Source organism: Miscanthus floridulus, chromosome 3 (assembly GCF_019320115.1).
Source record: "Miscanthus floridulus cultivar M001 chromosome 3, ASM1932011v1, whole genome shotgun sequence".
In the NCBI taxonomy this organism is placed as follows: Eukaryota; Viridiplantae; Streptophyta; class Magnoliopsida; order Poales; family Poaceae; genus Miscanthus; species Miscanthus floridulus.
Window position 1 is genome coordinate 28,054,316 of NC_089582.1, and position 72,089 is coordinate 28,126,404.

The following is a 72,089-nucleotide window of genomic DNA, read 5'->3' on the forward strand; positions in this document are numbered from 1 at the left end:
TTAATTTTTCTTTTCTTGTTGCCACATCTGCTGCACGGACACGGCATCCGGGCTGACCCTTTAGCAGCCTCGCCAAATGCATGCTCCGTGGCGCAGGATCCCATGAACCCAAGCTGTGTCCCCTATGGGACCTCCACCAGCATGTCGACGGTGGCACATCGGGCTTACGCGGTGGGGAAGTCGGTGGCGCATTGGGGGTGGGGGTGGTTGCGAGCGGACGGGGATCGGATTGTAGATTTGGATCGGGGAGGCGAGGGGACCGAGCGGACGGGGAGGGAGCGGTTGGCGGCTTGGCCTTGCGGAGGGAAAGAAACCGCAGCCGACGGGTGTGGGTACGCGCGGGCAGGTAAAGTTTTCGCGCGTGGAAAAAAGCGCCAAGGACGAGGAGTCCGCAACGTGAAACACGGATGTTTCATATGTCGCTGAGGTCCTTGTCTCGTGGGTTCACCTGTCAATTAGACTGGCACGAAAATTCTTTTGACTAACAAATGATTTTCAATTCATTCACTCCTTTATAGTATAGATATAAATATAGATATAAAATAGTTTGACACGATCATATATATATATATATATGTGTGTGTGTTAGATTTGCATTTCTTTCCTAACAAATAGTTTGGTAGCTATTTTTTATCCAAAACGTACATAAAATTAGCTCAGCTCGTCCAACTGTACGTATAGTAGGCTCGTACACGGATGGTAGTACTACTTGCATACACAGTTAAAAAATATTGAGAAAATTCCTTCATTGCCATCCAAAGTTATATTAATCCTTTCATTGCCATTCAGATTTACATGTTCCCTTGGTTGCCATTGCTTTATATTTTTTGTTCCCTTATCTGTCATTGCCGTTACTTTCTCTTTAATCCATGGTATACACCGTTAAAACATGTGGCGGTCTCGTCTCTCTCGCCCGTCGGCGAGCGCCCGTCGCGCCGCGTCGATCTCGGCGGCGCTCTCCGCCCACGCGGCGGCGGCCTCCTCCTCCGCGCCACGCGTGCGCGCCAGCAGCGCCTTCTCCCTGGCATGCCACCCGGCCGCGGCGTCCTTCCAGTCGGCGGTGAGCGCGTCGACGCGCTCGGTCGCCGACCACAGCTCCGCCTCGGCGCCCTGGAGGAGGCCCCGGAGCCGGTCGCGCTCGGCGTGGGCCGCCTCCAGCTCGTCCCACGCGTCGCAGAGCCAGGAGTGACAGCTTGGGCGAACCGCTGCTCGGCCAGGCCAGGCCACGCCATTGCTTGAAGTCAAGTTTAGTAAATACCAAAATATAATGCAAGGGTTTGTCGCGTACTCGTGTTCGCAGACGCCATCTTCGAGCAATTTTGTTGGTCGACTTCGTATCCCTGCGCTCGCCGTATGGACCAACAAAGCCGATGGCGCGGCATTCACGGCAACACCAGCGCGGGGGAGGCGAAACAGTCTGCGATGGCATGCATGCGCCTGCGCCATCACCAGATCGACCACCAGCACGAGGGAGGCGAGGCAGCCGGCGATGGCATGCGTGCGCGGACGACGAACGTGGCTCAGCGGTGATGACACACATGGACGGCGAACGCTTGGTGGCAACAAGTGCAGGCGACGCGCTGTCATGCGGCGAGCGTGGGGAGCAAGGCGGCTAGCGGTCAGCCAGCCACGGTATGCGGGCGCTAAGAGCGAGAGAGACGAGACCGCCACATGTTTTAACGGTGTATACCATGGATTAAAGAGAAAGTAACGGCAATGGCAGATAAGGGAACAAAAAAATATAAACCAATGGCAACAAAGGAAACATGTAAATTTGAATGGCAATGAAGGTATTAATATAGCTTTGGATAGCAACGAAGGAATTTTCTCAAAAATATTCCTACGAAGTTACTACTGAGAGCACTGGCTTGGACTCAGCCGCCTATTATGCATGCATCTAGGCGTTGATGAACGGGGCGCCGGGAGGTACTCAGTGAAGGCGAGCATCTCCATTCTAAAAAAAGGTTGAAATTGTATTTCTATCTGTATTCATACTATTTATAGTTTGATAAATTTATAAAAAAGTATATAATAAATATTTATAAGACAATAGAGGTGTACTATAAAAAATATATTTGATAACGAATCTGATCACACTTATTTAGTATCATAATATCAATATTTTTTATATATTTGGTTAAATATAAAAAGTTTCGTAGCTATTTTTTTGATCCAAAACGTACATAAAACTAGCTCGTGCAACGGTACTTAGGCTCGTACACGGAAGGTAGCACTACTAGCATACACGGTTACAAAATATTGTTCCTACGAAGTTACTACTGCATACATGCACTGGCTTGGACTCAGCCGCCTATAATATGCATCTAGGCCTTGTTTAGATGCCATCCAAATTTCAAGTTTTTTCACTCTCTCTCCATCACATCAATTTTTAGCCGCTTGCATGGAGTATTAAATGTAGGTAAAAAAAATAACTAATTGCACAGTTTAGTTCGAAATCACAAGATGAATCTTTTGAGCCTAGTTGATCCATGATTGGACAATATTTGTCAAATAAGACGAAAGTGCTACTATTCATCGGATTGAAATTTTTTCGCAATCTAAACGAGGCCCTAGGCGTTGATGAACGGGGCGCCGGTGAGGTACTCAGTGAAGGCGAGCGTGACGAGGCCGAGCATGGCGAAGCGGCCGTTCCAGAGCTCGGCGTCGGCGCTCCTGGCCTCGGCGCTGTCCCCCTGAGCAGCGGCACCAGCGACAACACGGACAGCACGGCGGCCGTGGCCGCGAACCAGGCCAGCCCGGAGCCGCTGCCGGCCTGCGAGAGGAGGCCCCCGCCGCGGTACGCCTCGACTGCGAGCGCGGACACGAAGCCCACCATGGCGAGCCGGCCGTTGATGCGCTCGGGAGCCGGCCCGCTGAACGCCAGCGCGTCCCGTAGGTTGTGGGTGATTGAGGCGCATGCAGGCGAGAGTAGAGGGCTAGTACTGGTACATGCGCACGAACTGGGTGGATGGCGTCGCCATGCATCGACGTGGATGGCCAGGCCACCGCGCGCGCAGCTTGGCAAGGGCGAGGTGGCCGGCTCCCGTCGCCGAAAAGTGGCAGAAGATTCCAAAACCATGCAGGGAGAGCCGGAGACGTGTAGGTCACGACGAGGGTCAAGTGACGACATGCAAATATGCAATGCAGGATAGATGTGTACATGGCCAAGCAGGAGAGAGGCGCTGTGTCAGGGATAACATACTGTAAGCTTAGGCATCGTATGGGCATTGGGCCATATATCTGGTAGTTACCTAAGACCATGAGAACCGGTACCAAAGCAAGGTTGCCTATGTGATGGGTCGCTTCATATCCGACCTCGATCTCGGCTTCAACTCGACCTGTGGATATTCCAAACCCGCGTGGGCATGAGTTTGGACAAAATTCTGTACCCATCACGGGCATGGGTGTTTTAATGGGTTCATCTAATTTTCATGGGCATGGATTTAGGATGGTAAAATCTAGCGGATTTGTGCCCGTTGCCATCTCTATTGGGTTGTCATTGTGTGTTTTGGCGTAGTGTCTAGTAGGCCAAAATTCAGTATATGACGTTTACAGGAGCTGCCAAGTCAGCGCCACGTCAACGTTTATGACGTTTTTATCCTACGACGTGGTATCTATGTACGTGGAAGGGCTTGGATATCTATATGAAATAAATGAATGTCATAGATCTTTGTGAAATAAACAATAACATCATATTTTTTATAGTACTGGGTTTAAGCTATAATACCGGGTTTTATAGTTGAGGAGGTTAAATACTCAACCTTTGATACATTAGGAGGTTATGTAGATTTTTTAATATGCCACGACAATAAGACCACCTTCAAAATTTTCTTAGAGGGTTAATTAGACGGTTTTCAATAATTTATAAGGGGTAAAATACCTGGTTTTATAGGTGAGGTACAATAAACAACATCTTTTAGTTGGGGGCGTTAGGTAGACCTTTTCCCATGCAGTTTCAAACAAGAACACCAAAAAAAACCCCTAACCCACCGAATTGGACTGGTATATGTTGGGTTCACCGTTTACGGGTTACCCACTTTGTACTCAAACCTTGAGCGGGTCTATTGGTGGGCCTGGGGACGTGTGCCTGGGGATGCCGGTGGGCTTGGGTAGCAGGTGGTACTTGGGCGCTGGCTTCGGCAAGAACGAATGTGGGAGTATAGAGGATGGGAAGAGAATGGACGGGAATATGGGATGAGGAGATGGAAAGAGGAAACGGATGGGAATAGAACAAAGAGAGAGACGGGACGAGGAGAAGGAAAGACAGGAGGGGGATAGTGCAAATACTGACTATGTTGGCACCTGGCATCTTTTAGTTGTCGGCAGCTTGTGATGGGAGAATAAATACTAAAGCTGGCCTAAGGAGTCCTGTCGTTGCTAGTCGACCATGAATAAATGCATTGCTATGCATCAACTACCTTGTAAGTAACGAAAGAATATATACGGAGGACCACCTCCATGTGACCGTGTCCCCATGGTGCTGCAAAGCATATAGGAGGAGTACGCGAGAGAGTTTCAGCTAGCATGCAAGACGATTCGACGCTGCCAACTGCCAAGGCTATTTATCGGGCCGGCGGCTGGCGATGAGAGCGGCTCGAGGCCTCCAGCCCTCCGCCAGTCCGGCGAACGGCAACCCGGCCGTATCGTGGCCGTGCACGACCACAGCCGCGCAGTGCAGTGGAGGCAGCATCGATGTAAGTTCAAACTCTGCTGTTGGTAGTACGTACTAGTTACGTTGTACAATACTGACTGCAAACTGATTTGACAAACGAATCGCAGCAGCAACTTCTCTCGGCATTTCTCATGCATTTCTGCATCTCGTCTTGCGCGTCACTGTTCAAACCATGGATGGATCCGCGGTTGTCCACCGTAGGCGGACCTAGCTAGGTGGCACGTTGTGCCATGGACCACCATAGAATATGGATTAATGTTAAAACTATAGTATATGTGTTCTATAATATAATGCATATTGTATTTAGAACACTATTATTTGGCTCATTACATTTAGTTGGACCACCCTTGCATTAAACCCTAGCTACGCCACTGTTGTCCACAGCCGGATCGGAGCTTAGTCTGCTAAATAAGATATAGTGCAGGTAACACAACGAACTACTATATATAATAAGATATTTTGAACATTAGCCACCTATATAGTTTATTAGGGGCATGCATGATCCATAGACGCAGTTCCTAGCTATTAACTTCATTCTAAATTGCAAGTCGTTCTAGCTTTTCGAGTAACAGAAAGGGAGTACTAACCTCCATTTCATAATACTGTACTTTTTAACCTTCTATACCCATTCTAAATTAGTGGTCATTCTCGCTTCCTAGTAGTACATGTTTCTCACTTCCCAACACACATCTGTCTCCATCTCTCTCCTTCGCGTTTCCTATGCACTACATTTTTCACTTCTCCTTAATTTTTGTGACCAGAGCTAAAATGTCATCTATTCTAGGATCGATGGGGAGTAATTTTTAGACCTTGGAGGATACAAACACGAATGCTAAAAGACTAAAAGGTGGGCTAATTTTTAGCCACCTCCCCAAGTAGTTATTAGTCCATTAGCTCTCCAAACCCAGCTAATTGAGGCTAAAAGTGCTACTGATTTCCAACAAGTCATTTCTATCCCCCTCTTCTCTCTCCTCTCCCTCTCTCTGCCCGCCTTTCTCGAGCTCGCCATGCATGGCAGGACTTGTCCTCGGCTACCACCACGATTGTCATCGCCCCTCCATGCCACCTCCCACCCGCTATCGCTACCTGCACCCCCTCCATCTCGTTCTCTTGTGCATCCATGTACATCGATGGGTTTCGCCCGCCTCGGGCTCGATTCTACCGCACCGCCATCGATCTATTGCATTAGCTTCAACCGTTGGCCTAGCGTCATCCCACCATGCATGCCGGCCTCGACCGCCCTCACTCTGGCCTCACTCGGCCGTAACCGCTACCATCCTGTCCTCGACCGCCACCCACGCTGCTCCAAGTCGTCGATGGGTGAGAGGACCGGAGGAGTGGGGTAGGGACGCTAGTTGCCATCTGCGTGAGGAGAGAGCCACATAGAGGAGGGGGTGGGTGAGAAGAGAGAGAAATGTTAGTGGTGTCGGATGAGAGAGAAACGATAAAATAGAAGGATACTTTTGTCCATAGCCAAGAATATATTAGTTAAGATACAAACATCTAATTTTTAGCTGGCTATTTTTTTTATTAGGAGAGCAAACAATTAGCCCTGATATATCAGGTTGGGATCTTAGACAAACATGGTTTGGAGAGTTATATATAGTACCCTCGGGTTGATTGTTAATAGATGACGCTGACATTCTTGTGAAGGTCCGCTCTAGTGCGGTGTGCATTTCATAAAGTACAAGAAAACATGTCGCTGAGCAAAAAAAATGAGACGGACGTACTTCCTTAATATGTACACTTTTACTCTGTATATATATATATATATATATCACACTACTACAGAATGGACCTGTTGTCCCGGGCGGTAACAGCCTTTAGTCCCGGTTACCGCGCCGGGACAACGATCCCGGGACTAAAGGTGGAACCTTCAGTCCCGGGTCATCGAGCCGGAATTAAAGAGGGACCTTTAGTCCCGGTTGGTAACACCAACCGGGACTAAAGGCCCTCCAACCGAGCGAACCTGGCGCACCCTTTAGTCCCGGTTGGGGTTACCAACCGGGACTAATGGTTCACCCTTTAGTCCCGGTTGGTAACCCCAACCGGGACTAAAGGTTCCTTTTTTTTTCTTTTTTTTTGTTTAATTTGTTTTCAGTTCAGTTACACGTATTTGTTTAATATATAATATGTTTTTATGTACGTATTCTACGTTGCTAATATAAATACACGCATGCATATAATTACATCTAATTCTCATCTTGAGCATTATTATATTCGAATAAAGCATGAAACTATATATATTATAGATATATATATATATATGTATATATACAACACTTTCATAATCTTGTTCTCGAAAATAACGATATCAATAAACATTTAATTTACATCATTTATTCCTTAAGATCAAAGTAGAACTCGCCGTTGGGATTTAGCACTTTTTCTAGAAGATATCCTGCTATTGACTCTTGAACTGCTTTCAGATGGTCTTTTTGCATGACCCTTCGTTTCAACCATTCAGTCTTGCATTTGAAATAAAAGGAAAAGTATTAATACACATATATGTATATATATTCATTTAAAAATAAATAAAAATTGATATATACGTACTCTGAGGACATCTTCAGGAGTTCTTCTTATGTGCGCAGTGATAAATTCACAAACGTAGTATCCACACAAGTTATTACCTGGTTCCTGCCGCAAACACCACTGTACGAGAAGAAGATTATTCTCATCATCTCACACGTAAATTGAAGTACGATATAGTAATTAAACACGTGGGGAAGTGTATATAGTACAACTTACTGGTATTTCAACTACATTAAGTGGTGCCTTGCAATCCTTGCGATGTTGCCGAATAAACTCTTTTCAAACCCTGTGCGACCAATAATGTACGATCGTTAATAAATTATGGCAAAGTCTATTCAATAATAGTTGTGCGCGAGAGATCGAAATTACCCCTGGATAATGTCTATCATATCTTGGTATAGTGCCCGTTCTTTTCTCAACGAGTCAAAGATTAGTAACCGACTTGAGTTTAACTCAATGACAATGAGTATCCAGTGAAAACTGCATTGGTTTATACACACACGTACATGCATATAAGTTGTATTGATATTACATAAAATGTGTAGACTACATTATTATTAACACTTACTCAAAGTTGTACGGGAAAAGTATTGTTGTCTTGTCGTGCTGCTTCACGAAGAACTTCATGATATTCGTCTGTGCTTCAGATACCCAGTAGTCCTTGACAATAATATCGGTTTTGAATACGATATAAGGATCAATGAAGCCAACACTGGTGTCTTGTATTCTTTGGAGCTCTGACATCTGGAATCTATATATAAATATAAGTTACATGTGAGGATAATTATATACACGTACGCATGGAAGTGAGTTTATTAAATAAAAGTAAGAATCACTTACAAACAAAAGGAGCTCATGATTGATTTGTCCAGAGCGTCCAAGTGGAATAGTTGATGCAATTCTTCGAAACTAATATGTAAGATGTCATCGCCACGGAAGTAATGATGGTCTCTAAATCTGACAAAGATCCACTGCTCACCCCTGCCACACGCCTGCATGTACCACTTGTTGAGCAAGTACATTTGCGTACCCAATTCATTCAGAGCCGCAGGGTTGTACAGACTTTTGCCATATTTATAAGTCTTCCAGGTATCAACTTCCAGGTTCTGGATTGGAGCTTTGCCCGTCAATTGATCCAAGGTTAAACCAGTATCTTTAAAAAAAGCATTAAGGGCTTGAACCGACACTTCTCCAGAGTTGTCTGGTCGATAGACTTCTATGTTGGAACCATATTCATTAGCAACAACAAGATTTTGCATTGGTTGCTTCTGTTGTCCGAGCTGTGGGACATCCTTCCCTGATGCTCTTTTCCTTTTCTTATCTGCATCATGTGACTTCACGAGGGAGCGGTCATAGTCTGATAGTGGCGAAGGCTTACGAAGTTCAATCATCTTTTTCTTGTGAGCATCGACCTTCTGCCTCAGCACATCTCGTGGTATGTAAAAGTACGGCTTCTCCTTAAGCTTTGCTTGACTCTTGTTTTTGATATCTATAAAAAAATCTTTTACTTTTTTGTCTTCTTCAGCTGCTATTTGCTCATCAGTCTTTTCAGGAAGTATTTCTTGAGAAATAACTCTTTTTCTTGGGGTCTTCTTTGCCGCCGGGACCTTAGACGTCTTTGTAGTGCGTCGCTGTGGAGGGGGTGGGGGCGGTGTTGGAGATCGGCGTGGAGGCGATGAGGCCGGTGTTGGTGGAGACCGGCGTGGAGACGTTGGAGATCGTTGTGGAGGCGGTGGGGCCGGTGTAGGAGTTGGAGATCGTTGTGGAGGCGATGGGGCCGGTGTAGGAGTTGGCGATCGCCGTGGGGATGAAGTCGTCTCGCCCCCCGCGACGCTGTGATGAGATGGGGAATGAATGATTAGGCTAGGCTGGGGAGAGACCCTGCTATAAAAACAATTTGTGTGTCAATTATTTTTGAAGCCAATAGAAAATTAATGGAAAATAATATTTCATTCACTTTCATTCGTACCTAGGGTGAGGTAGGGGAAGCGGTGGCGCCCCAGGAATGATGATGAAGCGTTTGCGCCATTGAATAAATGTCTTCTCTGTTTCTCCTAGTGTCTTCTCACCATCACCGCCTTCAATGTCAAGAGGAACATTGCTGTAACCTTTGAGCACTCTATCGACCGAGACGCTAGCATATCCAGGTTGAATAACTGACCCATGGATTCTTGGTGTCTTCGTTCGGTCTATTGGAGATACAACCCCGACAGCCACCATGATTGATGCATTACCATCTGGAATGTGCAGCTCACATTTTGTTAGAGGCTCGGTAATGTCATCAACAGGGAAGCGCAACCCAGCGTCGTCTTGAATAACTGGCAGCTCCGTAGAAGCACAACTGCTTTTCATCTGACCAACGGGGCTAATGGTGACTCCCGACGTTGATTGCGATTGCATTTGACTCATTGCTAGCTGCACTTGCCTCTTGATCTCCTCCTGCATTCTTGCCTCAAGAGATTTTTCTCGTTCACGTGATTCGAGCAATGCTTGTCGTGACTCATCAACAAATTGCTCCAATGCACGAATTCATTCTGCCTCCTCATCCTTCTTTCTTTGGCGGCTTCTGTAGGTATCCTTGTCTGCTGGGAATGCGTGTAGCCACGGAACCGCCCCATAGCCTCTTGTTCGACCACCGTGTTCGGGATTCTCTAGGGCATATGTCAATTCATCCTTCTCTCTGTTGGGCTTGAAAACACCACTATCAGCTTCTTCCCTAGCACGAGCTAGTCTCTGTGTTGCTCTCTCAATTTTTTGGCCGAAAATTAGCTTGCCAGTGTCTGGGTCTAGGCTTCCCCCATGAGCGTAGAACCAATTCTTCGCGCGTTGAGGTCAGTTCTTTTCTATTGTTTCAGGTATGATTCCCTTGGCAGTAATCTCTGCTTCTAGGTTCTGCCACTTGGGAATAGCACTCCTATAACCACCTGATCCCATGCGATGATGGTATTGCTTCTGTCGGGCATTCTGCCGATTCCTCATCACACGTTCCTCACTGTCTTGAGATGTCTTGTATTCTACGAAGGCATCCCAATGGGACTCCAACTTGACAAACGCCTTAGCATTGAAATTCGGCGTAGCATTCTTCAAGATAAACTTTTTATACAATGTCTTCTTCCAACTCTGGAACAATGTTGCCATCTTCTTCATTGTCCATTCCCTCACTAGCTCCTTCAAAGCATCATCTGCTTGTAATGTGAAATGCTGAGTGATATCTCTCCAAGCTAGGTTCTTATCACGATCAGATACAAAACTAACATTAGGAGCGGATATCTTCTGCTTCCATTCACGAGCACTAACTGGGATCCTATCCCTTACAATGAACCCACATTGATTGACATATGTCTGAGCATGTGGTCCCAATGGTTTGCCGGTGTCGGTGTCGAATTCTGATATTATAAAACGGCCCTCTAATGGCTTTTTTGGCCCTCGGACTTTCCTACTTTTGTCGGTGGTTGATGTAGATCCAGAGACCGGCTACATGAGTAGAAACACAACGATTAACAACAAATATACGTACGCATGCATCTATAAGAGATGATAGATAATCGAATATACCTCGCCAGTATTTTCTTGCGCGACAATTTGTTGATCTTCAACCACCGGCATATTCAGGATATCCTCATAATCAGCAAAGTACTGACTCGTGTCATCTACATCCACATTGGTGCCGGCGTTGATAATATCCGCCATTATGTCATCACTCAAGTTATCATCCGGAGCAGCCATTTGTATCTTCAAGATAACACATAGATAGAATTATTATGGTACATAACATAAGTACATGTGATAACACATATAGAATTACTAAATCCAATTAAATATAATAACACATAATATTTCATAAGGATAAACAATAATAAGGTATAGGCTTTGGAATCGAATCAAAAACACTTTCGATCCAAAAACATGGAAATAAGTACATGTATATATACACATAGAATGATACAATATATTTTCTCTCTCTCTCAACACATAGAAATAAGTGCATATGTCTATATCTCTAGATATGCATGTGATAACACATAGAATGTCTCTCTAGATACAATTTTCTCTCTCTCTCAACACATGAAAATAAGTACATGTATATATACATATAGAAATAATTAATTAAGTACCATATGTATACATATAGAATCTCTCTCTAGATATATATATATATAGAGAGATAGAATATATAATTACTAAATCCAATTAAATAAATCTAACATGAAATTAGATAAACTAGTAATAGATAATACATTTTAATCTAACATATATCAAAAACTATAATAAAAAACTATCTAAAAAAACTATCTAAATAAGTACTAATTAAAATTTAATACATTTTAATCTAACATATATCAAATACTATAATAAAAAACTATCTAAAAAAACTATCTAAATAAAGTACTAATTAAATTTTAATACATTTAAATCTAACATATATCAAAAACTACTAATTAAATCTAACATTTTAATCTAATATTGGCCGGCCGAGAGCAAGCTAGCTCTAGCAGGCTGGGGATCGGATCGAGGCGGATGGCGCGGGCCGGCAGGGCGTGCTGGCCGGCCACGCGCGGGGCCGAGCTGAGCACCTCGATCGCGCGAGGACGACGTACGGCGGAGACGGCGGGGCTCGACGACGAGGCCGCCGGGCGCGCGGGAAGCGGTCGACGGAGGGGGCTCGGGTGCGGGCAGAGACGGGATGCGGCCGGGCGGATGGCGCGGCCGGGCGGGGGTAGAAGACGACGGCGGCGCGGCAGAGACGAGCTCGATGTACGGCCGGGCGGGGCTGGGGCGACGGAGGCGAGATCGAAGATGGCGGTGGCGGCGGCGATGATCGACGTGTAGATCGAAAGGTAGAAGATGAAACCGTTCGATATATATAGGCCGGGACCCTTTAGTCCCGGCTAGTAACACCAACCGGGACTAAAAACCCTTTAGTCCCGGCTGGTATTACCAGCCGGGACTAAAGGCCCAACCCTTTAGTCCCGGCTCGCCTTACAAGCCGGGACTAAAGGGTTTTTAGTCCCGGTTGGTGTTACTAGCCGGGACTAAAAGTATTTTGGGCGGGCACCGAAATTGCCGCTCACCCTTTAGTCCCGGTTCTTGGTCTGGGCCGGGACTGAAGGCCTGAAAATTTTGGCAACCCGCCAGCGTAATTGGAAAGACCTGGGATTTTGATTTTGTTTAATACTAGGTTAATCAATTAATTCCATAGCAACTTCAATACTTTGCAATATTTATTTTAAAAAATTCTATTGATTAACTAATTATTTATTGTAAATAGGAAAATTTTGTAACCTATAGTTTTTAATTTCTTTTATGAATATAGAATATAAATGTTACTAATACTAAGTATTTTGTTAATGCAAAAATATATTTGTAACTTAAAATTAATAAAACTAATATTATTCGATAGGAAATTTATTATCACATTATTGTAACGTCAATGTTTCAATTTTTTCTCGGTTTTTGACCAAAATTGACAGGAAATTTTTGTTAAACCTATAAAAATAAAGAAAATATAGTATTTTTTGTTGTACAACTTTTTCAAATGAAAAAATGGCCTATATAAGGGTTGTTGTTTTTTCAATTCGACCAAAATTAACAAACTTGGTATTCAAAACTTTTCAATTCGAAGTCATTTAGAGTCCATAATACTAGGGTCAAAGTGTTGTTTTTTCATTTGACCAAATTTGACTTGGTCAAACTTGCTCAAATGAGACACTAAATGACCTCAGATGAAAAAAACTCTGAATACCAAGTTTGATCATCTCAGCAAGATCTACAATTGTTACATAGCTCATTTTCCCATTTGAGAAATTTTTATTAAACACTAGTCACAATTTTCCTTATCTCTTATGGACTTTCTAAAACTATGTCACACACTTGTGAAAATTGAACTACATTTTGTTCAAGCTTTCTCAAATGAAAAAATGGTCTATATAAGGATTGTAGATATTGATGATATGAACAAACTTGGTATTCAAAACTTTTCAATTTTAGACAATCTAGGGTTCCGAAAACTAGTTTGTAGGCGTCGAAATTTAAAAATCACAAATTTGAACCGTCCAAACTTTCTCAAATGGAAAGTTGACCAAAACAACAATTGTAGATCTTTTTGAGTTTAACAAACTTGGTATTCAAAACTTTTCAATTCGAAGTCATTTAGAGTCCATAATACTAGGGTCAAAGTGTTGTTTTTTCATTTGACCAAATTTGACTTGGTCAAACTTGCTCAAATGAGACACTAAATGACCTCAGATGAAAAAACTCTGAATACCAAGTTTGATCATCTCAGCAAGATATACAATTGTTACATAGATCATTTTCCCATTTGAGAAATTTTTATCAAACACTAGTTACAATTTTCCTTATCTCTTATAGACTTTCTAAAACTATATCACACACTTGTGAAAATTGAACTACATTTTGTTCAAGCTTTCTCAAATGAAAAAATGGTCTATATAAGGATTGCAGATATTGATGATATGAACAAACTTGGTATTCAAAACTTTTCAATTTTAGACAATCTAGGGTTCCGAAAACTAGTTTGTAGGCGTCGAAATTTAAAAATCACAAATTTGAACCGTCCAAACTTTCTCAAATGGAAAGTTGATCAAAACAACAATTGTAGATCTTTTTGAGTTTAACAAACTTGGTATTCAAAACTTTTCAATTCGAAGTCATTTAGAGTCCATAATACTAGGGTCAAAGTGTTGTTTTTTCATTTGACCAAATTTGACTTGGTCAAACTTGCTCAAATGAGACACTAAATGACCTCAGATGAAAAAACTCTGAATACCAAGTTTGATCATCTCAGCAAGATCTACAATTGTTACATAGCTCATTTTCCCATTTGAGAAATTTTTATCAAACACTAGTCACAATTTTCCTTATCTCTTATAGACTTTCTAAAACTATGTCACACACTTGTGAAAATTGAACTACATTTTGTTCAAGCTTTCTCAAATGAAAAAATGGTCTATATAAGGATTGTAGATATTGATGATATGAACAAACTTGGTATTCAAAACTTTTCAATTTTAGACAATCTAGGGTTCCGAAAACATATTACATAATATCCGTCTCTAAAACATAATATATTAAACATGCATCGTTGTATCATGCGGGCACAACAGTGAATTTCTTCTTGGCGTATGACCCTTGGTTATGATCTTGTCGTAACCATGGAGTGTCTTCATCATTTAACATGATGCTTGGATCTTTCTTCACTATGAAGGGTGGAATTCGGACATTTCTTTCGTAATCTTCTAACATGTCTGACTTGTCTTCAATTCCTACTATATTTATTTTCCCAGAAAGAATTATGTGGCGCTTTGGCTCATTGATCATTGAGTTGATGTCTTCGTTTTTTCCTCTCTTTGATTTTGTAGACATGTCTTTCACATAGAACACCTGACTCACATCGGCAGCAAGGACGAATGGTTCCTCTTTGTATCCAATATTGTTGAGGTCCACTGTTGTCATTCCATACTCTTTGTCGACTGTTACCCCTCCTCCGGTCAGCTTCACCCATTGGCACCGGAACAAAGGGACTTTAAAATTAGGTGCGTAGTCTAGTTCCCATATCTCTTCTATGCGGCCATAATATGTTTGTATATTCCCATTTGGATCTGTGCCATCTATGCGAACACCACTATTTTGATTGGTGCTCCTTTTATCTTGGACAACTGTGTAAAATGTATTCCCATTTATCTCGTACCCTTGGTACGTGAGGATATGCCACGATGGCTGCCTAGCCAACAAATACAGTTGCTCATCAATATTGTCATCGCCTTGACATTCTTTTCGCAACCAACCACTGAAACTTTTCATGTGCTGACGCCTAATCCAAGCTTCAGTCTTCCCTGGAAACTTGGATCGTAAGAACTCCTTATGTATCTCGATGTACGGATGCACCAATGACGAGTTCTGAAGAACTGTGTAGTGTGCTTTATTGAAATAATCGTCTTCCATGCCAATATATGTTTTCTTCCCTAAAGTTCCTTTACCACTGAGTCTCCCCTCATGTCGTGATTCGGGAACGCCAATCGGAGCAATGTCAGGAATAAAGTCAACACAGAACTCAATGACCTCCTCTGTTCCATAGCCCTGGGCGATGCTTCCTTCAGGCTTAGAATGGACTTTCACATATTTCTTCAAGACTCCCATAAACCTCTCGAAGGGGAACATGTTATGTAAGAACACAGGTCCAAGAATACTAATCTCCTTCACCAAATGAACTAGGATGTGTGTCATGATATTAAAGAAGGATGGAGGGAACACCAACTCAAAGCTGACAAGACATTGAACCACATCGTTCTGTAGAGTAGCTAGTTCCACTGGATTGATTGCCTTCTGAGAAATTGCATTGAGAAATGCACATAGCTTCACGGTGGCTAGACGTACATGTGGAGGTAGAATTCCTCTTAAAGCAACTAGAAGCAATTGCGTCATAAGCACGTGGCAGTCGTGGGACTTTAAGTTTAGGAATTTTTTATCTGGCACATTTATTATACCCTTTATATTGGAGGAGAATCCCGATGGGACCTTGATGCTGCTTAGACATTCGAACATGCTGTCCCTCTCTTCTTTGCTAAGCGTGTAGCTAGCAGGACTTAAGTAATGACGTCCATCACCTGTCTTCTCTGGATGAAGGTTGTCTCGTTCTTTCATGCACTGCAAGTCCTGGCGTGCTTCAAGTGAATCCTTTGGCTTCCCATACACACCCATGAATCCTAACAGGTTCACACAAAGATTCTTTGTCAGGTGCATCACGTCGATTGCGTTGCGGACCTCTAGGACTTGCCAATAGGGTAGCTCCCAAAAGATGGACTTCTTCTTCCACATGGGTGCATGTCCATTAGCATCTTTGGGAACAGATTCACTGCCTTGTCCCTTTCCAAATACTACTTTCACATCCTTGACCATTGCGAGTACATCTTCCCCGGTTCGGTTATGAGGCTTCTTCCGGTGGTCTGGCTTACCTTTAAAATGCTTCCCTTTCTTTCTTACTTGGTGGTTCAAAGGAAGGAATCGACGATGGCCAAGGTACACGACCTTTCGACATCTTTTCAAATATATACTGTCAAGGTCATCAAAACAATGTGTGCATGCATTATATCATTTGTTTGTCTGACCTGAAAGATTTCTTAAAGCAGGCCAATCATTGATGGTTACGAACAACATTGCTCGTAGGTCAAAGTGTTCTTGTTTGTACTCATCCTAGACACGTACACCTGGTTTGTTCCATAAAACTAGAAGTTCTTCAACTAATGGCTTCAGATATACATCAATATCGTTGCCAGGTTGCCTCGGACCTTGGATGAGGATCGGCATCATAATGAACTTCCGCTTCATGCATAACCATGGAGGAAGGTTGTAGATACATAGAGTAACTGGCCAAGTGCTATGACTAGTGCTCTGCTGTCCAAAAGGATTCATACCATCTGTACTTAAGGCGAACCTTAAGTTTCTAACCTCATTTGCAAACTCTGAAAATTCTCTATCTATCGCTCTCCACTGGGACCCATCAGCTGGGTGTCTCAGCATATTGTCTACCTTACGGTCTTCTTTATACCACCGCAACAACTTTGCGTGGTCTTTATTTCTGAACAAACGTTTTAAGCGTGGTATTATAGGAGCATACCACATAACCTTGGCAGGGATTTTCTTTCTAGGACGTTGTTCACCCTCGACGTCACCAGGATCATCGCGCCTGATCTTATACCGCGATGCTTTACATACCGGGCATTCATCCAAATTCTCGTATTCATTGCCATGGTAGAGGATACAGTCATTAGGACATGCATGTATCTTCTGGATTTTTAATCCCAAAGGGCAGACAACCTTTTTTGCTTCGTACGTAGTGGTGGGCAATTCATTTGGCTTCGGAAGCATCTTCTTTATGAGGTTTAATAAATTCCCAAATGCCTTATCGGATACATCATTCTTTGCCTTCCACTGTAGCAATTCCAGTGTTGTACCCAGCTTTTTTGTCCCTCTTCGGTCGTCGGGTATAGCAACTTCCTATGATCCTCAAGCATGCGCTCCAACTTAACTTTCTCTTTTTCACTTTCCCATTCTTGTTGTGCATCACGAATGGCATCGCCAAGAGCATCACCGAGATCATCTTCTACCGCTACCTCTTCTTCATCTCCCCCCATTGTAGTATCATCAAAGGCACCATACTGAGCAATAATGTCATCAATGTCTAAATCTTCTCCTTCACCTTCTTCCATCATGACCCCGCTTTCTCCATGCTTAGTCCAACATATATAGTTTGACATGAAACCTGACTTAAGCAAATGTGAATGAAGACTCATTGAGCTTGAATATTCCTTTAAATTCTTACATAGGGCACATGGACAGCATATGAAACCATCCCGCTTATTTGCCTCGGCCACACCTAAGAAATAGTGCAAGCCCTCTATAAAGTCTTGGGAGCGGCGATCGGCATTGTACATCCAATGGCGTGACATAATCTGTATTACACGACAAATTATGAAAACCTTGAACATAATTAAGTATTTTATTACACAACATAAATGACACACACACGGTTGATTAATTAACTAAGCCTGGCTACAACGTAAGCAATCCCAACTATCACTAAACAAACTAAAACTACAATGCACTTCAGTAACATAATTATTTTGTGATCGTACGCAACTAAAACAGACAAATCATTCTTCTGTTGAATATCAATAAGCTTCTTCTGCTGGCTCACTGCCTCATCAGCAGCATCCGCTACCTCAAGCGCACCCAAATTCTGCACGTATGTAGCATAATCTTCCTCCCAGTACCAACCATCGCATCCATTGCCCTCCCACTGAAATTAAAGCCAAAAAATATTTAGTCAAAAATATTCAAGAAAAGCAGGTCAATTAGCCATAATTATAAAATGCGTAAGAAACTCACATCGCGATCCGGGCACTTGTAGAAAACACGACCCTTGTTGGGTCCCTGTCTCTTGACTCGGTACTCCATCACAATCTTCTGCTTACACTTGCCGCAGATAATGAGAGGGAGTTCTGGCCTCAGTCGTTTCGCAACCGAACGAGAGGCCGAGGATCCAGTAACAGTTGTCATCTACTTTCTATACTTATTTTTGCAAACTAGTGTAAATTTCATATTTTCAAATATCCATCAAATTATAGCTCAAAAACATGTTTCAATAAATAACCATCCGTACTAGTTGACCTTGCTTACGTGATCATCTCGGCGAGCATTTCTCCACCGGACGGCACCGTACTTGGCCAAGGAAGAGCTCCGATTCTACGAGAAAGGGAACACGGTCTTCCACGACCGTTGCCGCTCTCCCTCGTAGAATCAAAGCTCCTCCTTGACGTCCGTTACCGCTCGGCAGAGAACATGCTCGCCGAGATGAACACGGTCCGCAAGTTCAACTAGTACGGATTTTCTACAATTTTCTAACAATTTTCTAAGTTTTTCATTTCATGGAAAAATTAATTCTAAGATCACGTAAGCCACCGGGGACGAGAATGGCGCGTGCTCCAGCGAGGACGAGCGAGGCGTGATTTTGATGAACTAATTTAACTTTTGTTTATCCAAACATATATGCAAATCATCATGTGATTTTGAGCTAAAAATGACATATAAAATCATAATAAAGTCCAACATATAAAGTTACACATGCATCTACATTGCAAAATGAGATAAGCTACTGATAAAACATAAGAGGATTAAGTTTGTTACCTCCAAAATCGAAGAGCAACACCAATGGAGGGGGAGAGTGCAAGAACAACAGCAAGCTGAAGAACAGAGACAGTGAGTTTGAATAATGGAATGGTTCGGGCTCGGGGAGGAAGAATTGAGCAGAATTATAGGCCGGGATAATTAGTCCCGGTTAGGGGTCCAAACTGGGACTAAATATTAATCTTTATTCCTGGGGAATAACCCAAACCGGGATTAAAAGCTTTAGTCCCGGCTGGTATTACCAACCGGGACTAAAGGACCTTTAGTCCCGGTTGGTAATACCAGCCGGGACTAAAGATCCTTGCCCCGTGGACGACCGTTGGGCAGGGACCTTTAGTCTCGGTTGGTATTACCAACCGGGACTAAAGGGTCCTTTAGTCCCGGGGGCAAAAAATGCCGAGGCTAATGCTAAATTGGGACATCGTTCTAAAGTCTGTTCTCTAGTAGTGTCAAGTGCATGCGCATTAACTCAATGATTTACTTCCAAAAGTCTCATGCTGCAGCAGCAGTAGTACGTTGTACGTGATAGTCGTCGAGCAAATAAAACAAGAGCGTGAATATAGAGAGTTGTGGCAGCGACAAACGTTTTAGGTTTTTCAGTAGAATCATTGCCAAACTTCACAAGAGAGAAAGATTCTAGGGAAAAATTAGTTAGAACCGATTCTCGTTTTTGTGCTAGTTCAGACAGAAACATCCAAAACCTAATTTATCTTGATACTCGTTCTAGTTTAAAGAATCCAGCAAGCTAGCTAGTCGATCTGATTCAATATGTAGTGATTCTGATTATCGAAGAAACATTTATAAAGGCAACCTAAATCTAAAATATTTCTACAAGAATCTAGAAACTATCAAAGGCGCCCTAGACATGGAAGCGATGTGAAGAACCGTAAAAGTACTACTTCATTAATAAATTTATATGTTGTATAAGATAAAATAAATTGTAGAAAACATCTCCTAAATGCTAATTCAGATGAAAAGAAGACTAATCTCGTGTGTACGAGTAAAGAACAAAAGTATGTTTTTTCTCTTTCTTAGAAGAAAAAAGGGTTTCTTTTCTTTTTTAAGTGACACTAATTAAATTGAGGACCTCTTTTTCTAATAACCTACATGAAAACACAAAAGTAACTTGGTAAATAAAACATATGGGAACGCGTGCATGATGACACAGTCGCCAGATTACAACGTTTAAACAACTATATGTGGAACTAATCTATCCGTAATATTGCTTTTTCTAATATGTAATAAGATGCATATGCTCACATGCATACACGCATACTCACTTTTATTGGAGTTATCACATGCGTCTCGCTATTGACAGGAGCCTACTACTAAAAAGATGGAGGTATAATTAAGCTGGCCCATCCACTACGTAGAAAAAGGTTTTTAGGGGCGGCGGGTAACCCTCTATAGGGACGGTTTTGCTAGCCGGTGCCCCTATGAAAAAGTGGCTACAAATCACTGATTCGTAGGGGCGGTTTCTAGACCGCCTCTACAAATCGATTTGTAGGGACGGCTGGATATTGAGCCGTCCCTACAAATCAATTTCTAGAAATCATGAAAAAGGGGCAAAAAAAATAGCAATTTTTTTTTAATTTGAGGACCCCACTGGCAGTCACACAGACCCTCACTCTACAGTTGTAGCATTTTTTCATGATTTTTGCACACTTTGCGCCGGCCGGGTTTCGAACCCACGATCTCTCGCTCGCGTGTAAACTCCTCTACCACTGCACCTCATGATCACTTGTGTCTATGTTCTATTTTGGTTCCCCACATATTATATAAAACTGAGCATAAATTGATTATTTGAGGCCTTAAACTAATTCAAATGAAAAAGTTGTCGTTTACAAAATTTAAATTTCAAATTTGAGAAATTCAAACGTAGTTTTCGATGACAAGCTGATTTCAAATAAAAAAGTTATCAACTACAAAGTTTCATAACTTTTTGAGATCTACAAAATTTATTTTTGCTGTTTGTCCATCCGAGGTCATTTAAAAAATTCAAATTTCAAAATTTTTAAAATTCAAATATAGTTTTCCTTGACAATATGATTTCAAATTAAAAAGTTGTCAACTACAGAGTTTCATAACTTTCCGAGATCTACAACTTCTATTTTGATCATTTGTTCATCCGACATAGTGATAGTAACATTGTTCACAAATGTTACACATCCCTCTTATTGTTTATGAAATTATAAGAGAGATATGTAAATTTTGTGAACAATATTATTACCACTTTATCGGATCAAGAAATGACCAAAATAAAACTTGTAGATCTTGATAAGTTCTGCAACTTCTATGTTCATGATTTTTTCATCTGAAATCAAATAGTATTCCAAAATAACGTTTGAAGTTGTTATTTTTTGAAATTTAAAATTCAAATAGATAAAACACGGTCACATGAAAAGATGGATAAAATAATAGTGGTAAGAACACAATAAATTGATAGGGCGTGATTTTAGAAATTTTTAGAAAAAAAATCATCAAATTTGAAGTTAGTATGAGGGAGAAAGACTAGTTACAAGTTTTAGCCCGAGATTAAAAAGAGAAATCAGAGTTCTTCAACAAATTTAAATTTTAATTTCAAACAGTATTTTCAAGTAGTAAATGATCTCAACTGAAAAAATTGTCAACTACAAAGTTTCATAACTTTTCGAGATCTACAACTTTCATTTTGATTGTTTCTCCATCCGAGGTTGTTTACAAAATTTGAATTTTAGTGCTTAATTTTTAATACTCGGTGTCTATTTGTAGAGGCACTTCAATATTGAGCCGCCCCTACAAATCCGATTTGTAGGGGCAGCTGGATATAGAGCCGCCCCTACAAATCGGGCCATTTGTAGGGGCGGCTGATAACACCGGCCGTCCCTACAAATCCATTTATAAGGGCGGCTCATTTGGCAACCATTTGTAGGGGCGGCTCAATATAGAGCCGCCCCTACAAAGAAAACAAGGCGTTGCTTCAAATCGTTTTTGTAGTAGTGATCATTTTGCATGTTTAGAAATTTAAGTACACTCATTTGCATGTGGATGAACAAGTTATTTTCCAGTATGTGCCACCACCACACCAAGCCGAGCTAAAAGCAACTTCAACAAGGAGCCCTCAAATCAAGGTTACTACTTTGATTTGATCGAAGGCTTTGTTTACTTTTGAGGATCTTTTTTTTGTATCTACTCTATAGGAGCTTTCGAATCCATTCTAAGTAGACACTGGTATATGGGACCCAGTCGTCATTCATCATATCCACATCATTCCAATCGACAGAGCTATGGGGGGTGTGAGGACGTGAGGAGACCATCGTTGTTCCAATCGCTATGGGGGCATGAGGGCAACGAGCACTGTCGTCGTTCCAACAATCGGCTAAGCTATGAGGGTGCGAGGTCGAGGAGCACATGAAATGCCACATCAGGGGCAGGTGAACGCGCCAGGGATGGGACAATTTACAGGAGGGGAGCCACGCTGGGCCTAGGGCTTCGCTAGGAGCCACACTGTGAAGGAGATAGGGACCCATCAAGGGAAGAGTCAGGATGAAGAAAAAGGTGCGCGACAGTGAGTTGTGTGGGGAATAAAATTCGTAGGAAGAAGTAAGGAGCTCCCTACACACCTCTAGGAGACGGAGCTAAGAGAGGAGATTTGAGGGCCTCCATAAAATAGGGACCCGTGTTAGGGTCTGTTGGATTAAGTTGTTTTACTCTACCACTAAAAAGCATAATAGAATTCGTTTAGGGTACATGTTGGGGATGCTCTAACAACGTCTCCAAGAGTCTTTCTAAATAACACTCTCTGAATTATCATTTGGAGAGCTATTTACATAAATCGTTTTCTTTTTTTCCACACTTTAACATTTTTATTCTATCTTGTGTGCATTCTAGAGAGCCATTCTTGTTTTCTATCTTTGGCCAGAAGAAATCTAGAATAGAAGATGACTATGTTTTGATAAAAAAATTAAAGAAACTGTTGGAGGGTATTTTTTCACTAAAGTCTCTATTTCTAGCAATTAGAAAGTATACAGAGACCTGATAGTGTTTTTCTTTTACCAGGGCGCAGTTGGCAATGAGCTAAAACTGATTGTTAGCGAAGTCGGTTCATCTCCCAGTACTGTCGCAATGATAATCAGTAAACGCATAAGTGGAGACCAGAAGACAAAACAACCGCTAAGGTAAGCTAGTATATATAGCAAATACCACATTAATTTTACATCTTCGTCAAGGCATCAAGCAGCAGTAACTATAACTTTCTCCCTGACTTTCATGAAGTGGTTTAAGTCGTATTTAACCTGGAGATAGAAAAAATAATATAATAATTATCTCATACTCCTTTCGTCCTGAAATATAGTGCACTCAGGGAACAAGAAGATAATGTTTTCTTAAATAAAAATATGTGTATTTTGTATAAGGAAAATAATTTATGTACATACTTGCCATATTTTATATAAGGTGACTAAGAGTTCACCCTTCAATCATGTAGAATAGAATCAGATTTCAACAGATCAGGAGGTTAAGCGAGGGGTATATACGCCTATTGCACTCTCCCTTATATGTGAAAGCAAAGGACTAGTCTAACATACATGCTCTTGAATCGGATTGGATCTTAAAAGAAAGTATCAGAAGTTAGTAGAAACCCATATATAACCAAAATTGTTTATGTTTACTTTTTTCATTTTCTAATACAATGCAGATATTCTATAATACTTCTATATAGGTGTTATAGACCTCGTCTACCAATTACTTGCTCTTTATGTCTTTTCATCCATATTGAACGTTTAATTTTCCATGTGTGTCCACAATATATATACAGTTGGGAATTCAAGTGCTTATCAGGGCGGATCTTAATCTATATAGAGTTTAGCTGTTTAGGGGTACAGGCGCACCACACCAAAATGCAAAAGCGGTGATTATGACCATGTATACATCATGTATACATCTCTATAGCAAAAATTCATGCACTCCACAAGACATGCACACTTGTCCAATTTGCCTTATCTTCACCCCTAGTGCCTATTGTACCTTGTATTCAAAACTATCATTTTAGGACACCAGAGTAAACTAACTGATGACACAAAAATGTGGCGATGTGATCAACACACAACAAGCCGAAAGATCTGAGTGGAACGAGACCAGAGATCTGCTTGGCTTCAACACAGAATCAGTCGATTTTGAAAACCCAATGACGTGCCAGTCAATTTGACCTGCAATTGACAAGGAGAGAAAATCTTATCTGTAATTTAAGGTGAAACATGTCGGTGTTGCACTAAACAGTTCCAAATGTACGGCTAGATAGCCGATTCAATGAGGCTATCAACTAAATAGTCGATATCCAGCGTATCCATGAAACGAAGATCTTTAAATCAAGAATTATCGGCTAATATTAAATGATAATGATACGAATCAAAATAACCGATGCTCATGGAACATCAGAAAACATCATCGGCTAAATGGAAATGAATGATATAAAGCGTCGAGCCGATAAGTTTAATGAAAAAAGTATAACATGCGAACAAATCGACTATCTAATATAAATGATTCTACAAACAATTTTGAGTCTAATCTATTATCATCAATAGTGAGGTTCGATCGGATCGATGCAGCTATGATAATGATAATAAACTAAAGCCAAAGAATCTATAAAACCATCTATATGTTGACAGATTCAGAAAAACATGCTATATGCGTGAGAGCATAGGCAAATCGGCAAAAATAGCCGATGCAGGCATATCAAACAAACATAGTACATATCTCAATCATTAATAAAACCACTAATCAATAATTTCTAATCTAAAGTCTTACCAGTGAGGTTTGACCAGATCGATGCAGCTATGGTAGTGTCATTAGATCAGATCTCATTGACTAGTGAGTTTATTCAAGATTGAAACATGTCTTTGGATACATACTATGTTTGATTAGAATAGAGATAAACAACCGATCTAGCGGAATTAAGTTCTCAATTATGAGATTTAAAATGTGACCAGATCAAAGGACGATCAATTAAGATGATATGATGCCGATCTATCTCTATCTCAAACAGGTGATTTTTTATAATTAATAAAACATTAATTATAACAAGATCGATAACTGGTGAATCAACCAAAAACAGTAAGAAAAATTTTACTAATCTTAGCAGATTCGATAACTGGTGATATTGTATTAAACAACAAGTTATTTAACACAAGATCGATAACTTTGATCTATATTATGATTCGTAAGAGATCAATCAGCTGATGCAGCCTTACAAACTACGATACAGATCGATAACTAACTTATATTATGACTCATAAAAGATCAATCAGCTCATGCAGCTTTACAAGCACAATACAAGTCGTAACGGTACTCACAAGCAAGCTGGAGGTCGATCAGTCGATGTAGCCCTGTTTGCTGAAGAACTCGACGAAGAGCTATATTACTCCTACTCCTAAGGCTTGGCGTGAAGCCAAAAAAGTAAAGATTAATTTTGATTGATGTGTGGATGTCTTTTACAATAGCCAGGAGTACATATTTATATCCAAAACTAAGAGCCCCTGATAACCTCCGTACGTGACTTGCCTAAGAAAACGATAGAAAGTACAAAAAAATACATGAACTCTAATTCCCTTATTTAAAGTCATCGCTAATGAAGCCTTCTTGATCTCTTTTCTTGCCATATCCTTGCATCTACTGTGTACGTGTATTTGTATAATATGCCTGCCGATGTACACTAGAACAATGCATGCATCACGTGGTAATCTTGGGCTTGCCGTGCAATCTTGCCAAACAACAGAGTCCAAGTCTGATACCTCTCCGTGCTCCTTTGCTCTGCCCTCTCCATATATATGCCTGGCGTCATGCTCTTCCTAAATAAATAATATTTCTTTTCCTTCCCCTATGCATTCATCCTATGGCAACCAACAAGAGTCCGAGGCCATCAGAGATTGCACGCATGCATTTGATGCCAGATTAATCGACTCTACTTTTCTTCCTTTAATCCTCCTCCCTTTCTATTCTTTTTCATTTACGCCGGCGGCACCTGGATTCTGACTATTTAATCCAAATTAATTATTCAAGGAAACTTTGTGATGCTGAGCTTGGATTGAAACGTGGTCGAACATAACAATCACCGTGCGTGAGGATATATTATAAATAATTGTCTCAAGTCATGACGTGCGCATTTTCCTTGATCTTCTTGCTTCTGTTGCTTTTCCATATATATCTTCACGTGTGGAGCACTTGGACTTCATACCTCTTCTCCCAAATTAAAGAATATTTCTTGGCTGGTGAGCACATCGGCCGATTCCTTCCTTTAAAGGGCTTTGCCAAATTTTAGTGCAAACACTAACATTGGTTCAACTACTCCTGCAACTATTTAAGTTGGTTCAATTTACCGCTTAACAAGATTTTCTTTTTTACTTTGCTCACATACATGTTGAGTTAATTTTAAATTTTATGAGTTGACAGCAAACATCATATATTTTTTTAATACATTATGATTTTTCATAATTATATTTCCTACAATTTTGTATGTCTAGGGTTAATATAAAATTTTATGAGGTGACAAAAAACATCATATTTTTTTTAAGAAACACATTATGATTTTCATAATTATATTTCCTACAATTTTGTATGTCTAGGGTTAATATAAATTTTATGAGGTGACAAAAACATCATATTTTTTTAAGAAACACATTATGATTTTTCATAATTATATTTCCTACAATTTTGTATGTCTAGGGTTAATATAAAATTTTATGAGGTGACACAAACATCATATTTTTTGAAGACACACATTATGATTTTTCATAATTATATTTCCTACAATCTTGTATGTCTAGGGTTAATATATCATTAAATAATAATAATAATAATAATAATAATAATAATAATAATAATAATAATAATAATAATAACTATGGTATTATTTTTTAAGAAAATGAATTATGATGTGCTTTGTGACCTCACAAAATTTAAAATTAAACTCAACTTGTGCGCAGAAAAAACGAAAACAAAACAAATCTTGTTTGGATAAGTTGGACCAACTGGGAGACTAAATGGAACCAAAAATTAGTTTAGGGGTTGTTTGCACATAGGCAGAACTTGAGGGAAGTAATTAAGATTTTTTTGTATAATAATATTTTAGCCCAAATATGTCGCAGAACCGACCAATTTATAAGAATACAAGTACAATGGCAATCCGCAAGCGGTCGCACTGTCATACTTGAACCCATATAAACCCGGTAGTCCGTCGAGTACCACGACGGGTCTCGATAAACGATTTACAACAACCAAGATCGTACAGGATTCAACATACATGCCACATATTACATAAAGTTCACAGATACGTTTCATCATCAGAGTACGAATAGAAAGTTATTACAAACCGAGTTTGATAAATTAAGCGGAAGCAAATAAGTTCAAAGATAAAGTTTCCAACATAGTTTGATACAGTGCCAAACCAGATCACGATCCACAAAAGCAAAGATAGGAATTACTAAGGAAGCCTGCCCAAGGCTTACTCCTCATCCACAGCGGGATAGAAGCAACTCTTGCAATAACCATGATACACAGTGCCATCTGCAACAATGGGAAAATAAACCCTGAGTACAAGAAGGTACTCAGCTAGACTTACCCGTCATGAACCAGAAATAAAATGACTCCAAGGATTATGCAAGGCTGTATAAGTGGACGTAACTTGACAACATTTTGCGAAAAAGGCAATTACCCGTTGTACCATTATGATTCTTTTATCAAGTTAATTATAACTATCCATTTCTAGATTTGCAACTATCCTGTGCCAAACATGTGGTATATCATTTAGAAGCATACAATAGTAACCATAGCAGGTATTGTAATTCCATATTCACCTGAACCATCATGTTTCATAATATAGCTGCTACGATGTTGGGACTAGCCAAGTTTCTCACTATCCGGGAGAGACGGCGATTCGAATCGATTTCAACCAGCTGGGAATTTATTCCTAACACAAACCCAGATCTATCAGCCACGATAGTCTTAGGTCACCTTTGGTACAACTCCGGTACACATTTCGCGGGTTCGTACTGCGCCGCACAATCTGGAACACCAGATGCCAGGATGCTCAGGCCAATCCTGCCCTTGGGCTCAGTCTGATCGTTTCCCGGAAGGAGCGCACAACAGAATGATTCCCGGCCTGAGTTGAATTACTCGGCTTCGCGGTCGGAACGAGTTATCCGGCCAGCTAAGTGAGAGGCATGCGTTCAATCTTGTCAGAAGCGCCAACAACGGTACGGTCCTTAATCGACACAGACGGGGATAGGTCCACACCCAAGACCTCCATGCCTTGTTGCTTCCCTATCGACCTCCCGTCCGGTCTCAATTTACTTTTACCTCATGGTTCTGTTCCACGATAGCAGATATAGCCAACCGTGCTCCGGTATCCACCTATATCTCGCAGGTGACAGGACATCACCTGACTTCTACCGGTCTAAGCATGGCTAAGCATATATATATTCGATCCTGGACCTATACCGGTTAAAGGTGTAATATCTGGACAAGGAATGTACATGCATCAAGTGGTTTCATTCAACTCTTATAACCTAATGCATCAATCATAAATACGTAAGTAAACATTTGTAAATTACTGGGAGACTTATAATGCTCCGGGGCTTGCCTCACAGAAAGGAAGTAGGACGGTGGTCAGGGCACTCCGGAAGCTCTTCAGGGTTCTGCTCCACGCCTTCGGGAGCTGCGGCTTGCGGATCCTCCTGCGGGTTCCCTTCCTCTGCTTCTTCGAATTCCAGCAACGTGATCTCTTCCTCCGATCCTAGATGCATGAGTATGGTATGAGTATTACGAATGCATAATGTTAACAAGTGCATCGCGTTGTTTGAGTAGGTGCATATCTCTTCTCGCTTACTACTTAACTACTTCTACAAAGCATCGACTATGCCATAAACAGTATCTACTTGTTTCACTCATAACTGGAGTTCTACAATTCCAAATCTAGTGATCCTAGACTTTCTGGAAAGCTTATCAAATTTTCTACAACTTTGTTATTAACCATTTTTACAGTCTACATCAGTTTCAACATGTAACTCCTCATACTCTAGAATCAGTCCGGAAATGATTTAACATGCAATATAAAGTAATAGCACCTCTACTTCATGCATTCATCCACAAATTGACAACCTAGATCCTACCAACAGTTTAAGCATACCAAATATAGTTAAGATAACATAATGGTAAAGTCCAACTATTTATTAAATTGCCTTTATTATTTTATTTAGATATCTAGGTTAAATAATAAATATATATCAGATGTGCTTAATAAATTCTCAAAAATTTACAGAGCCTTACTAATGCTATCAAAGGACTACTATAAAAATTTCATGTCATTTTACTAAGTAGAACATCCTATACAAAAATGATAAGGAAGCAAGGCTTGAAATAGCATAAATGGAAAATCCTATTGAAAAGTGTCAAGCAATAGATTTCTTATTTTTCTTAACATCCATATGGTACTAGTATCATCTCCAATAAATCTCATGAATTTTGGACTTATAATTAATTTATAAAAATTCATGCAAGGATTAACTATTTATAAAAGAAAAATCTATAACTATAGATCTACACATGCACTGGTCCTCAAATTTTTATCCAAGCTCAGGTATGACAAGAGTAGCCTACCACAAAAATTTCATAATTTTTGGAGCACAGGAACTCTAGATATAAAATAAACAAATTTGAATGCATTCAAAAGCACATTTGCAATCCCTATTTAAATCTCCAGAAATTTCTACTGTTGAAGCCAAGAACATATTTTTCCTAAATACTACACTTCCTAAGGAACACAACCATATTTATTTCAACATTTTTGGAGCTACCAATCTGCAGATACAAAAATAACAAAACCAATCAAAAACTGGATTCAAAATGGTTTAGCCTACACTACTGCTGTCGCTGACAGGTGGGACCCGCTGGTCAGGGGACCCCACACGTCATCGACACAGAGCAGAGCAGCGGCGCTGCTGGGCACTGCGCGGCTGCGGCTCGACGACGGCAAGCTTCGCCGGCGGTGAGGTCATCAGGGTAGGACCTACACGACCTGGCGAACCTATTGAGCCACTTGGCCGGCCCTATTGCTGACCCTAGAGCTAGCGGCGGCGGCCATGGCGGAACGGCGAGGCTGGACCACGGTAAAACGCCGGCGACGTCCTCGGTGGCCTGACCTAAGGCTCGGACGAGCATCGGGGTACTACGGCGGACCTAGCGCGCTAGCTAACGCTTGGAGAGGGGGACTGTGGCGGCGTGGCCACAACGACGGGGCTTGCGGCGGAGCTCCGGCGAGGCGGTGTGCGGGGCTAGAGCTCACCGAGCTTAAAACGGCGGGCACTGGCTGGCGCAGGGAGTCGCGGGGAAGACGGCTATGCGGTTGCGGTGATGGAGAAGCGGCTAGGCGAGGCTGTTGCCGTCAACGACGACGGTGGCGCTACGGGAGCTCGACGGCTATGCTTGCGGGTGCTGCGGACGGCGAAGGAGGAGCCGGGAAAACGAAAATGCAGGCGCTGGGCGTTGCGGGCGGGTGCTGGCGTGAAGAAGGCGCGCTCGGGCGCGGCGTGGCCTGCGCGGTCAGGGCAACGGCGACGCGCGGCCGACGGAACCTCCACGCGGCGGCTCAGCTCTGAAGCTGGTCGGCCACTGTGCCGATCGATTCAGTCGATTCAGTTCTTGATGGCCGAGCCTGACAGCGCGTTTTCGTGTTGATTTATCTTACAATCCGTGACGAATTAACGCTAGGTTACTAAACCAACTTTGTAGACCTAAGTACCAGTTACAATTGTTGTTCAAAGATCGTGTTCCAATTCTCATCGTACACCGAGTAAAATCGATCCAAAGTCGGGCTGACAGCACTGTCAGAGTATGACTTAGAACAAAAATGGCTAAGTGTTGAAAACAGTGATTCGATGATTTTTGAAATCCAAATTCAAGCATGATAGGAGCTGAATCAGTCAAAGGCCCAAAAATCAAAGTTGTTCCTTATGTTAAACACTACAACATTGCTTTAGTGAACTCCTCCATGCAAGGTCCCTAACACCTAGTTCAACTTTAGTCAAACATGTCACTTTGAAATCATGATACATACACAAACCATGGCTAAATGACCAAACTAGCCTTAGCACTAAATACCAAAGTTGTTCATGATGATACTCTAAGCATGTTAAAACAATTTGCAAGGTCATTTAAGCATTTCATGTAGTAGTCACTCATACAGCTATTCAGGTCAACACATGAAATAACATTTAAATGCTTGATCAAGAAATGTGGCCTTCATGAACAAGGTTCCTTTTGTTAACCTAAGTGTAGCTAAGGTGTTGTAGTGACCAACATTACACACTAGCATTTATTTGCACATGATCATATGCATATGTTACAAGAAACACGAAATATCAAGCAATGTTTCATATGTTTCGATCAGATGTTTCAATTGTAAATGATGATTTATGAATGCTTGATGCTCATGCTCATGTTATGCAAGTCAAGTTATGCAAGGCTAACACCCGAGGTGTTACAGCCCCTCCCCCTTATAAAAATCTCGTCCCGAGATTTGCAAGACCTACCATTCTTGGAAAAAGGCGGGATAAACTTCTTGCAGATAATCTTCTCTTTCCCATGTAGCATCTTGTTCACTATGATTGTTCCACACTACCTTATAGAACTTAATGATCTTACTCCTTGTTACTCTCTCCATCACTTCTAATACTCGAATTGGCTTTTCTTCATAGGTCAAATCCGATTGAAGTTGCACGTTGGTGGGTGCAATAGCTTCTTCCGGTACTCGAAGACATTTCTTTAACTGAGACACATGGAACACATCAAAGATTGCACTCATCTCTGGTGGTAGTTGTAGCTTATACGCAACATTTCCTTTTCGTTCCAAGATTTTGTATGGCCCTACATATCTTGGTGAAAGCTTCTTTTTCATCCCAAATCTCTTCACACCTTTCATGGGTGATACTCTCAAGTATACATAGTCACCCACTTCAAACGTTAGTGGTCTTCTTCTTCTATCAGCGTAACTCTTCTGTCTTGATTGAGCTGCCTTCATGTGTTGTTGGATGATACGTACTTGTTCTTCGGCTTCATTGACAAAATCAATACCAAAATATCTCCTTTCACCGGGCTCAATCCAATTCAATGGAGTTCTGCATTTTCTGCCATATAAGGCTTCAAATGGAGCCATTTTGATACTCGCTTGATAACTGTTGTTATAGGAGAATTCAGCTAAAGGTAACCATTTCTCCCATGAACCTTTTGAAGAGATAACACAAGCTCTAAGTAAATCTTCTAGGATTTGGTTTACTCGCTCTGTCTGTCCTGAAGTTTGCGGATGATAAGCTAAACTTCTGATTAGCTTGGTTCCCAAAGCTTGGTGTAAGTGCTCCTAGAAACGAGCTATGAACTGTGGTCCTCTATCTGAGATTATGGTCCTGGGTACTCCATGCAATCTCACGATCTGGGCAACATATATTTCAGCGTATTTCCCAACTATATACCGCGTGTTCACTGGTATGAAGTGTGCTGACTTGGTGAGACGATCAACAATGACCCAGATTGAATCGTGACCTTGGGGCGTTGTTGGAAGGCCTGTGATAAAGTCCATGCTGATTTCCTCCCATTTCCATCCTGGAATAGGCAATGGCTGAAGTAATCCAGCGGTTTTCATATGGACGGCTTTCACTCTGCTGCAGTTATCACACCTAGCAACATAGGCTGCGATCTCTTTCTTCATCTTAGTCCACCAAAAACGGTTTCTTAGATCCTGATACATTTTACTACTACCCGGGTGGATAGACAATTTGGACGAGTGAGCTTCTTCTAAAATTTGATTCCTTAGCTCACGGTCTTTCGGCACCACTAGTCGGTCCTCAAACCATAATACACCTCTTTCGTCCAATCTAAAATGTTTTGTCTCTTGCTCTTGCATTTTTCTCTTGATGTGACTTATTCCTACATCAGTCTGCTGTAGCTCTATGATTCTACCCTCAAGCGAACAACTGATTGTAATATTGTGTAGCACAGCAGGATGTAGCAAGTTGAATCCATCTTCCAATAGTGCTTCCACAGGGTTGCAATGGGACTTTCGACTAAGTGCATCGGCTACTACATTAGCTTTACCCGGATGGTAATGCACTTCCAAATTATAGTCCTTAATCAATTCTAACCACCTTCGTTGTCTCATGTTCAGCTCTGGCTGGGTAAAGATATACTTGAGGCTTTTATGGTCAGTATAGATATGACATACATTGCCCAACAAGTAATGTCTCCATATCTTCAATGCATGGACAACGGCTGCAAGTTCCAAATCATGTGTAGGGTAGTTGACTTCATGTTTTCTCAGTTGCCGAGAGGCATATGCAATTACTCTCCCTTCTTGCATAAGTACACATCCCAAACCTATTCCTGATGCATCACAAAATACATCAAAAGGCTTTTCAATGTCTGGTTGTGCTAGCACTGGTGCTGTAGTCAACAAAGTTCTGAGGGTGTGAAAAGCTGTTTCACATTCGGGTGTCCACTTGTATTTCTCATCTTTCTGAAGTAGTCTGGTCATAGGCTTAGCTATCTTTGAGAAGTCTGGAATAAACCGACGATAGTATCCTGCTAACCCTAGGAAACTCCGAACTTCATGCACCGAAGTTGGGGCTTTCCAATCCATGACCTCCTGTACTTTGGATGGGTCTACTGAGATTCCATCTCTTGATAATATGTGACCTAAGAAAGGTACTTTGCTCATCCAAAATTCACATTTGCTAAACTTGGCATATAGCTTATGCTCCCTTAGTCTAGATAGGACAATCCTCAGATGCTCTTCATGATCTGACTCAGTTTCTGAATAAATCAATATGTCATCGATAAACACGACTACAAACTTATCAAGTTCGGGCATAAATACCGAGTTCATTAGGTACATGAAATAGGCTGGAGCATTTGTTAGTCCGAAAGACATAACTAGATACTCGTATAAGCCGTACCTAGTAGAGAAAGCAGTTTTGGGTATATCCTCCGGTCTGATCTTTATCTGATGGTAACCTGATCTTAAGTCAATTTTGGAGAATACCTTTGCCTTCGCTAGCTGATCGAACAAGATGTCGATGCGGGGTAATGGATATTTGTTCTTGATGGTCACAGCATTGAGTGGTCTGTAATCTACACACATCCTCAGTGACTTATCCTTCTTTTTCACAAACAATGCTGGACATCCCCACGGAGATGAGCTAGGTTGGATAAGACCTTTGTCCAATAGATCCTGCAATTGAACCTTAAGTTCTGCTAACTCATTGGGTGGCATTCTATATGGCCTTCTGGATATGGGTGCGGTACCTGGCACTAATTCGATCTTAAATTCCACGTCCCTATCCGGTGGTAGACCTGGTAATTCCTCTGGAAATACATCCGGAAACTCACAAACCACGGGAATATCACATATGGTGGTGGCTTGGATAGCACAGGCTAAATGTTGGGGTTCGAAATCGCGGGAGAGTGGAACTAGAAAAGCATTCCCTCCCGTGGGTTCTCTCAACATAATGGTACGGGTGCTAGTGTCAATAAGAGCACCATGGTACTTCATCCAATTCATGCCTAAGATTACACTTATCGACAACCCCGGCAATATTATCAAATCTGTTGTGTACTCCCTCCCTTGTATCAAGATGAGTACATTTTTGACTATCTTTTTGGTAGTAACTGTTCCCCCTGCTGAACTTATGTTAAAACCCCCTTTACTTACTTCTATTATTTCTTGATCATGTCTAGATGCAAATGCTTGACTCATAAATGAATGAGAAGCTCCTGAATCAAATAAAACAACAGCGGGATGCTTGTTGACAAGAAACATACCAGCCGTGACAACTTCTCCGGCGGGCACTTCCTCCACAGCAGTATAATGCACCTGTCCCTGACGTGCCCTGGCATTCACCTGCCTCTGATTGTTCTGGTTTGGGTTGCCATTCCTCTTGGGGTGGGGGCACTCCTTGGACCAATGACCCAGTTGGTTGCAGTTGAAACAAGGTTGATTACTTTTGAATCCGGTGGAGCTGTCCTGATTGCCATTTCCTTTTGGTAAGGCAATAGTAAACGCCTTACGAAATGGTTTCTGTGGCCTGTTATTCTGAGCTTTCGGTAGTGGAGGCCTGAACTTGGGTGCAGGTGGACGGAATTGTGGCCTAGCTGTGATAGGCGCTTTCGACTGGAAAGATCCGGATGCACCGGCCTCATAGGCCCTCTTGCGACCTTTAGCAACTGCATGCGTGTTGTTGTGATTTTCTTGGGTCAAGGCATCACTAATGAATTCATTGTACGTGGCACATCGGGAGTTTGCCATAGTCTTCATTAATTTGGTACCCAGACCTCGCTTGAAACTCTCAATCTTTTTCTCTTCAGTATCCACGAAACTGGGAGCATATCTTGACAAGTTGTTGAATGCGTGCATATATTCTGTGAGTGACTTGGTTCCTTGAGTGAGCCTCATAAATTCTGCTGCTTTCATGCGCATCAGGCCCGGGGGAATATGGTGTCCCCTAAAAGCCAACTTGAATTGATCCCAGGTCACTCTCGCATTAGCAGGCAGAGACGACAGAAAGTGCGTCCACCAGATTCCTGCTGGTCCTTGCAATTGATGAGAAGCATATTCTGCTTTTAGGTGCTCTGTGACCCTTAGCAGATGAAACTTTTGCTCGATTGTATTCAGCCACTCATCGGCCTGCAGTGGTTCCTCAGCCACCTTGAAGATGGGCGGCTTCGTGTCCAGAAACTCCTTGAATGAACTGTGCTGATTTGGCTCGGCCCCTGGTTGCTGTGGGTGGCCACGAGCAGTGTTTTGCGCGATAAGGCGCAAGGCTTCTTCCATTGTCCTCTGGCTCCCTAGGAACTGAGCAAAGAATTCCTGAGCAGACGGCGGGGGTGGGGGTGGCAAGTCATCATGGTTGCCATCCTGGCTGCTACTAGCTCCTGCACGGGTGCGCGTCATCTGCGAAGTTGCAACAATAAGTGATTATTGGTTGATGCCAAGAGATTGCAGATGAATTAGATACTCATGCCAAACTGAAATTACTGGAGAAAATTCTCAAAATCACAATAAAAACAGAGGCATAATAATTCTTTCTCGCAACATGACATCACCAATTTGACCACTTATCGTACTCATAACGCATGCAATTTTAAAGCGTGGTTAACGACAAAGTACAGGAATTGCATTGACGTTCATCCAACATGCGATTAACATTACATGATAGTCTGGTTACTAATGCCAACTTCAAACTACATGTCCATTACATAAATAGAGGTGATACATTAGTCCTTCCACTACATGCGAGGCGATCTAATCCTCATCATGGTCACTATCGAGGTCAGACGCAGAATCATTTCCTTCCTCAGGTTCTACTTCTTCTTCAGGTGCCACTTCTTCTTCTTCTTCGTACCCCTCTAGATCCATTTCCGCGGCTCCAGGTGGGACATAAGGGTGGAGCTGATTGTGCAGTAGATGAACCTCTTCATGCAGATTATCGTTGTATTCTTCCGCATTGGCCAGCTGCTGTCCCAGCTCAAACTGTCGAGCTCTCAGGACATCTTCTCGGGACCAAGCTGCATTCCGTTGGTGAGTTAACCGAGTCATCTCTTCGGTGAGCCTCTCAATCTCGATGTCGTGCTCCCTCTGAAGCTGACGTCGGTCTTCGCGGGCATGACCAAGAGCACTAGACACACGTCTGAGGCTACCCTCAACTCCATCTAACACTCTCATCGTTGCGAACATGGCGCTCATTGCAGGGCTATCGCTGTTCTGCCCCTCTGCTGCACCAATTTCCAAGGATCTTCCTCTTGCCTGCTGCCATGAGTCAGTGGAGGGATTACCTCTTGGAAAGACTCCAACCAAAGCGGCTGCCAGCTCCTGAGGAAAACGATCCATGATATCCCTCAAGATTCCAAAGGCTGCCCTGCCAGCTGCTTCTTCAGCAGTCCTACTAGTTGACTCATAACACCAGCCTGTCCACTCAGAATCGTCACCTCGGGGACGAACAACGGCCTCCACTGTAACTAAGAGACCTTCTCCCAACCGCTCATTCGCCCAGAAGTAGCGGGGTTCCATTCCATCAGGATAACCTACATAGCTGAGCACTCTCCACAAGAGTGTAGGCATCCCAAACTCTCCAAGAAACGTGTGACGTTGACGGGTACGTGGAGCAAGCTGACGGCTAGGAGCTCTGCCTCCGGTGGACTTGCGAGCAGTCTGCTTGGTGCGTGCCATCTGCACCATTAACATGTACCCCTTGGTGAGACAATGCCATAATGGATAAGAGTTACATAACCGAGTAAGAATTTTATAAGGGGAGAAACAAATGTAATTAGGTGAATGGTATTTTAACATGATGCATGCTCGTACCGTACGTCCTCACAAACTTAGGAAAAATTTGCTTCTAACGGTAGACACGGTGGCATACATACGTTCTCTCATAAATAGCGTAACTAGTCGAGCTACACGTTTCGTTGTTAGTGTACCTGCATAAAATTTCATTTCAGCCCTAAACCCATAATGAAATATTCAGAATGGAATTGTAAATACTTCCATATATATATACCCATACATATACTTCCGTATCAATCTACCCAACAAGAATTTAAACCCACAATTAAATACGTACCATATACACATGCAAGCATGTATACATAGCCGTACCAAAGCTAACTCTCCCCGACCGCACGCTCACATCTTGCGGTCATACACTCATCTTACCTTGGCGTAGAGGCATTTGATCCATACATTACCACTCAAGTGAATGGCATCCATACTATAGCACGCCGTATGGACGACGAAGTAAAAACCCCCATGTTAGTACTTAAATAGCCACCTAATAGTCCTTAATTTGGGCATACGGAAAGTGATCAATGGCACACTTTAGATTTCAATTACCTATTATTTGACTATTAGTTGCTAGAGAAGGGTTTTTGGAAAACAAAAACTTTTGTTTTAAATACACTTGTGACAATTAACGTTGAATCTTGCTCTGATGCCAGCTGTCGCAGAACCGACCAATTTATAAGAATACAAGTACAATGGCAATCCGCAAGCGGTCGCACTGTCATACTTGAACCCATATAAACCCGGTAGTCCGTCGAGTACCACGACGGGTCTCGATAAACGATTTACAACAACCAAGATCGTACAGGATTCAACATACATGCCACATATTACATAAAGTTCACAGATACGTTTCATCATCAGAGTACGAATAGAAAGTTATTACAAACTGAGTTTGATAAATTAAGCGGAAGCAAATAAGTTCAAAGATAAAGTTTCCAACATAGTTTGATACAGTGCCAAACCAGATCACGATCCACAAAAGCAAAGATAGGAATTACTAAGGAAGCCTGCCCAAGGCTTACTCCTCATCCACAGCGGGATAGAAGCAACTCTTGCAATAACCATGATACACAGTGCCATCTGCAACAATGGGAAAATAAACCCTGAGTACAAGAAGGTACTCAGCTAGACTTACCCGTCATGAACCAGAAATAAAATGACTCCAAGGATTATGCAAGGCTGTATAAGTGGACGTAACTTGACAACATTTTGCGAAAAAGGCAATTACCCGTTGTACCATTATGATTCTTTTATCAAGTTAATTATAACTATCCATTTCTAGATTTGCAACTATCCTGTGCCAAACATGTGGTATATCATTTAGAAGCATACAATAGTAACCATAGCAGGTATTGTAATTCCATATTCACCTGAACCATCATGTTTCATAATATAGCTGCTATGATGTTGGGACTAGCCAAGTTTCTCACTATCCGGGAGAGACGGCGATTCGAATCGATTTCAACCAGCTGGGAATTTATTCCTAACACAAACCCAGATCTATCAGCCACGATAGTCTTAGGTCACCTTTGGTACAACTCCGGTACACATTTCGCGGGTTCGTACTGCGCCGCACAATCTGGAACACCAGATGCCAGGATGCTCAGGCCAATCCTGCCCTTGGGCTCAGTCTGATCGTTCCCCGGAAGGAGCGCACAACAGAACGATTCCCGGCCTGAGTTGAATTACTCGGCTTCGCGGTCGGAACGAGTTATCCGGCCAGCTAAGTGAGAGGCATGCGTTCAATCTTGTCAGAAGCGCCAACAACGGTACGGTCCTTAATCGACACAGACGGGGATAGGTCCACACCCAAGACCTCCATGCCTTGTTGCTTCCCTATCGACCTCCCGTCCGGTCTCAATTTACTTTTACCTCATGGTTCTGTTCCACGATAGCAGATATAGCCAACCGTGCTCCGGTATCCACCTATATCTCGCAGGTGACAGGACATCACCTGACTTCTACCGGTCTAAGCATGGCTAAGCATATATATATTCGATCCTGGACCTATACCGGTTAAAGGTGTAATATCTGGACAAGGAATGTACATGCATCAAGTGGTTTCATTCAACTCTTATAACCTAATGCATCAATCATAAATACGTAAGTAAACATTTGTAAATTACTGGGAGACTTATAATGCTCCGGGGCTTGCCTCGCAGAAAGGAAGTAGGACGGTGGTCAGGGCACTCCGGAAGCTCTTCAGGGTTCTGCTCCACGCCTTCGGGAGCTGCGGCTTGCGGATCCTCCTGCGGGTTCCCTTCCTCTGCTTCTTCGAATTCCAGCAACGTGATCTCTTCCTCCGATCCTAGATGCATGAGTATGGTATGAGTATTACGAATGCATAATGTTAACAAGTGCATCGCGTTGTTTGAGTAGGTGCATATCTCTTCTCGCTTACTACTTAACTACTTCTACAAAGCATCGACTATGCCATAAATAGTATCTACTTGTTTCACTCATAACTGGAGTTCTACAATTCCAAATCTAGTGATCCTGGACTTTCTGGAAAGCTTATCAAATTTTCTACAACTTTGTTATTAACCATTTTTACAGTCTACATCAGTTTCAACATGTAACTCCTCATACTCTAGAATCAGTCCGGAAATGATTTAACATGCAATATAAAGTAATAGCACCTCTACTTCATGCATTCATCCACAAATTGACAACCTAGATCCTACCAACAGTTTAAGCATACCAAATATAGTTAAGATAACATAATGGTAAAGTCCAACTATTTATTAAATTGCCTTTATTATTTTATTTAGATATCTAGGTTAAATAATAAATATATATCAGATGTGCTTAATAAATTCTCAAAAATTTACAGAGCCTTACTAATGCTATCAAAGGACTACTATAAAAATTTCATGTCATTTTACTAAGTAGAACATCCTATACAAAAATGATAAGGAAGCAAGGCTTGAAATAGCATAAATGGAAAATCCTATTGAAAAGTGTCAAGCAACAGATTTCTTATTTTTCTTAACATCCATATGGTACTAGTATCATCTCCAATAAATCTCATGAATTTTGGACTTATAATTAATTTATAAAAATTCATGCAAGGATTAACTATTTATAAAAGAAAAATCTATAACTATAGATCTACACATGCACTGGTCCTCAAATTTTTATCCAAGCTCAGGTATGACAAGAGTAGCCTACCACAAAAATTTCATAATTTTTGGAGCACAGGAACTCTAGATATAAAATAAACAAATTTGAATGCATTCAAAAGCACATTTGCAATCCCTATTTAAATCTCCAGAAATTTCTACTGTTGAAGCCAAGAACATATTTTTCCTAAATACTACACTTCCTAAGGAACACAACCATATTTATTTCAACATTTTTGGAGCTACCAATCTGCAGATACAAAAATAACAAAACCAATCAAAAACTGGATTCAAAATGGTTTAGCCTACACTACTGCTGTCGCTGACAGGTGGGACCCGCTGGTCAGGGGACCCCACACGTCATCGACACAGAGCAGAGCAGCGGCGCTGCTGGGCACTGCGCGGCTGCGGCTCGACGACGGCAAGCTTCGCCGGCGGTGAGGTCATCAGGGTAGGACCTACACGACCTGGCGAACCTATTGAGCCACTTGGCCGGCCCTATTGCTGACCCTAGAGCTAGCGGCGGCGGCCATGGCGGAACGGCGAGGCTGGACCACGGTAAAACGCCGGCGACGTCCTCGGTGGCCTGACCTAAGGCTCGGACGAGCATCGGGGTACTACGGCGGACCTAGCGCGCTAGCTAACGCTTGGAGAGGGGGACTGTGGCGGCGTGGCCACAACGACGGGGCTTGCGGCGGAGCTCCGGCGAGGCGGTGTGCGGGGCTAGAGCTCACCGAGCTTAAAACGGCGGGCACTGGCTGGCGCAGGGAGTCGCGGGGAAGACGGCTATGCGGTTGCGGTGATGGAGAAGCGGCTAGGCGAGGCTGTTGCCGTCAACGACGACGGTGGCGCTGCGGGAGCTCGACGGCTATGCTTGCGGGTGCTGCGGACGGCGAAGGAGGAGCCGGGAAAACGAAAATGCAGGCGCTGGGCGTTGCGGGCGGGTGCTGGCGTGAAGAAGGCGCGCTCGGGCGCGGCGTGGCCTGCGCGGTCAGGGCAACGGCGACGCGCGGCCGACGGAACCTCCACGCGGCGGCTCAGCTCTGAAGCTGGTCGGCCACTGTGCCGATCGATTCAGTCGATTCAGTTCTTGATGGCCGAGCCTGACAGCGCGTTTTCGTGTTGATTTATCTTACAATCCGTGACGAATTAACGCTAGGTTACTAAACCAACTTTGTAGACCTAAGTACCAGTTACAATTGTTGTTCAAAGATCGTGTTCCAATTCTCATCGTACACCGAGTAAAATCGATCCAAAGTCGGGCTGACAGCACTGTCAGAGTATGACTTAGAACAAAAATGGCTAAGTGTTGAAAACAGTGATTCGATGATTTTTGAAATCCAAATTCAAGCATGATAGGAGCTGAATCAGTCAAAGGCCCAAAAATCAAAGTTGTTCCTTATGTTAAACACTACAACATTGCTTTAGTGAACTCCTCCATGCAAGGTCCCTAACACCTAGTTCAACTTTAGTCAAACATGTCACTTTGAAATCATGATACATACACAAACCATGGCTAAATGACCAAACTAGCCTTAGCACTAAATACCAAAGTTGTTCATGATGATACTCTAAGCATGTTAAAACAATTTGCAAGGTCATTTAAGCATTTCATGTAGTAGTCACTCATACAGCTATTCAGGTCAACACATGAAATAACATTTAAATGCTTGATCAAGAAATGTGGCCTTCATGAACAAGGTTCCTTTTGTTAACCTAAGTGTAGCTAAGGTGTTGTAGTGACCAACATTACACACTAGCATTTATTTGCACATGATCATATGCATATGTTACAAGAAACACGAAATATCAAGCAATGTTTCATATGTTTCGATCAGATGTTTCAATTGTAAATGATGATTTATGAATGCTTGATGCTCATGCTCATGTTATGCAAGTCAAGTTATGCAAGGCTAACACCCGAGGTGTTACAAAATATATAACTAACTTTAGTAAGTAGCTAATTCCAAGTTACAATATATAATTTTGGTAAGTAGCTTATTGATCCCCATGTGCACGTGCAGCTTGTCCAACGCGCAGCAACTTTGGGACGAATGGGAGCTCCAATGCTTGGTCGTGGCCAGCTTTGCCTTGCAGGCCTTCTTCCTCTTCGCCGCGAGCATCCGGCGGCGCAACCCGTCGACCGTGCTCCGCGTCCTGCTCTGGCTCGCGTACCTGTCGGCGGACTACGTCGCAGTGTACGTCCTCGGCCACCTGACCCTCAAGATTGGCGAGCCACGGCACGAGCTGGTGCTCCTGTGGGCACCGGTCCTGCTGCTCCACCTGGGCGGGCAGGAGACCATCACGGCCTTCTCCATGGAGGACAACGAGCTGTGGAAGCGCTACTTGCTGGGCCTCGTGACGCAGGTGGTGCTCGCCGTCTACGTCGTGGCCAAGTCGCCGTCGTGGCGGCGCGGCAACGAAGAGCTCCTTGCTCCCGTCGTGCTCATGTTTGTCTCGGGGACCATCAAGTACGCGGAGAGGACTTGGGCGCTCAAGACGGCCACCTCGGAGACGATCAAGGGAAGCCGCATGGGTGACCTCTGCAAGACCATGTCGAGGTACCAAGCCGGAGACAGATCGCAGGCGTCGATCGACAGGTACAACAAGGACATCGTGGGCCGCAGGAAATGGTGGCTGGAGGAGGAGTACGCCGACCTCGTGGAGGCAGCCGGCGACAGCTTCCCCAACTGCATAAACGCGTTGATGGACATACCTGTGGCGCCATGGTTGCTACCGCAGATATGGCCTATTATAGAGGAGATGATGGAATCCGGGGAGAAGGAGTGGTTCCCGTCCAGGGCGTACAAGATGGGCGAGATCCAGCTCTCACTCATGTACGACCATCTCTACACCAAGGTCGGCCTGAGGTACGCGCACGCCCAGCGCAGGCCGCCGGCGGTCGTCTTCACCACCCTTGGCCTCCCGCTCCTGACGCTCGCCACCACCTCGTCGGCTCTGGCGCTATTTGCTACGACGACGACGAGGAGCAAGGGCGGCGTGTCGTACTACAGCGCCGCCGACGTGGCCGTCTCCTACATCCTGCTCGCCGGTGCCGTGACGTTGGAGGTGCTCTCCATCCTCACCTTCGTGCTGTCATTCCGGTCCTATTGCTTCCTGCGGGAGAAACTGGGAGCAGGCAGCAGGCTCACCAGGGCCGTCTTCTGGTCGCTGAAATCCGTGCGGCCCTACCACAAGCCGCTGTGGTCCAACAAGTGGGCGCAGTACAACTTGCTGGCCGGCTGCATCAGGGAGAAGCAAGCCGGCTGTCTCTCGAGGATGATGCGTCACGTCGGCCTGCTGGGGGACACCAAGCTGCGCCCCATCTCCGACAGGACCAAGGAGCTCATCTGCAACGAGCTAAACGACTGGAATAGGATACAGCAGTTCAGCCATGTCCGAGGCCAGGGCATCCTGTCGTTGAGGGGCCTCGCCAAGGACTCGGACCTGTACGAGAGCATCGACAAGGTGGACTTCTCCACCAGCGTCATCATGTGGCACCTCATCACCCACATGTGCTCTCTTCTCGCCGCCAGCAACAAGGACGGCGGCGGCGGCGACAGCCGGGATGATCACAATCATCACATGCTTCTGGCCATGGAGGTCTCCAACTACCTCATGGACCTAGTCCTGGAGCGGCGCGTGTTGATCAGCAGCGAGGGCCACGTGGCGCACCGCAAGGCCCGCGAGGAGGTGAAGCAGATCCTCGCGGAGCACGGCAAGACGAAGCAGGCCGACGCCGACGACGCCGAGGCCGTCAGGGAGGTGCTGGAGGCCGTCGTGCGCAAGATCAGGGACCCCGCCGAGAGGGCGGAGGGGGCGTACGGGCAGTTCGCGCGCAACCAGTACGAGACCATCAGGCCCGTGCTGCCGCGCGCGTTGAGGCTTGCTCGCATGCTGCTCTCCGGCCAGGGTGATCGTGTGTGGGAGCTGATCGCGTCGGTCTGGATCGAGATGCTCTTCCACCTCGCCACGAGATGTGAGGCCGGCTTCCACGCCAAGAACCTCTGCACAGGCGGCGAGTTCATCACCCATGTCAGGTTCCTGCTCCTTAACCGAGGGATCGGCTGGAACTTTGTGCTTGGCCGTGCTTGACAACCTGCCTTGGAGAAAATTCTATGGACCATATCAGGGAATGTTTCAGCCACGTCAGTTAACTTGTGCCAACTGCAATGTTTGTTTATTTGTCCTGTATCGTATTTCAGAATAAAAAGTCTGTGCAAGTATATACTATATACAGCGGCAGATCCAGGAAAAATTTTAGGGGGGGCTGAACAACACATACCTCCGACTGCTGCTCGATTTTAAGCCTCAGTTCCACCTACACTATAGAACTTTTCCTAAAAATTCATGAGGGCTCTAGGAGTTCCGTTGGATCCGCCCCTGACTATATATATATGGCCACGCAACGAAGATTAATTGGCCCGCAAAGCAGACGATGAGTGTAAGTGTAACCATGTAAGCTCTATATTTGCAGACATAAATATAAATATTAAATCTGTGCGTAAAACGTTACAAAATCTTGTATATCAGCATATACTATCTCTCATGAATATATCATACTAATTTGCACTGTGACTTTATGAGCATAGGAATATCGCGTATTGTTTTTCAACAGGTCGAGTTTGGCAAGCGGTAGAAAAAGATCAAGCCCCGGACAATCTGGTCATATCACCGGAGTATTCAGCCAAAATATTTAATAATGTTAAGGCATGTCTTTCATGTCCCAGTTTCCAAAACTCTCATATATTTTTCTCGATTACGCAAAAGATTTACGCATCATTGTATTAAGATCAAGAAAAATGAGTTTTTACAAGGACGCGCCACTGATCGGGCGCGCTGGGGCCTTAGGGTGTTATAATAAGCTCATCCCCGCCTAGCGAAATGGAGTACATGGCGACTATTCACGCAAAAGACAACCTAGCTTAGCCGCCCCGACGTCGATCCATTGGTCTACGATGTGCCTGATCAGCGTGCAAGGACTTGCAGGACCATGGATGAGTTGTCGTAGAAGCATCTCCCGTTTCTCTCCTTCCATAGCTCCCACGCAACGAGCGCGAACAATGAGTCATCCCCCCGCCATTTGTCTCCTATACAGTGCGTCCGCCATGAGTTCACCACGACAACAGGGTCTCTTTGCCAACTTGGGAAGTGTCTGTGCCTAGGGCCGCCAGGATGCGCCACCAAACTTGTCTAGAGAAGAAACACGATGCAATGATATGGTCAATGGTCTCCAGTTCCTTGTCACATAGGAAGCACTACGCCAGATTTGCACATCACTGCCGGCATCAGCACTGCCGGATTTGTGAGAACCGGTAGTGATGTACCTTCACTGCCGGTTATGAGCTTGGAAATGAAAAAATGATTGGGGCTGGGCTAAAACCGACAGTGAAGGACCACATCACTGCCGGTTTGTGGCTTGAACCAGCAGTGTTTTGGTGGCCACTCATCACTGCCGGTTTAAGCCAAGAGCCGACAGTGATTGTGCTCTATCACTGTCGGTTCTAGCCAAGAACCTACGGTGATAAGCCTACAACACAAAAAGGCTGCAACCATCCTCTCTTCCATCCCGAGAACAGAGGCGCGCGTTTGGACCCTTCCCTCCATTACTGCGGCCGCTCTTCACCATGAAGCTAGTGCTTGGATTTTGAAGAATGGCTTATCTTTTGCTTTAAGGTTAGTAACAAACATCCACTCCTTTGATTTTGTTGCTTAATTAGCTTCGTTTTAATGGCTACATTGCTTGATTCTTTCTTTCTCCATTCTAGAGGGCACTTTTTCAATTGGACATTTGTGCAAGGCTCAAATTATGGTGAATCCATCATCCAAAAGGTTGGTGTCTATGAACACATTTAAATTCCTAGCTAATTATTCCATGGTGGTCAAGATCATCATTGTTAGTATGTGATGCTATAATTAGTTCTTAGAAGTAGAGTAGAATAGTTGTTCTTCAATATTGTACAATAATTGTTTTCTACTACGATTTTTAATTTACAGGGACGGGGCTACTAATTTCAATTTTTCAATAATTAATGTACAATAATGTTTTCCAAAAAATGGTACTTTTGAGCTACAATTGTTGTTCATGAAGCTAGATTTCTTATTAATTCTTTGTAATTACTGTCTCAGTATTTTTTTGTGCAGAGATAGATCGAGAGTGGATGCATCTGTCCCGAACGGACAAGCGGTACATGCATGGCGTCAGCCAGTTTATCAACGATGCCAAAGCCCATGCTAGGAATGTGAACCTTGTCTTCTGCCCATACAAAGATTGCAAGAATCATAGGAACTTTCATCAAATTGAGTCTATACGATCGCACTTGATTACCAGGGGGTTCATGCCAAACTATACGATATGGACTATGCATGGCGAGGTTGGTGTGAATGTTCTGCAGGAAAACGATGATGATGTGGACATGCCTGACGTAGCCATCTACGATGCTGACGAGGAACCCGGTGTCAACACGGAACCTATGGCCACAGTTAATAATGTGTTTAGGAACACGCTAGCTGACGACACCGAGGATAACGATGGCATTTCTCAGCTGCTACGTAATGTAGAGACCGGATGTCTTAGTGAAAGACAGCTGAGAAAGCTAAAGAAAATGAGACAAGATGGCAAAACACCATTGTATAGGAATTGTCCAATGAGCAAACTAGAAGCCAACATCATGCTGTTAGAGTTCAAATAGACAAACGGATTGAGCGATAAAGGCTTCGATTAGTTGTTAGGTATAATAAGGAAAATGCTCTCAGAAAAAAACAAGTTGCCAGAAAAGACATACTTGGCCAAGCAAATGATCTACCCCATTGGCCTCGAGGTTGAAAAAATCCACACGTGTTCCAATGATTGCATATTGTACCGTGGAGAAAAATACAAAGACTTGGACAAGTGCCCTAAGTGTGAAGCTCCACGGTACAAGGAAGGGCCATCAAATGAGGGTACCAAGACCAGAGGAGGTGCCATAAAGGTCGTTTGGTATTTTCCTATAGCCCCCCGGGTGCATAGGCTATTTGCATGTGCAAAGTCAGCCAAGCTATTGCGCTAGCATGACGAAGAGCGTAGGAAAGATACAATGATGAGGCACCCCACCAATGGGCATGACTGGAGGACTGTCAATACTATGTTCTATAAGGATATCGGTGGAGAGGTAAGACACCTTTGGTTTGCTTTGAGCACAGATGGGATGAATCCTTTTGGCCAGGTTAGAAGCAATCATAGCACCTGGCTAGTGACGCTCTGTATATACAACCTTCCACCTTGGGTCTATATGAAGTGGTCATACATCCAGATGCCACTACTGATCCAAGGGCCAAGATAGCCTGGGAATAACATCGATGTGTTTCTGGAACCAGTGATCGATGAACTAGTGGAGATGTTTGAAAAGAGTGTGCCGGATGTTTGGGACGAGTACAAAAAGGAACATGTCACGATCAAAAGAGTACTTATCTCTACAATCACCAACCTGCCAGTGTCGGTGCGGGACCCACGGGATACCCTGCAAGGAAGGGAGAAGATCTAGTCTAACTAGGATTCTTCCCCTGTAATCTTAGTAGTAGTATTATTCTGTAATGCTACTAGGAACTCTCGTTGTAAACCGACTAGGATTCTGACCTCCTGACTATATAAAGGAGGACAGGGTTCCTAGAGACAGGACTTAGAGAAAACAACACAACACTTTACAATCAATCCAACACAAAGGCTAACGTCGAACTGGACGTAGGGCTATTACTCGATCATGGTCGAGGGCCCGAACCAGGATAAATCGACTGTCTCTTGTGTTTACCATCGAGTTCTGCATACGCTGAAGCCTGAACAAATTGCCCCGGGTACCCCCATGGCAGGCTATCAGTGATCAAACATCGACAGCTGGCGCGCCAGGTAGGGGCTTTCGGCAACTTTGCATCCGAGAGCTCGACGGACCTCGACAACATGATTTTTTCGAAGGGATCAACCTTCATCTTCGGTTTGTGGATCTGCGAGGCAGGTGACGATGGCAAGCTCCAAGGCCGTCTCCTCGAAGATTTGGATCATCATCAAGACCTTTCTATTTTGGTGACAACGACAGATCAGCTTACCAGAAGATTCGCACAGCTCATGATGTCCAATCCAACTCAGATTCTGCGGCTTCACGCATCCGATTCAAACTCAGGCTCCGCTTCTGAGACGGAGTCTTACCTGAGTTCTTTTGGAAAACCGAGTTCTTTTCCGACAAGGCTCTGGAACATGACATCAACCTATCAAGAATACAACTCAGAGTACACTCAGAGTACTTTAAAGAAGACGGGTCCTTTTCCATTTGGTCTCGGCAACGTCTTATCAGGCACAGCTCGAAAGATCTCTTAATCCAGTTTTTGGAATACCACTGTCAGGAGCTCACGAAGGCCTTGTACTAACCGTAACATCTCAAGACTGCATCATCCACTGGCCAGGTTCTGTTCCTAAGGATAGCAGTACCCGGCTAGTTGACACAACAATGACAACAGCTCTACCCTACCAAGAAGGAGACTCGATCTGCGACCTTGAAGCCTCTAATAAAGTTATCAACAACTCTGACAGTACGGAAACCAACGCCGATGATAGAACAACCCACGCACGAGAAGTATTCATGATTCGCGGTCCTCGATCACCATTGGCCCCTCTAGAAGCACCCAACATCAGGTCATCAGACGAATCTGAATCCAACATATCACCCTTTATCCAAGGGCACGATGGTGAGACCGAAAATCAAAAGCAAGCTAGAGAAAGAAAAAACAAATTGAAACAAGGATGCCAACGCCATGCTAGGCAGTGCAAGGAAGCATGGATCAGATATGAATCAGATCTAGCTGAATACGATAGAAGAAAATCAGAACAAGAAGTCAAAGAAGGACGCGCGGCAAATACACCCTACGACAGGATCCGTGAAGCACTAGAAGAACTCAGAGCAATCTCACATCCTAGTGAAAAACAGGAACAACTCCGGGACTACCTCCGATCAATAGCCCTAAGGATGCACGACGAAAGAACCCGTTCAAAACTACCTGTCAGATCGACATCTCATGCGCAAGAAGATCAAAATCAAAGGAAATCCACTTTCGAGAGACTTGGACCAAGTGGAAGTCACAACAAGGAAAGTAGAAGGGACCATAGTCAAAACTATTGAGTCAAACAACCAAGAAAGATCAGAAGCAAAGTACCCATTCAGACAGCCACGCAGAACTACTCTTGTCAAGATGACAGTTGTCTAGAAGGAGGTGGCGAATCAGAATACAAAGAAGCCGGGGCGCACGATAGATTCCCCTATTTTGCGAACAGACTCGCTTCAATATGACTACCTCACAAGTTTAAGCCGTCCAACCACTCTAAGTATGATGGCAAGACCGAACCAAGGCAGTGGCTCAGGATTTACTCGTAATCGATTGAATTGGCCGGAGGAGACGATGATATCAAGACTTTGTTCTTTCCCATGGCCCTAGAAACCATGCCCCTTCAATGGTTTGACAAATTGAATCCAGGATCAATCAGAAATTGGGAGGACTTGCAAAGAGCTTTCTGTGAGAATTTTGTAGGTATCATTACACACCCAATCACCCACGTAGAGTTAAAAGGACTCAAGCAGAAAGGAGGTGAAAGTCTTAGAAATTACTATCGACAATTTGGCGAACTACGAGCTCAAGTACATGACATCACTGAAAGAGAAGTAATCGAGGCTTTCTCTCATGGAATCATGGCTAGGTGGCAATTTCAAGATTTTTGCAAAGAAAACCCAAGAAACAATGAAGAATTCAGACGAACAGTAGAAAAGATGATTACTACAAAGGAAAAGACATGAGAAAGGTTCCTGGATAGAAATAACCGAGAAAACCCAGACAAGCAAAATCATCGAAACAACAGACATCAAGAGAGAAAACGTGGACCAGACAACACCGTAGCGGTGACTGACAAATCAAGGAAGTTTTCCAAGCCTAGAAAGTATGACGACATTGAAAACATGCGTTGCATCTTGCACCCCAAAGGAAATCACACCATTGGAGATTGCTACACATTCAAAGATCGATACATAAGAAAAGATAGTAAGGAGAATACCAAAGAAAGCAATCAGAAAAAAGAAGAAGACAACCACGAAGACAAGGGATTCCAAAAATCCAGGGGGACAGTAGCTGTAATCTTTGCCGGGGTTCTAGATTTTAGAAGCAAACATCAAGAAAAGCTAGCGCTGCGAACCATCATGGCAGCAGAACCGGCTACTCCAAGATATCTCAACTGGTCATAGTATCCAATCCAATTTTCAAGAGAAGACCAATGGACTAGTATAGGAAATGCAGGCCATTACCCACTGGTTCTAGATCCAACTATTGCCGATATGACTGTTTCAAAAGTACTAATCGACGGGGGAGCCAGACTCAACATCATTTTCTTAGAAACTCTATGGAAGATGGGACTACAACTCGCCGGGATGATTACACCCATAAGCACGTCTTTTTATGGCATAGTACCTGGCAAGGCAGCAATGCCACTTGGACAAATCACTCTACCGGTTACTTTTGGGACTCCCTCGAACTACCGTACAGAGTTCATCAAGTTTGAAGTTGCAGACTTCGATTCATCATATCACGCAATCCTCGGGCGCCCAGCACTAGCAAAATTCATGGTGATATCGCATTATCCATACCTGTTGCTTAAGATGCCAGGGCCTAACGGTGTCCTTTCTCTTCGGAGTGATTTGAAGTGCGCTTTTGACTATGATGTTCAGGCAATCCAAATTGCAGCAAAAGCACAAGCCGCCGATGAAAGAAAAGAAATAGCCACTGTTGCAGCAGAAATGAACCCAGAAGAGCTAGAGATACCAGCTAAGAAACCCAGTATCCTCGCACCACCAAAAGAAGCCGACGTCAAGCAAATCGACCTGGGCACCGGTGATCCCTCCAAAACGGCAACCATCGGCGCCCACCTCTCGGCAAAATAGGAACTCGCACTCACCAACTTTCTTCGGGGCAACAAAGATATCTTCGCTTGGAAGCCGACCGACATGCCAGGTGTCCCAAGGGAGTTGGCTGAGCATAGAATTGATATCAATAAAAGCTCCAAGCCTATGAAGCAACGACTACGACGATTCTCACCCGACAAGAAGGCAGCAATTAAAAAAGAAATCACAAAACTAATGGCAGCCAGATTCATCAGAGAAATACTCTATCTAGATTGGCTAGCAAACCCAGTTCTAGTATAGAAAAAGAATACGGACGAGTGGTGCATGTGTGTTGACTACACAAATCTCAACAAACACTGTCCGAAAGATCTGTTCGGGCTACCACGCATTGATCAGATAGTTGATTCAACAGCAGGATCTGCCCTATTATTCTTCCTTGATTGCTATTTAGGATATCACTAGATCGCATTAAAGGAACAAGACTAGAGCAAGACATCTTTCATCACTCCGTTCGGCGCCTACTGCTACAAAACCATGTCATTTGGACTCAAGAATGCTGGTGCCACTTACCAAAGAGCTATCCAAACGTGCCTTGGTAATTAGATCAGGGAAAACATAGAGGCATACGTGAATGACATAGTAGTAAAGACAAAGAACCTGGATACACTAATTGAAGACTTAAAGCAAACCTTCGAAAACCTGAAAAGATGGAGGTGGAAATTGAACCCAAACAAGTGTGTATTCGGAGTTCCTTCAGGACAACTACTCGGATTCTTGGTTAGTCATCGCAGAATCGAAGCAAGCGCCAAGCAAATTCGAGCCATAACATAGATGGGCCCTCCTCGAAGTGTCAAAGATGTGCAGAAACTAACAGGCTGCATGGCAGACCTCAATCGTTTCATATCAAGACTGGGTGAAAAAGGGTTACCTTTCTTTAAATTGCTAAAGAAGACAGACAAGTTCGAGTGGACAGAAGAAGCCAATGAAGCTTTCAACAAGCTTAAGACATACCTCACCTCTTCGCCCGTTCTCACACCTCTGAAAAAATACGAAGACATGATGCTGTACATTGCGGCAACTTCTACTGTGATCAGCACAGCGATTGTCGTAGAAAGAGAAGAAGAAGGGCGTGTATATAAAGTACAACGCCCCGTATACTACATCAGCGAAGTACTGTCAGAATAAAAAATCTAGTACCCGCATGTGCAAAAATTACTCTACGCACTCCTGATCACTTCACGCAAGCTTCGCCACTATTTTGAAAGCCACAAGATTACCGTGGTGACAGATTTCCACTCAGAGACATCCTGCACAACAGAGACGCAATAGGGCGCCTATCTAAGTGGGCAGTTGAACTTGGTGCTCTCAATATTGATTTCACCCCACGGAAAGCAATTAAATCTTAAGCCCTAGCCGATTTTGTGGCCGAGTGGACAGAAATTCAACAACCGATGTCAAATATCATCCTTGATCATTGGAAGATGTACTTTGATGGATCATTCAAGCTAGGCGGAGCCGGTGCAGGCGTTCTCCTCATTTCTACAGATGGAAAACAACTCAAGTATGTCCTTCAGATATTATGGCAAGCTATAAACAATGAAGCAGAATACGAAGCCCTCATCCACGGGCTACGAGTGACAATTACCCTCAGAATCAAGCGTTTACTCGTATACGGCGATTCGGCAGTAGTCATCAATCAAGTCAACAAAGATTGGGACTGCACCAAAGAAAACATGGGCGCTTACTGTGCTGAAATACGAAAGCTCGAAAAACATTTTCAAGGACTAGAAATTCTACATGTCCTGCGCGATTCTAATATTGCGGCAGACATCCTCACCAAGCTTGGATCGGACAGGGCAAAGGTCCCACCCGGTGTTTTCATAGAGGAGTTATCAGCTCCCTCTATCAAACAACCCTGTGAGATAACCCCTGAAATCTCAGATAAAAGCACCCAGATCTTGGTAATCACCACTTCATGGACCCAGGTTTTTATTGATTACATCAAAGAAAATAAGTTGCCAGTGGATAAAGAGGAAGCTACCCGGGTTGTTCGCAAAAGCAAGAACTACGTCCTAGTGGGAGACAAGCTCTACAGAAGAGCCACATCATCAGGAGTACTCTTAAAATGTGTCTCACTTGAAGAGGGCAAAGAGATCCTAGACGAAATACACTCAGGTTGCTATGGAAATCACGTCACTTCAAGAACACTAGTCGGCAAAGCATTCCACACCGGATTCTACTGGCCAACTGCTTTGAAAGACATAGAAGAACTTGTCAGAAGATGCAAAGGTTGTCAAATGTTCACAAGACAAGCTCATGTGCCAGCTCACAATCTCATCTGCATCCCACCCGCTTGGCCTTTCTCCTGCTGGGGGCTGGATCAAGTAGGACCTCTCAAGAAAGCAAAAGGCGGTTTCGAGTACATCTTCGTAGCAATTGACAAGTTCACCAAGTGGATTGAATACAAACCACTCACAAAGTACAGCGCAGCCAAAGCAGTCGAGTTCATCCAAGACATTATGCACCGCTTCGGCATGCCCAATCGAATCATCACAGATTTGGATTCTCCCTTCACAGCCACTGAATTCCAAAGTTGGGCATAGGACTGCAGCTTCAGCATAGATTACGCATCAGTCGTACATCCAGAGGCCAGCGGATAGGTGGAAAGGGCTAATGGACTCATACTAGCCGAATTAAAACCAAGATTATATGAAGAACTAGTGGACTATGGATCAAAATGGATTGAAGAATTATCCAAGGTCGTATGGGGACTACGAACTCAAATAAGTAGAGCCACCGGATACTCACCATTCTTCCTCGTTTACGGATCAGAAGCCATACTACCTGCTGACTTGATCTGGACGTCACCAAGGATAGAACAATATAACAAAGAAGAAGCAGAACACACCCAAAGATTAGAACTCAACAGTATAGAAGAAGTCAGAGTAAACACTACCCTTCAATCAGCAAGATACCTCCAAGGATTAAGACGCCACTACAACAAGAATACCTAGCCTCGATCACTACAAGTCAGAGACCTAGTACTAAGAAGAATACAAAAAACTAACGGACGCCATAAACTACTCAGTCCATGGGAAGGTCCTTTTATCGTCACAAAAGTCACCGGACCAGGCACATATAAGTTGATAACTGAAGACAGAAAAGAAGTCAACAATACATGGCACATCAGCCAGCTAAGAAGATTCTACACATGAAAACAACTCAAGGGAAAATATATATACAAGCCACAAGAGATCAATGTTCATGATCAATAAAGATGGTGCTCATTGACAACATATGTACTATTATGACTTATCAATGTTCATAATCAATAAAGATGGTTCTTTCTCGACAACATATGTCTTATTATGGCTTTCCCTGAGTTGTTTCCAATGAGCATACCGGCTGAGAGCAAAAGAGATGAAAAGATGCTTGAGCCCACCGATGAGGATAGCTAACAAGCTAACACCCGAACCAAAAAGCAAAATGGATGAAAATACGCCTGAGCATACCGGCCGAGAGCAAAAGAGCCGAAAAGATGCTTGAGCCCGCCAATGAGGGTAGCTTACAAGCTAACACCCAAACCAAAAAGCAAAATGGCTGAAAAGACACCTAAGCATACCGGCCGAGAGCAAAAGAGCTAAAAAGATGCTTGAGCCCGCCGATGAGGGTAGCTAATAAGCTAACACCCGAACCAAAAAGCAAAATGGCTGAAAATATGCCTGAGCATACCGGCCGAGAGCAAAAGAGCTAAAAAGATGCTTGAGCCCGCCGATGAGGGTAGCTAATAAGCTAACACCTGAACCAAAAAGCAAAACAACCAAAACTAAGCCTGAGCATAAATCAGAGCAATTCCAAGACAAGACCCTCTAGCTCCTTGTTCCAAATAGCAAGAGGCTCGGGGGCTATACTCAGAAGATCCCAAGAAGCACTACATGGTTTCACTCAGGAAAGCACTCAGACGATGCTTATACCTGCTCGACAAGACCTGAAGGAACAAGGCGAGGTTTCTAGAGCTCAACCATGAAGTGCTCGGGGGCTTGTCGATCCTAGGATGTTTTTACAACCAAGGAAAGGACCAAATGATGACCACATCCCGAGTTAAGCTGAAAAGAAGAAGCTGAAGATACTTGAGATCGCCGGTCCTAAATCTTTTCAGCACTAACAAGAACACAAAGTTTGTCAAGACAACGATGTATACCGAGTTGTTTACACGACACAAAGGAAAGCCACAAAAGCACTCGACAAATCAAGAAAGTTTGTCAAGACAACGATATACCTAAACTGGGTTGTTTACAAGACGAAGAAATACATGCAAAATTTCTTACAAGTCACAGACGAAAGCCAGACAAGCACTCGTCAAACCAAGAAAGCATGTCAAAACAACGATCTACATATACCGAGTTGTTTACACAGCACAAACGAAAGCAAGAAAAGTACTCGACGGACAAAGAAGACATCAACAAAAATCTTCATTCAAAAGAAGTATAATATCCCATTACAAAGGTTGGAGTACAAAGGTCAATTACATCAAGCATCATCATCAGGAGAAGAAATATCAATATTAAGATTATCTACAATCTTCCTGGCTAAATCTTCGACCTCAGGCTCCACCCTCTCAACAGCATCCAGATATTCTTGACTCTTGGCTTCATCAGCAACCTTGGACAAAGGAAACTCCGGAGAAAGAACCCGGACCTAGGCAAGAATATTCCTGGTACATAGATGGGTGCACCTCTTCACAAACTCCTAGAAACAGGTTGGCACTTGGGGAATAAACTGAGCCCAAGAATGACCATCATCTGCTGGAGTCCGGAGAAGGTCGGCTACTGACCGAAAAGACTTCCACAAAGCGTTCTAGTTCTCAGTAGCCGTCGCCAACTTGCCAGTCAAGTCTTCAATGGTTTTTTGGGCCTACACAAGATCCCTGTCAGTTCCACGCCTAATCAACTTAGCAAGCGTGAGTTCTTCATCAGCTCGAGTAATTACCTCCTCAGCATTATTATGGTTAGTACGAACAAGTGTCTTCATCTCCTCGATACCCTCCGAGAGTTTCTGCTTTTCAACTCAGAGAGCTAGACCAGGCAACAAAAGACAAGTCAGCAGAAAGGCAAATTTGAATACAAAAGGAAACAAAAAAGAACTTGCAATACCATGGCACTCTTTCTTCATGGCCACCACATTTTTCAAAGCCTCCTAGGCAGCTGCATCCCTCTGCTTCTCTGCCTTAACCACCTGGGCATGGAGAGCCTTCTCCTCCTTCTGATGCATCTGATGCTCGGTCTCCAACTCGGCCCGACAGAGGTCAAGCCCTGTCTTTAGGGTACTCACCTTAGAAGACAACTTTTTCTTGGTTTCAGACGAGAAAAAGAAGCCGATATGATCATAAGAAAAAGACTGAGCAAAAAGAGAGAGAGAAAAACAAGACATAAGGACAGAAGAAAGACAAACATCCAAAGAAAGAGCTTCAAAAAAACTTACCTGGAGCTTTTCCCCGAAAGAAGTCGCAAAGGTTGCCAAGTTTCCCCATGTAGCGGTCAGCTCTGACAATCGATGAGTGGCATCAAATTGTTGCACCACATCATCAGCCAAAGACGGACCACCAGAGGCAAGAAGAGGAGAGGGACAAGTCGGCCGATGCAAAGAAGGCACGGCCAGGGCAATCTCCTGGGAAGCCACGGCCAACCCCTAGATGAATCCACTGCCATGGCCACGGTCACCTCAGGAGTCAGCAAATCAGCAGCCGTGTACTCTGACCCCCTCACAGCCACCTCGACCACCATGCATTCCGAGTCCTAAGACTCAGTACACAAGGGCGCACCAGAGGTCTGACAAGAAGTCGACTGAGGGTTCAGGGAAGACGAAGGCCTGAAAGTTGACAAGGAAACTCGCCAATAAGAATAAGAAAAAAGGAGAATAGAAGCAAAGAAATAAAACCAGAATTCACTCACTCAGCTATCTTCTTCTTCATAAAACCAAAAGAAGACCTCGTGGGGGAACCACAGCAGCAAAAACATCACCACCACCCTGCGACAGGAGTAGCACGGCCGATACTGGAGCCCTAGAAGAACTCGAACCCGATGACCGCTTACTACAAGGGAACAAAACCAAAGTCAAAACAAAAAGAGGGTTTCAACAACAGGAAAACAAGAAAACAACTCACCGACGAGTAACAAGGGCGGCATCATCATCCTCTTCTTCCTCACTCTCGACCAAGGCCACCATAGCACCAGCTGAAAAAGGACAAAAGTACTCAGTCAAAGATAAAAACAAACAACAAAAGGACAGAGCGTATTAATATGCTCACCTAAGAGCATGCTAGCTACAACTAGAGTACCTGGATGAGTACTCGACTGGTGAGACTTCTTGGCAGCAAATGGAGCAGAAGAAGAACAATCCGCCCGTCCCCTTTTTCCACCACTACGAGGAGCTCAGGGAACTGGACGAGGAACATACTCTTCATATACGTCAGAAAATGCAGAAGAAACACCTGGAACCATCATGGTAGTTTGAAACTTACTGGTCAAGGATGCCCCAGCAAGACTAACCCCAGCCTCCACATTTGCAGGGCAATCATCAAGGGGAATCGGATCAGCGAAATTACCCCCCAATTCCTATAAAAGAATAAAACAAGACAAGGAAGATTAAGCAAAAAGTGGGTACAACAAAAGACACACAAAAGTACCCACATAAGAAAAGAACAACTCGCAGCAGGGGGTGGGTTGTTAGCACTGTACTCAAGGACAGCAAGCGGGACAATGCTTACTCCTTTCAGCATCTTCAAAAGATGCTCAAGCACCTCCTCATCAGTCAACTCAAGGGCAGGGACCATACGAGAAGGGTCCTCCGCCCCAGAGTACTCAAAACCGTAATTTTCTCGCTCCTTTAGAGGTTGAACTCGGCGGCGAAGAAAACTAGAAATAATCCTGAAGCTGGTCAAGCCTTGCTATTTTAGAGTACAAATCCTCTGAAGAAACGGCTTGATCGCCTGGAGCTCAGCTGCCGTCATAGGATTCTTTTCCCATCGGTCATTAACCAAGGGACCAGATCCAGAATGAATGGAAAGAGGAGGAATCAAATTGGCGGCATAAAACCAGTCGGCACGCCAATCCCTCACAGAATCAACCAGGTCATAGTTAAAGAATTTGCTCTTAAGACCCTAGCAAAACTGAATCCCGTAGCCACCAAGAACATTGGTGTCATCGCGATGGGGTTGTGGCTTCAGACGAAAGAAGTAGCGAAAGAGAGAGAGAGAAGGAGGAATTCCAAGGAAAGTTTCGTAAAGATGAACAAAAATAGAAAGATGAAGGACAACATTAGGAGCAAGATGGTTCAGGCTAATCCCAAAATAGTTAAGAAATTGGTGAAGAAAAGCAGAAATAGGAAGGCAGAGTCCGGCACGGATAAAGGAGACAAAAAGAATAATCTCACCAGCACCTAGAGTAGGGACCCAATGCTCGCCTGGAGCCCTCTAATCAGCAAACTCCTTGCTCTAGAGTAGACCATCACTCACGAGCTCGCGCAACTGGTCCTCAGTCATGGTCGGAGCCGACCAGATCTTCTAAGCAGCCCTCATGGCCATAAATTCTTGATTTTCAATAACGGAGAGCGATGCTTCCTCGTCGACAAAGGTCGCCTAGGACTTACTCGCCGACTTCTTCCTACCCATATACTAGCAAAAGCAATGGGGCACTAAGGATCGAGAAGGCTCAGACGATAGCGCTCAGATGACGGTGGCAATGGCGACAGCGGAGTTTCGAAGGCTAGGGTTTCAAGGCAAAGGCAGGGTACCAAAGAAAAGGAGGAGAAAGGCCTTTAAATAGATTTTACACTAGTAAAAACACGGCCCACCAGGCCCGTTTTAACTCGGCATAAGGACACAACGGTCCATTTACTGACACAGCTAAAATGACGGACAACACAAATCCACACAACGGTATAGTTCAGCGGGCAGATTTCAGACTTATCCATCCAGCACCACGGCGGAGTTATCATATTGCTGCAAAAGAACTCATCAACCATGAAGAAACGAAGGGTTACCTCACAAGGAACGCAACAACCTGGTCCTTATAGAAAGAACTCGGGAATCTCATAAAACAACCAGGACATCAGCAGAATAAAGAATGACAGCTCAGAAGATAAGATTCTTTCCATTATAAATGGTTTCAAAAAAGAGAAGATTACACATCTTACAAGACCCAACGAACTCGGTACTATGACAAGCAAGGTAGCAAAGAGGAACCCAGACACAGCTAGGCTCTGGAACGACTACGTGTTCCAAATTGCTACTCGGTAGAACAGACCGCACTCGGCTACACTATTTTCTTAAATGGACGGACTCAGTGCATCCAAGGCGGAAATCAACAGCACAACGGGACAACATGGAGCAGGGAAGGTCGATAGGCATCTGTCTACCCAAGTCTGATGTGATGCTGGATATGGTGTTGATCTGCACTGGACAGTCTCAGGACAGGCGACGAGGATCAACCCAGAACTGCCAGATGAAGGAACATATCCCACATCACAAGACTCCCTCCGACTACCGCCACGTACTTCCAAGTACAATGCTACTACGGGATTAGCCTACCTCTAATCTCTATCACAAGACTCCCTCCAGCTATGGCAAGATACACAAGAACTACAAAATATGCCCGGGGGGCTGCTCTACTTCAGTAACTATCATATTCATGACTATGGAGATTTCAGACCACGCAACAAAGTGCTCGATGAATCAAAACAGCACACTAGGAGGGTATTTATAGACCAAAGAAGCGGTGCACATGGACCAGGAGCACCAACGGAACAAACCTAACAAAGGACACAGTGAAAAGATAGAATTCAATGAAAGAGGACTCAGGCGTGAAGGAACAGTACTCAAGGACGAGCATATTCGAAAGGATATACCAACATTGTACAACTCATGAGCAAACAACATTTACATTCAACCACTACCATACAACCACATCTGACAACAGCAGATGACCAGAGAATATGCCAAGACCCTACACCTGAGTTCTTTTTGAATAAAAGAACCCGGATATACGCTCGGGGGCTAAACTCAGTGAGTGCATTTTTTCCTTCAAAAAAGCGCACATCACACAGAAGACTTCCTCAAGACAACAGTTTTTCAAACAACATAAGATTCAGGACCCTCCAACTTTTTGTTCCAAATAGCAAGAGGCTCGGGGGCTCCACTCAGAGAGTGCACTTTTTCCTTCAAAAAAGCGCACATCACTCAGAAGACTTCTTCAAGAGAACCCGGGTATATGCTTAGGAGCCCTTCGATGAAGAATCAGAGCAAATTCAAGAGAAGACCCTCCAGCTCCTTGTGCCAAACAGCAAGAGGCTCGGGGGCTACACCCAAATGGGAGTACTTTTTTTCTTCAAAAAGGTACACACCACGCGAAGATCTCACGAAGCGCTACACGGTTTCGCTCAGGAAAGCACTCGGACGACGCTTGTTCCTGCTCGTCAAGACCTGAAGGAACAAGACGAGGCTTCCAGAGCTCAACCATGAAGTGCTCGGGGGCTTGTCGGTGCGGGACCCACGGGATACCCCGCAAGGAAGGGAGAAGATCTAGTCTAACTAGGATTCTTCCCCTGTAATCTTAGTAGTAGTATTATTCTGTATTCCTACTAGGAACTCTCGTTGTAAACTGACTAGGATTCTGACCTCCTGACTATATAAAGGATGGCAGGGTTCCTAGAGACAAGACTTAGAGAAAACAACACAACACTTTACAATCAATCCAACGCAAAGGCTAACGCCGAACTGGACGTAGGGCTATTACTCGATCATGGTCGAGGGCCTGAACCAAGATAAATCGACTGTCTCTTGCATTTATCGTCGAGTTCTACATACGCTGAAGCCCAAACAAACTGCCCCGGGTACCCCCATGGCAGGCTATCGGTGATCAAACATCGACAGCTAGGTCGAGGTTCATTGTCTGGAGAGAAGACAAAAGGCTATACTAGATGTGTCGAGTGCTTGGACGACACCGATGTGGTAAATCTGCCAAATAACTTAAAGATAGTTTATATGGGACACCGTAGGTTCCTACCATGGATCACCCTTACCGTAGGAACAGAAAAGATTTCAACGGTGCTATTGAGAAACGCTTAGCTCCAAAATATCGAGACAGGCCTGCGATACTTCGAGAACTCAACAAACTGGAGGTTGTCCTTGGGAAGGGGGACAATGCAGTAGCAGCGCCTGATGGGAGTGTTTGGAAGAAAAAAATGGTTTTCTAAAAACTACCTTACAGGCCATTTCTGAGTGTATGCCACTGTCTTGATCCCATGCACATCACTAAAAACATGTGCGCTAACACTCTTAACACCTTGATGGACACCGGGGGAGACATCGAAGGATTCACTAGCCACATGCCTGGACATGCAACACTTGGGAATCAGGAAGGAGCTGCATCCCGTGGAGCTAGAGAATGGCCAGTTCAAACTTCTAGTTGCGTCATGGACATTAAAGAAGGAAGAAAAGCGTGCGCTTATTTCTTTCTTCAATGAACTCAAAGTCCCGATGGGCTACTATGCGAACCCAAAGAGGCTAGTGAACATGAGAGAACTCAAGTTCAACTATGGCCCTATGAAGGCCCATGACTGTCATGTCATTATGAGTCAGCTGCTCCCTGTTGCCCTGCGTGGTATCCTCTCCCCAAAGGTTCACGCCCCAATCATAAAGCTTTGCTCGTTCTTCAACGCGATCTCAAAAATGTCATTGATGTGTCCACGCTAGAGCAGCTGTAGTGGGACATAGCCGAAACTCTTGTTAGGCTTGAGATGCATTTCCCGCCGACTTACTTTGATATCTCATTGCATCTGCTCATTCATCTTGTTGACCAAATTAGAGTCCTTGGCCCAATGTACCTGCATCAGATGTTTCCTTTCGAAAGATTGATGAAAGTTTTCAGGAGGTATGTTAGGAATAGATTCAGGCCAGAAGGGGCATGGTTGAAGGATGGTCAATGGAGGAGGCCATTGAGTTCTGCACATATTATCTGGACATCAAAAGGGTCAGAGTTCCAGAATCTCATCATGAGGGAAGACTACGTGGCAAAGGAACGATCGGAGAGAAATCTGTTATAGTAGACGACCCTATTTCTTTCAGACATGCACAGTTCGCTGTTCTCCAGCAAGTCAAGGGTGTGATGCCATACATTAACGAGCACAGGCAATCGCTACAAACTCTGTATTTGAGCAGGTCACAGGCTTGGTAGGATAAAAAACATAAGGAGGAATTTGTCAGCTGGTTGCGACGTCGCTTGCTTGGAATAAAGTTGGGTAATCAACTGGATGCCTTAGCCAAGGGGCCTTCGAGTACATATCTTAAGTACCAAGGGTACGAGATCAATGGATTCATATTTTACACAAAAAAGCAAGATGGAAAGAGCACATACCAAAATTGTGGTGTTTGTTTTGATGCTCACGATGAGAACGGCAACGTGTAGGTGACATACTATGGTTTCATAGAGGGGATATGGGAGCTAGCCTACGGTCTATTGAAGGCAGCTCTTTTTCGCTGCCAGTGGGTCTGGCTCGAGGAAATCAACACTGATAGTGAAGGGTTCACTACCGTTGATCTCACTGAGACCGCATACAGAGACGACCCATTGGTCCTTGCAAGAGATGTTATGTAAGTCTTCTATGCAAGGGACAACAAGACAAAAGGAAGGCTAAAAGTTGTCCTAGAAGGGAAAAGGAAGATTGTCAGTGTCGATAGAGTGATGGACGAAGAAGACTACAGGGACTATCAGGAAATGCATCCATTCGGAGCGAACGTACTCCTACCTATCCTTCAAGATGGTGATAAACCTGCTTACGTACGAATTGATCACAATGAGGCCCTCATTGTTGATGCACCTAAAGATAGTTAGATTATTGTTAACTATGTAATCATGATGCAGACATTGTATCAATAATTCACACTGAATATTTAATTTATATTTTGTGCGAATCTCTACAATTTAATAAATAAATAAATAAAGAAAAGCAAACTAACCGAACTCCCTATCCTAGCTCAGTAGTTAATGTCGCACACTCTTTACTCTGAGGCCCTCGCTCGAATCCCAGGCGGACCAAACTTTTTTGATTTTGCATTTATTATTTAGTAGTGCATTACGATGGGATAAAAGAAAAAAATAAAACCATTCTAACTGAACTCCCTATCCTAACTCAGCGGTTAAGGTCGTGCACTCTCGATCCCGTGACCCGTGCTTGAATCTCAGACGAACCAAACTTTTTATATTTTTTTACGAAAAGGCTGCGATGGCAGGCTCTAAATCGATAGTGTTTTTTTTATATTTTTTGATGTATTTCATTACTATCTAAATAAATATATCGTTCTTGTTAAAACTTTCCCATCGTAGTATCTAAATAAATATATTCTTTACATATATGCACCTTCACTATCGGTTCTATTTAGAAACCGGTAGTGATAGCCACCTTCACTGTCGGTTCTATTTAAAAACCGGCAGTGATGTCCATGCCCCCCTATATAAAACAAACTGCCGGCCACATACATCGATCCCACCCACCCACGAACTCTCTCAGTCTTATTTCTCACGTTTCACTCTCACTTCTCAAGACACCCACTCTCTCTCTACGTGATTTGGTCATGGCTCCTGCATTTTTCAATGGTATTGATATGTTGTCTTCTCCAATATTCTATCTATATTCATTTGATCTATATTTATATTCATGTTTCTTTACATTCTACATTTATATATATTCTTATTCCTTACATTCGATCTATATTTAAATATGTTGCCATATTTTACTTGGAAGAATTTTTTTGTGCATATATTTTATGTTCATATTTTTTTTGCATTTTATCGATCAGGTGGTATGAACAACGGACCTCCCCCACCACAAGAACCAGGTTTCCACCCTAGCGATGAGCCATTCGCTCCTAATGTGGCCATTCCACGGTTTCCTGTTCCAGCTATTGTATGAAATATTTTCCAACATCTTTTGTTTTTTTATGCTAACAAATAAGTGTAATTAGTTTAATATCATTGTTGCATTCATATATGTCGTAGACTATATCCCCAATAGATTGGCTGCGAACAGCACTTAGCTGGTTCTTTATCTCGGACATTGTCGAGAACACGACATCTAATACAAGTGGTCGGCTATGGATGTGTGAACTTAGTTTTTTCATCCATGTGAGGTATTCAAATCATCGGAACCATATCCACGGGACGGGAATACAGAGCCTGGATGTGATAAGCGCCCAATTAAGTGTCGTACGCATCTGTTTAGAGGCACTTCGACGTATTTGCTATGATGTGCCTGATTTCTCGCACTTCAAGGCACTTGCTTTGAATGCTGGTGATATCCCCGCCCCGCAAGCAAGCGAATGGTTTGCAAGCTACAACTATGCGGATGTGGTAAAATGGTCATTTATACCTGAGTCGTGGTTATTTATTGTTTATTATTGTAATAACATTCTCTAATTTTTTCTCCACATGCAGATTGCGCTACAGGACCTTACCTATGCTGCATGTGGCTTGTGGGCCGTTCTAGACCAAGCTACAGAGCAACTCGGGTACGATTGGGACTTCTGTAATGGAAACCTCGGCCAACTCACTATAGAAGGACGCTAGTACTACATAAGGATTACTAACAGGGGCAGTGGTCGTTCAATAGGTTACATCTATGGCTAACCATTCTTTCGGTATTGTGAGACACGAGAAAGTGCACTCATACGGGCATTGGACTTCATCGATACAAGCGGATACATAATCCGTGACATCAATTACCATATATGGCTACAGAGGCATATTAGTGTGTGTGGCCCGATCGATCCCGGTAGTGATTCTGATAGTAATTAGTGTTTATTTAGCTAGGTTTTCAAGGTCGTAGTTTAATTGGGTTCTAATTTTAATATGTACGGCTTTGTGTGTTTAATTATTGTCATGCATGTAATTCGTATAACATTTATTGGACAATTAGAAATATATATTTCGGTGTCGTATTGGTCTCAAAATTATTCTTAGGCTTGCACGTGCCACGTGTGAAGGAAACACCAAGTTTGGGATTTTCCGGAGATGGTTTGCTACTTTCTGAGGTTTAATTGAATTTCCGCACGACGAGACCGTTTAATTCTAGGTTGAACCGAGTCTACCCATGAAAAGATCCGGAATGGTGCCAAACTTTTACACAGGATCTAATGTGCCCTAGGGATAAGAATTTTGTGGAGGTGGATGAAAAAATCTATTAGGTCCAAGATGAAATTCACCCTCTTTTGTCTCATTCAGCACACAGAAAAAATATAATTAATAAAAAATGATTAGAAAAACCTAAGATCATGTGTGGGATCTTAATTTGGGTGTATAAGCTTGAAAAAAAAATTCAAGCCATTTCGACATAGACGGAGTATACATGCTTCACAGAGGTATATGTGTCATTTCATCGAACCATGACTATACACATAGGTTATCAAGGTTTTTGTGGTTCATATGCATTCCGGTGTTGTATTTGTCTTAAACTTTTTCTTAGGCTTGCACATGCCACGTGTGAAGGAAACACCAAGTTTTGGATTTTTCCGAGATGGTTTGCTACTTTCTGAGATTTAATTGAATTTTTGCGCGACGAGACCGTTTAATTATAGGTTGAACTGAGTCTACCCACGAAAAGATCCGAAATGATGCCAAACTTTTACACAGGATCTAATGTGCCCTAGGGATAAGAATTTTTGGAGGTGGATGAAAAAATCTATTGGGTCCAAGATGAAATTCACCCTCTTTTGTCTCATTCAGCACACAGAAAAATAAAATTAATAAAAAAATGATTAGAAAAACCTAAGATCCTGTGTGGGATCTTAATTTTGGTGTACAAGCTTGCCAAAAAAATTTTAAGCCATTTCAACATAGGAATACATATGCTTCTATTTATTCAGTATATAAAAGATTTTTTTAATATATATAAACATCACTGTCGGTTTCAAAAAAACCGGCAGTGATGAGAAAAACCGATAATGATGCTTGTTATCACTATCGGTTTATTTTGAAAACCGGCAGTGATATATAAAAAATTAAAAAATAATTATGCCAGCCCTCGGGTTTGAGCTCGGGTCTCGAGCTACAGAGTTCAGACACTTAACCGATGCGCTAGTATAGGATGTGTGCCAAGGTTTATTTATTTTATCTTTTTGATCTTTAGACCGCTTAATAAATAATAAAATTAAACCAAAAAAATTGGGCCGCCCGAGATTCGAACATAGGTATCAGGGGCTAAGTTGCGGGGTCTTAACTGTTGAGCCAGTAGGAGGTATTCGAAAGAAGTGGAAAGGATAAGTTACTTATTCTGTAACCCCTACACGGAAATCACCGCCGATTTAAAGAATGGCCCGACAGTGATGTACCCCCATCACTGTCGGTTCCTACTTACAACACGGTTTTCGTGACAGATGACAGACATGATGCAACACTGTATTATCTAGAAGAGCAACAGTCCTGTTGGCCTCATCGATCTTCGGTACGTAGCATATCATATACTACGGTCTTCATGACAACGAGACAACGACCAAGATGCATCGCCACATACAATCCAAGGGACAATGTAAGCAAAACGAGGTCATACAATGCAACATCCAATATGTAAGCAAATAAAACGAAGTCATGCAATGCAAGTATCAACCCAAGGTGATGATGATCAAACAAAGGATTCGACGACATGGTTTTTTTCAGCACCAGTAAATTATTACAGCGACCTAAGATATAGATTAATCACTAGTGCTACTAATTACTGCCGGTGCTGCCGCATGCGTCGTCCCCCTACTGTTGGTGCTCCTCTTTGCGCTTCTTTCATCGCTCAGCCCTACGTCGGCGCCGTTCCGTGTCCATCGCGAGACGTCGCTCGGTCTCCTCCTCCTAGCGGCAGCGCTCCTCCTCCTCCTCGTGGCGGTGCTCCTCCTCCTTGGAGATCTCAATGACGCGCTTCAGGATGCAGTCGTCGGTCTCCTTTTGTGTGATGGCGTAGAGGTGCCGGTCTCCTCCTCCTTCCGAGCCGTCTCCAACAAGTTGAAGATGACCTCCTCCACCGGAAGAGGTTTCGATTCCTCCGATGCAGTCTCATGGTCCGGATCATCCTCGAGGTTCACCTCGAGGTCCGATTCGGACGATGGCGTCGGTGGAGGCATCGGGGGGCGACGTGAGGATGACGGGTTCAGCATCGCCCATGTTGTCATCAAGCGGTGAGGTATTGTGGCGGCGGGTCGAGGACTGAGGCGAGGTGTGCGTGGGAAGGGTGCTTCACTTTCTTGACGCGTGGTGGTGCAATGGTGGCCGACTATGCATGGGGGTCTAGCTTATATATAGGCGTGTCGGTGGGTGGAACTGATCACGGTGCAATAACTCGCACCCCTCAGAAGACGGAACGCGCCTGTGTTGGGAACCGACGCGAGCAGCCGATGGACTCCTAGGTAAACGTGGCATCTCTTCGTGGGGAACTGAAGGGCCACGACTAGTCCAAGGACCAGGTAAAATAGCGGCTCTTCATGGGAACCGCGCGACCAGCGTGGCCGGAGAGTTGAAGGGCCTACGCGCAAAGCAGGGACAGATAATCACTCAAAGGAATAAATTCGTTCAAACTTTCCAAAATCAGGTGATAGCTCAATGGTTTGTTCGATGCTCTGGAACTTGTAGGCTTTGGTTCGATTCAGGGATGCAACACATTTATTTTATCTTTTTGACCTTTAGACTGCTTAGTAAATTATAAAATTAAACCAACAAAATTGGGCCGCCCGGGATTCGAACACCGGTATCGGGGGCTAAGTTACGGGGTCTTAATCATTGAGCCAGTAGGAGGTATTCGAAAGAAGTGGAAAAGATAAGATACTTATGCTGTAACCGCTACATGGAAATCACTGCCGGTTTAAAGAATGGCCCGGCAGTGATGTATCACCATCACTGTCGGTTCCTACTTACAACCGACAGTGATGTACCACCATCACTGTCGGTTTCTAATTAGAACCGGTAGTGATGAGGTCTGGTATAAAAGGCCGTCGCGGGATGAAATTATCCAAATTGCAACCCCACACCAACCGTTCTCCGCGCTCCTCTTCTTCGACGACGCCCGTGCACCGCCCCACGCCAGAGCACCCGTCCACAGCCCTCGCGTTGCCATTCCCAGCCCCGTGCTCCTCTTCTTCGACGATGAGGCACGTGCACCGCCCCACGCCAGAGCAACCGTCCACCGCCCCCCGCACCACCGTTCCTAGCCCTGCGCTCCTCTTCTTCGACGCCGACGCCCGTGCACTGCCCCACGCCGGAGCACTCCCCACGCCATCCACCGCCTGACGCCGGAGCACCGCTGAGGCCTTTAGGAGCACACGCGGACAGCTGGTTTCCCACCCCCACGGTGAGTGCGTGGCTCACTACCCGCTAAGTGTTAGATGAAATGCCCCATGGTTGTTGTCTTCCCAATAGCAGTCGATTCCTATTCGATTGAGTTACATGTTGTTACTCCTTGGTTTAGCTATCCTTATATGTACATGTTGTTACATAAACCAGTTAGTTTTTCCCTGAAGAGATTATGCTACCTACTGATTTGTTGAGGACCTAGTAATCATGGCCCTAAACTGTTTAAGAACCATTGGTGTTTTTTATATGTTGTTGCAACAAGTTATTCCCACGAGTCACAGCTAAGTGACCTTTTGTGCTGTGTGCAGTCTAAGTATTTAAACATTAATCATCAACACCTCTTGACATAGTTAGATTGAATATGTGACAATGATATGAGCATATATGTCTCGAATAGTAGTTGCATAATGTTATGATATCTCTGTACTTTGTAATTATTGCAAACAATGGAAACTAGCAGTCAAAGGTACACGTTAATGACTGTGGACATCTTATTTGTGATGGTAGGGAGTGTTCTATTTGTGTAAGAGTTAGATAAGAATTTCTGCTCTTGCTTAAATAGATTTAGTTTGGAATGTCAAGGATAAAGAACATTAAATAGATTTAGTTTGGCCATATAACTTGAATAATAACTCTTGTTCAGTGAGTTACCATTACCACTTACCACATGCCTAATTTACTTAAATGTATAGGCAACCATGCCATGGTATGTAGTGCATGTTGGTCACATGCCTAGGATTTATTGAACCTAGGAAGATTGCTATGCTCAAGTCAATCGCTACCCTAGTAATTTGCACAAAAAATACAACACAGAAGCTGAAGCTTTGAGGGCCTACTATAGTCATCCAGCCTACCTTGCAAACCATGGGCAACCAGCCTACTATGGTCCAATGAATGCAAATCATGGCCATCCGTTGGCACTTGAGATCGAAGAGAAGCCACCCGCCAGAGATGTGAAGATTAGGAGAATTGCTCCTTGGTCTTGGAAAGATGTCATGATTTTATTTATGGCTATGGTCATCGCTTTTCTTATTTGGAAGTTGATGTAGGCTTAGTTTCGTATAACAGTAGGTAGACTTTGTTGTATGTGGTCAATCAAACAATGAATTTGTTCTAGGTGAACATATGCTATTATTTGACTTTGTTGTATGTGGACTTATTATTAGACTTTGCATTAAACATATTATATATATATGAACATATGCTATTAGTAGTTGTCTGTGGCCATGACTCATCGTTGCCTGTTACCCCATCATCGAAGAACTAATCCACAACAAGAAGCGGCTGATATCGCTGGGACGGGAGAGCCGCATGATCCGACAAATGGTGACGGTGTCAATCAGGTCAGTGAGAACGAGCAGCCGTGGACCCTGTCCGGCCTGCTCGATCTAGGTCAAAATGACCAAGATGGCCAGGTAACTTTGGTATCATGTCACTATGTAGCCACACACGCTAATCAATTGAGAGGGTCATAGCTTACTTGGTGTCTCTAGCAGGAGCCTCCGCCGACCGAGGAGCCAGAGGGTTCGGGTAGAAGGAAGGCCAAATCCAAGCGAGACGTGTCAAAGATTCCTGTTGGTAGGAATGCACACTGGCACATTACTGAGTTTGATGAATTTAGGGATCCACTCTCATCGCCTATAGCTTTGACCAAATACAAGACTATCCTCGGGTTACTTGTTAGGGACTTCATCCCGATTAAGTACAGAAAGTGGATTGGGAAAGATGATGACCGGTGGAGGGTTCCCGAAAGCGAGAAGGATTACATATGGGATGTCAAGATCCTAGAGTATTTCACTTTCCCAGCAGAGTATGACAGGGAGTTAGTCAAAAAAAGCAAAAGAAATCATGGGAACATGCTTCAAGAATTTCAAGGGGACATTGTACAAGAATTTTGTCCTCCAAAATAAAGAGCTAGATTTTGATGGTGGACAGTTTAGCAAGCAGAAGGACTTCTGGCAGGATTTCAAGGAATACAGGTTATCCAAGGAGTACTTAGAACTGAGCAGGAAGAATAAGGAGAATTCGCAGAAAGCGACGAATCCTCATCATCTCGGCTCTCATGGCTATGCCAAAAAGATGCCAGAATTTAAAGTAGAACTTCACAAGATGGATCGCCTTGCTGGGGAAGGCATTTAGGTTGAGACCACCGATTGGGAGCCAAGATCAGTATTATACTATATGGGGAGAAATGTACGGCACGCTGAGGACGAGAGCTTTAGCTCCTCAAATTAATCCATGAGCGAACTCATCCAGAGGATCTCCCAGGTAACTGAGGAGGTGAGGCAAGGGACTCGCACTTCTAATAGGGAGAAAGACATGCTCACCCAAGCACTCGGAACCAAGGAGCACCCTAGTTGCACTAGAGGAACCGGTGTTGTTCCTTAGAAACTAGCATTCCCCCAAGAATCTAACACTTACCGGAGCCGCTCGAGGGGTAGAGCGGAACATGAGGCAGAGTATTTGAGGAGACTAAAAGAGATGGAAGATAGAATGGAAGTACGGATTGAGGCGATCGTTGAAGCACGAGTCGAGCAAATTTTACTGTCCAAGGGGTCAATAGTACCACAAAACCCTACTCCTAGTGCCTTTAGCCCATAGTTTAGGGGTCACAGCAGCTGTGGATCGACCCCGCTCGATGAAGAAGAGGCGAATGTGCCTCATCCGGTGGACGACATCACTGAACCCATCAATGTCAGGTTGTACATCCGTTAGGAATGGACAAAGAACAAGGTGGTGCTTGGCCAGGCCTGGCCTACGGGAGACGGGACAATTAATAGCCGCCCAATTCCACTGGGGTACGCTCGCGTCGCCATTGATAGAATACTTGATAAGAAGTATAACAAGATACCCATGGAGTACCTCGTAGCGAAAGATAGGCCGAAACTTGGTCAAAACAGGCCGAAGCTTGACCATCAATTGTCCTCTGATGATGAGGATGACTACGAGTCTTCGCCCACCCGCGATGATCACTCACCATCCCCCAACAGAGATCACTCCCCTCCTCATCCGGAGCCATCACCCCTGAGAAGAAAGAGGTCTCCTTCTATTCCTCCTCGTCCAACTCCATCTTCATTAGCCCCGAGAAAAGAGACTCCTCCTCCTCCTCCATCTTCATCAGCGCCGAGAAAACAGAATTCTCGTCATCATCCTCCTCCACCACCTCAGCCCAAAACAAGATCAAGGACATCCTCGCAGTCGCAGAAAAGGTCCTTGGATTCGGTCGCTAATGCTCCCAAAGTGGACCAACATAAAAGAAAAAAGGTCGTTCAGTGGCAGCGTTACCTCCTTGATGAAAGACAAATTTACAGCACACATCTCGAAGGAAGATTGTGTTAGTTTCTTTAATCTATGTGCCTCACTGCCTCCGTTTTTGTTGAAGTCTGAATTCGAAAGGCAAACACAGAATAA

General features: G+C 43.6%; 1 protein-coding gene and 1 pseudogene across 1 annotated transcript; one reads left to right on the plus strand and one right to left on the minus strand.

The window, feature by feature from the left end:
- Window positions 1–2,570: 2,570 nt before the first annotated feature.
- LOC136543390 (low molecular mass early light-inducible protein HV60, chloroplastic-like) lies at window positions 2,571–3,079 on the minus strand (annotated as a pseudogene).
- Window positions 3,080–4,549: 1,470 nt separating this feature from the next.
- LOC136543391 (uncharacterized) lies at window positions 4,550–44,485 on the plus strand. The gene is made up of 3 exons (XM_066535851.1): window positions 4,550–4,694; window positions 22,949–23,067; window positions 42,415–44,485. Exons 1-3 carry the CDS (start codon window positions 4,584–4,586, stop codon window positions 44,483–44,485), a joined length of 2,301 nt encoding a protein of 766 aa, XP_066391948.1. The 5' UTR covers window positions 4,550–4,583.
- Window positions 44,486–72,089: the final 27,604 nt, after the last annotated feature.

Bases quoted from the DNA above. Each gene is read 5' to 3' on its own strand.
- LOC136543391 (XM_066535851.1), top strand. From the start codon at position 4,584: ATGAGAGCGGCTCGAGGCCTCCAGCCCTCCGCCAGTCCGGCGAACGGC. The intron at 4,695-22,948 runs GTAAGTTCAAAC...TTCTTTTACCAG, and splicing joins GCAGTGGAGGCAGCATCGAT to GGCGCAGTTGGCAATGAGCT. The intron at 23,068-42,414 runs GTAAGCTAGTAT...GTGCACGTGCAG, and splicing joins AAGACAAAACAACCGCTAAG to CTTGTCCAACGCGCAGCAAC.